Source organism: Balaenoptera acutorostrata, chromosome 20 (assembly GCF_949987535.1).
Source record: "Balaenoptera acutorostrata chromosome 20, mBalAcu1.1, whole genome shotgun sequence".
Classification (NCBI taxonomy): Eukaryota; Metazoa; Chordata; class Mammalia; order Artiodactyla; family Balaenopteridae; genus Balaenoptera; species Balaenoptera acutorostrata.
In genome coordinates, this window is record NC_080083.1 from 11,116,094 (window position 1) to 11,186,430 (window position 70,337).

The 70,337-nt window shown below is 52.6% G+C and overlaps 1 protein-coding gene across 3 annotated transcripts; it reads left to right on the plus strand.

Annotated features, from left to right (window-relative positions):
- Nucleotides 1-7,302: 7,302 nt before the first annotated feature.
- Nucleotides 7,303-58,342, plus strand: WSCD1 (WSC domain containing 1). 3 transcript variants are annotated; one of them, XM_057536393.1, is made up of 9 exons: nucleotides 7,303-7,369; nucleotides 18,132-18,831; nucleotides 25,217-25,331; nucleotides 25,673-25,857; nucleotides 30,032-30,153; nucleotides 43,462-43,621; nucleotides 44,328-44,492; nucleotides 47,083-47,283; nucleotides 48,695-58,342. In XM_057536393.1, the coding sequence occupies exons 2-9, from the start codon at nucleotides 18,405-18,407 to the stop codon at nucleotides 49,045-49,047; spliced, it is 1,728 nt and encodes a 575-aa protein (XP_057392376.1). In that variant the 5' UTR covers nucleotides 7,303-7,369; nucleotides 18,132-18,404; the 3' UTR covers nucleotides 49,048-58,342. The 3 variants fall into 3 exon arrangements, with proteins under 3 accessions (XP_057392376.1, XP_057392375.1, XP_057392377.1); XM_057536392.1 differs by lacking the exon at nucleotides 7,303-7,369 and adding an exon at nucleotides 8,518-8,757; XM_057536394.1 differs by lacking the exon at nucleotides 7,303-7,369 and adding an exon at nucleotides 9,208-9,275.
- The last annotated feature ends 11,995 nt before the right edge of the window (nucleotides 58,343-70,337 follow it).

Sequence of the window (70,337 nt, forward strand, 5' to 3'; positions counted from 1 at the left end):
CCAGCTTGTGGCTGGGTGTGGAGGAGCCAGATCTGTCTGTATAAAAGATGGTTCCGGGCCAGGGCTGGGCTGTGGCTGGACACAGGAGTGCAGGGTCTGGGGCAGGGAGGCCGGTTTGAGGGAGGGGTAGGGTGGCATGGGGTGCGGCCAGGCCTCAGCTCGGCGCAGGCAGCTCCTGCAGGGACAGGGGTGTCTCTGAAGCGCCTCATTTGCTCAGCACCTGCTGCATCTGCCTGGAAATCGAGGTGACAGAGACTTAGTGACTCCTGGCATTTGCTGTCACTTCCCATTTCCCTGCTCCTCAGAGCCTGGTCAGGACTGGGTGGAAGCTGGTCAGACAGCCTGACGCACACCTGAGCCCTGTCATCCCTCAGGTGGTCAGGGAGGGGGGGCCAGGAGGGGCACAGGGGCCACAAGCCAGGCCTTTGCTCGCTGGGACAGTGCTGAAATGCCTTCCTCACCTGGGGGCTCTAAGGGGAGTAGGTGGCCACGGCTATTTGTCTTAGACTCAGCCTGAGATGCTGAGGGTCAAACTCATACATATAGAAACAGGAAGATAGATCCCTCTCACGCGCTCCCGCCATTGGTTGCCATGGTAACAGGCAGGCCTGGGGATGATGGTCAGGATGGTCAGGACACACTATTCCCCTCCCTTCCCCATTCTACTGTTTCTACCCATGGGTGGAAAACTTTCTTTGGCTCTCTGTTACCTAGCTCCAGGATAAAGGCCAAATCCCTCAGGCTTTCCTAATACACTTCTAGCCTCCTGTCCCCACCTGCTTGCCAACCACAGAGAATTTCTCACCTTCCCCTGAGCACCCCAGGTATGTTTGCTGCCCTAGTCTCTGCCGACTTGCACCGGCCCCTCCTCATCCTAAAGTATCTTTCCCCTCCGCCCACCAACATTTCTTCTTTGAAGTCTTCTCAATCTCTACTCCTGTTCCTCCAAAGCATATTCCTTGCTCTCCTGAGCTGCCCAAACTGGTGAAAGCAGGGTTGGCAGGGCCCATCTGAATTAGACAGACAAGTCTCCGAATCCCCAGGTCCCCACCAGCACCCAGCCCTCACCCACCATCCTCCAGAGCTCTACCCCACCCCCAGGCACCAGTGCATGCCCCAGCCTCAGGCACAATCCCTTCAGGGGTGGACAAAGCAAGAATGGAGAGGGAGTTCGAAGCATCATTCACTGTTCTCATCTTTCCCAAGCCCCGCCCCATGACAGCCGCTGTCCTACTCCTGGGGAAGCAGCCTTCATGAACTTCAGAATGACCTCTGCCTTCGGGTTTCAAAGTCTAGCCTCAGAAACAGACATTAACCCAATAGGCACCCAAAAGAAAATATAACTACAAATTGTGAGAACACATCGGGAGGAAAAGAAATAATTAACTTCGTGCATGTAAGGCAGGAAACACAGGCCTGAGGCGCCCCCAACACGTTATCTCCTCTCATTCTCATTCTCTCCATTTTTCAGATGAGAAAACTGAGGCTCCGAGAGGTGAAGGGTGCTGCTCAAGGACACACAGTCACGTGATTAGCGAATGGCAGAGTCTGTCTGCTCTGATGAACTTCCAGAGAACAGTGAGTTTCTCTATCCAGTGCATTTCCGCTCCCTCTATCCCTCGGCTCCCCTCAGGGAACACGCATAAAAGGAAGCAGAAGGAACTAGATGAAACATGAGGGAACACTTTACTCATCCAAGTGACTTTGCTCCTCTCGCATGTGTGTCCTGTAATAGAATAGATTTCTCCTGAGGGTGAGCCCACATGCTTGGGGCACCTGGCACTGGGGTACATGCAGGGCAGGGCTGAGGATTCCTTTCCTCTGCAGCTCTTTTCTCTCCTTCTCCCGAGAGGATCCCTTGATAAAGCTCAAGAACCTCTAAGAGAATAACATCTCTCCCTCCCTCCCTCCCATGATCCCCTGGGTTCTGGCAATGACATTGGCCATGTCCTCTGTTAGTAACAACTCAGCAAGCATCCTTTCCATAGAATTCCTTCACAATCTGAGATGGAGGACAAGCATGTGTGTGTTGGCCTTGGGATGACTGTGCAAGGGAAGGAGGCCAGAGGCTGTCCCTGTGTGCCTCACGGGTGGCATGGGGGGGATGGACAGGTGGGTGGACATGAGTGACCAAGTTAGAGCCCACTGGAACGGGTCCCTTTGAGGCCAACCAGATCTGAGCTCCAACTCAGGTTTTCCACTTTCTGGGTGTGTGATTTTGGCTCAGTCACTTAACTCTTCTGAGCCTCAGTTTTCTCGTCTGTAAAATGGAACTAACACAGTACAGACTTCATAGGGTTGTGAGGAGGATTACTTAAATTAACAAACATAAAATGCCTAGCGTAGGACCCAGCAAACCATGGATTCTTCCTAAGTGACAGCACCTTCTCCTGCCATGCTCCCCTGGGGCAGACAGGTGGTGACATAAGTACTTTCTGGGACAGTAAAGCTCTGAACAGTTCTACACCCCCCCCCCACACACACATATATACACACACGCTTTTTCCTCCTACTTGGCTCCTGTGTTTCCCCATCCTGGCTTTTATCCCAAGCACAAAACTGTGGGAACACTGATGGGGGTAGGAGATTAAATTTGGACATGAAATCTGGGAAGACTTCAGGGAGGAGGGAGAGTTTGTCCCAGGCCCTGAAAGAGTGACAGATTGTGAGGCGAGGGGCATTCCAGGCAAAGGAAACAGAATGGGCAAACTCCAGAGATGGAGTGACACAGGCTGACGGGGGGAGATGACAGAGAGCATGGGAACGCCCGGAGGGAGACCTATGGGGGAGGGGCCAGGCAGTGTGAGAGGAGGATGGAGAGGGGTGGATGGGAACCTGGGCAAGGTAGGGGAGGGACTACCATGTGATTGGGCTTCTAGGAGGTAAGGCTATTCAGGGCAGGGGAGAGGAGGGTGCTGGTGACAGCCGTGACCTTGAAGACAAACAAGCTCCCTGCTCTCGCGGAGCTAACCATCTATACATGCAAACCTTCCTACTGAGCATCTGCCCTCTGTCTGCCCACAACTCCTTACGTCCAGCTGCACACCCACAGCCCTTCCACCCACTTTCCACTCATCCGCTTGCTTGTACACCCAACCTTCCAGAAGGCAGAAACTCAAACTATGTAGGATTTTTAGAGTTCCACTCACTTGGTTAGCAGACTTGGTTATTAGGACTTTGCTGATCCTATGCTGGATATTGAGGGCTCACAATTTGGAGGAAAGAAACCACATAAAAGGGCATAAGTGAGCAGGATTTGTTTCTGTACAAATAGATCTTATTTTTCTAACACGCGTCCAGAGGAAAGGGGGTCTTCCATTGGTTCAGACCCAGGCCTCTTCTGTCTTTGTGCTCTGTCCCACATAGAGGGCTGGCTTGTCATCTCATGGTCCCAAAGTGGCCACTCCACTTTCCAGCACAGCAGCACAGCTGTGTTTAAGGCGCTGTAGTAGAAATTCCTACAAAGGGGAGGGAGAGGAAAGGGATCAGAAAGAACCAAACATGTTGCTCTTTCTTAAAAATACTTCCAAACAAAGGATTAATTTCCCCTGATGAAGATGTTTATGGAGACTTTATTGTGCCCACCGCCATTGGTGTGCTGTTTTCTATCAGGCTGAGGTGAGGGGAGAGGGCCAACTGTGTTAAGTGGATGAATCTGGGACTCCACACAGGGTGGGGGACGGAAGGGGTAGGGCTGGAGGTGGGAGTTCTGGGGGAGCAGAGCTCCTTCCCCAGTGACCCTTCCTGTGTGGCCAGGATACCTGGGATGAGGAGGAACACAGGTAATGAGCAGACCCTGCATATCAGGTGCGCCTCTGGGAATCGGCCATTATTACATTTGGAACTTGGAACTTGACATTATGTTTCCTCCAGAATTTCATTTCAGCCACTAGCCATCTGACAACCCCTATGCTGTTGGAATTTCTTCCATGGTGGCCTCTCTTTCTTGTCTCCTTTCCTTAGGATGCTGACCAGGTCTCTCTTAATGGATCTTGGTCAGTAGGCTCACACACAGAGACAGCGTCATTAGTCACATGGTGTCACCAGCTTTAAAAACTCCTCTAGTTTAGTTGTTTGAAATGAGCCTCCTGGACGTTCCACAGGATACCTGGCCAGTACTTCTCAGGAAAGGCAAGGAAAGAATGAGTAACTGTCACAGAGCAGAAGAGACTGGGGAGGTGGGATAACTGAACGTAATGTGGTAACCTGGACCCTGGAGTGGATCCTGGAACAGAAGGAGGACATGAATGCAAAAACTGGTGAAATACAAATGAAGTCTGGAATCTGGTCAATAGCAGTGTGCCTATGTGAGTTTCTCAGCTTTGACAAAGGTACCCTGGTCATATAAGATGTTAACAATGGGGAAAACTTGAGTGAGGGGTCCACACGAATGCTCTGCTATCTTTGCAACTTTTCTGGAAATCTAAAGTTCCTCCAAAATAAGAAGTTTATTAAAGTGAACCCATCTCCTCTTTAATCACTGCCATCTGCTTGAGATGCCCCAGCAGCTTCACTGAAATGACAGCTTGCAAGTTCAAGGTCTTTGATGAATGACTTCCAGGGAAGTTCATAAAAATGGAACAAAGACGAGGTGTTTCTTCTGCTAAGCACACACGTGCACACCAGGCAGGCAGGAGGAGCAGAGCCGGGGTCCACTCTGCCACCCTCTCCACCAGAGCCTACTTGCAGCCCCTGCACCCCTACACCTTCCAGCTGATGACTGAGCCCAGAAGCTCTGTGTCTAACCCAACGTACTTCTGCACTCGGCTGGCAGTGCCTCAGTGCTTTCTGTTCCTCAGCTCCAGCTCGCTGCTGCCTCTGTGCAGATAGGAGGGGTGGCGGGGTCAGGCAGTTCTCATCTGGATCCCACAAACTCTTTGCCAGCACCTGCCACACCAGACCCCACACCAGAGCCAGTTAGAGTTGTCGTCATAAGTACCACCAGCTGGAAGAATCATCCTTGCGGTCACTTCCTGAACATATACCGTGTGCCAGGAACTCTGTACTGGAAGGAAGACCCTTTCCCCATTTTGCAGATTAAAAAAACTACATCTGGGGAAAATGATTGAATTTGCCCAACCAGAGAAGCAGAACTGACCTCAAAGCACCCTCATTTCGTTCCCCTGGCTCTCTTAAAGAAAGGCCCTTGAAGATCAATTAGACAACCTGCCCATTTTACAGAAAGGCAAACCAGGACACAGAAAGGTAGGTTTTGCATGAGGCCACACAGCCTCTTCTGGTCTAGTCAGAAAAGAAACTCAGCCTTCCTCCCCGTTCTAATCCCAGTCTCTCTCCGCTACCTCTGAATTCCTGAAACTTTCAGGGCACCTCTGGTCCATGCCTAGGAAGTCCAGATGCTCCCAGACCAGACCAGACCCGTCCTCCCTCCCAGGAAGGTACAGATTCCCGCCCTCCCCCGGCCTGGTCTGGTATCTGCAGGCACAGCTCTGCAGGGGGGACAATTACCATCTGTGCGGCTGGTGTCTTCACAAAGGCATATTTAAGTCTCTGCAGTACTCAGGGGAGAGAGCAACTAAATAGGCAGCACAGCAAAGTGTTGAAGCCAGCTGCAGGTCTGAGTGCACAGAGGGGGCACCAGTAAGTCACAGCACTACTACAGGGGAAGAAAGCAAAGGAAGAAGGAAGAAACTGCATCCCCTTCTTTTCAGATGTTGCCAGAGGTTCTCTCGGTCTCTGAACGATGCTTGCTCCAATGAGGCAGGGTTCCACCAGGAGTGAAAGGCAACCTTCACAGGCGACTCTGGGACAGTCACATCCGTGCCACCCTGCCAGCGTATTGATGCAGCAGCAGCCAAGAGCTAGGTAGTCAAAGGAGGAGGACACCGGATGCAGGCGCTCGCGGGTATCGGAGGGGCACCTGCTTCCGTCTCCCACCACAGGCCCCTGGCAGGGGGACGCGGTTCCATGAGCCCTCCACACTCTCCCTCCTGGTCTCCCTGATGGTCAGTAGAACCCGCTGGGCCATTGTAAGATGGCCAGACACAATCACGGATCTGTCTGTGGACCCGAGCAGGAGGAAGCAGTCTCTGAGTTCTTGGGAAGACACATGGTGACCACTGGGAAACTGCTTGAGTTCATTAAAAATATGTCATGCTAGGCACATTGCATTTTTTTAAAAAAAACGAATTAATTATTTATTTAATAAATATTTAGTGGGCATGCCGCTGTGCCCAGAATAAGCTAGGCAGGAAGGAAACAGTTCTGAATGAGACAGAAATTTGCGTGGCTTTGTGGGGGCTGAGAGGGGGCTGGGAAGAGAAGACAGACAATAAGCAAATAGATCCACAGGGTGAGGGTGGGGCAGTATGCTTTATGCAGCCTGGGAACTGGACAGAGAGGCGGGTGCTTCAGCTGGGACGTCTGGGCAGGCCTCCGGGGAGGTGACATTTGGAGGACAAGGAGTCACCATAAGCCTGTGGATCGAGAGAGCATTGCACAGGTGGTATTTCTGGATTGTAGCAAAGCCTTGGGAGAGAACTCTTTGTATCACGTTTACTAAAAGGCGTTACTTGTGTACCCTGCGGCAGACAGTGTGCTATGAACTCACCAGGCATTTTATTTGATTGTCACAAAAGCCCAAGAATGGGTGTATTTTCTCTAATTTGCAGATAAAGATGGTGAAGGCACACACCACTTATTGTGAGTTTTAAGTGAGACCACGGGCACGAAAGCGCTAGGGCCAGCTTCACCAGCACAAGAACTGCGCAGGGCATGGGGCCCGTGCTCAGAAGGGTTCTGCGCTGGGTTCAATGTTCTATTCTTGTTTCTTGAAGTTCTTACTCATTCTTGATCAAAGGGCCCACATTTTCATTTTGCATTGGGTCCCACAAATTATGTAGCTGGTCCTGGAGAGGGCTTCAAAAATCAAAAATGTACAGTGGGTTGTTGTTGTTGGTAATAATAGCAACACACCCATTCACACTCTGAAAGGGACGTGCATGGGGGCTTTTCTGCAAGCCAGTAACACCCCGCACGCCCTGTGCCCTCTCCCAGTTCCCCCAAGGACTCCAGAGCTCCCCACCTTCGTCCCAGGGAGGGGGGCTGATTCTCCTAATTCCGGCACTTGACCTGACAAACTTAAGCGCATCCCTTTCCCTTTTGGGTGCCACTTGACTGACCTACATAAAACGGGGCTCCAACTGGTCTCCAGGCTAATCCTCTCCCTGCCCGCCCTCCACCTGTTGAAAATGGGCTCCTCTGAGCCTTGCCAAGCTGCGCTGCCCCTAGCGGGAGTCGGAGGCATGAAACTCCCTTTCAGGAAGCCGGCTTTAGAGCCATGCCATCGCATCCTGCTCGGGCAGCCTCTGCTGGTCCTCAGCCTCCGGAGCAACTCAGCAGCCAGCCCTGGGTGAGGACAGGGGCCACTGATGCACCTGGCAAGGCAGGGGTAGCACTGTGGCTTGGGGGCTTCCGAGGAGCAGGGGTGGGGCGTGGAGGGGAAATCCTCAAGGTTGGATCCAGCCCTTATTTTAAGAAGGGGATTGTGTATAGCAGTGTGGTTTTACACCTGTGTGTCTGTATCAGCGCCTGTCCGCCTCAGTGTGTGTGTGTCTGTGTGTGTGCCTGCAGGCCAATGCCCAGTGTGACTCTCTGTACAACAGTGTGTCTGTCAGTGGGCGCTGGTGCGTGGGCGGCTATACCTAGGTGTAGATTTGTCACCGTAGGTCTGTGTGGGGCAGTGTAGTAGCTGGCGGTAGAGTCCTGAGTGTGTAGGCATAGGAGACGGTGTCAGTGTATTTGTCTGTGGGGTAGTGATTCTGTGGGTGACTGTCTCAGACAGCGGTGTGTGTGTGCGTTTGTGTGTGCATGCACAAGGATGTGGGTGTCAGTGTCTAGGTCTGCATGGGACAGTGATCCAATGTGTGTCTGCTTCTGTGAGTTGGTATCAGAGCGCTACAAACTGGGTGGCTGGAGGTACAGGTGTGCCTGTCACAGTGCCCCAGCAAGACAGAGCCCAGTGTGTGTGTGTGTGTGTGTGTGTGTGTGTGTGTGTGTGAGTGTAGGTGTCAGGGTGTCTGTGAAGCAGTGATTCAGTGTGTTTGAATCAGTGTGCGTGTGTCCCCGAGGGTTTGAGCGAGTGTGGCGGCGTGCTCCCTTGTGTGGCAGTGCCCTGCGTGTTGGTGTGAGCGCCAATGCATTCGCCCGGTGTGTGTATTTTACTGAGAGCGAGGCTGTGTGTGTGTGTGTGTGTGTGTGTGTGTGTGTGTGTGTATGGGAGTGAGTGTCAGAGTCTCTGCTCCCCAGCAGCGCGAGTGGCAGCGCCAGGTGGGCTGGTCCGCAGGACCCGGGCCGGGGGTGGGCGCCGCCCCGCCTCGCCCCGCCCCTCCAGCCGCGACCCCTCCCACGGGCGGCGGGCTGAGGGCGGCGGCAGGACGGTCGCCTCTAGGACCCGGCGGCGGCGGCCGGCCGCTGTCCCCGGGCCGCGCGAGTGAGCATGTGCAGAGCCGGGCGGCCGCTCGCCCGCCGCCCGTCGCCCGTCGCCCGTCGCCCGCCGCCCGCTCGGCGCCCGCTTGCTCCGCCGCCGCGGCTCAGCCCGGACGTCCGCAGCCCAGGGAGCCAGGTGGCGGCGCCCTGTGCCCGGGGCGCGTCGGGCCGCTCCTCGCCGCGGGCCGCCCGGGGGCGTGCGGGCGCCGAGGGCGCCTAGGCTCCGGGCACTGCGGGGTTGCGGGCTCGGCGCCCCTGGGAGGCGGGCGCGTGGCCGCCGGAGCGGCCGCCCCAGCTGGCCGCGATCGCGGGGTGAGTGCGATCTCCGGGTGCCCCAGCCGGGACCCCCGCGCGGGCTGCGGGCAGGGTTCCCCCAGCCGCGGGCCAACAAGTTTGTGTAGACGCGGCCGGGAGCGCGGCGGGGCTGCACCTGCTCCGGCTCCGGGGCGCGCTGGCTGGGGGCGCCTCTCGCGGGGCCACGGCGGCTTCGCCCGGGAGTGTGTGCTCGTGGAGCCGGGGTGGGGGCCGCTTCGGCACGAGCGGGATGGGGCGGGGGTGTGCAAAGCAGTTTCCCAAGCCGCGCCCGCCTCCTGGAATCCTCAGAGACCGTCCGTCTCCCCGGAGGGAGCCGTGGATCCGGGGAGGGGGCGAGGACAGGCTTTGGGGTGCGCAACGCCTCTTCTAAGAGGAGACGTTTACCAGCGGCAGCTCCCTCTCGTTCCGCCACCACGCCAGGCTTCCGGTCAGCGGAGGGTTTTCTCTGTCTCTTGGTGAACTTGAGGCGCGGGCAAAGGCGAAACGCACGTATTTCGTCCAGAAAATTACTCCAGGTAGAGCTCTGCATTTTCCTAAGAGTAGACGGAAACTCACGACTGGAGGCTACTAATTGCGTTTTTCGTTTCTCATGGGAAGCCTCCAGGGGGTCTTCTGCCTCAGGCTGACCAACCTCCCGGGTGTCTGTTTTCCTGAGCATCTGTGCCCACGGATGATGCCTGCTGGGTGCTGGCTTGCCCGTGGGGAGGCGGGGGCGGAGAGGGAGACCTCTGACCCTTCTCTGAGCAGTGGGAGGGATGGTTGTAAGGGTTCCAGCCCCCCCCCCGCCCCGTCCTGCCCTGGGATCCCGCTGCTGCCCACGCTCGCCTGCTCCCCACCTGCTCCCGAGATGGACAGACTTGGAACTCCTCTCTACTTTTCTAACAGTGGTAGACGCTCTCCTCCCTCTTGCCGCTGGAAGGGCATGCTTCAGTTTATGGAGCGCTTGGGTTATCCCATGTTGGGACGCCGTGGTTGGGATCAGGAGTTGGGGGGGGTGCTTTTCTTTACTCCTCTGAATAACCTAGGTTATCGCGCACAGAGAGTGAGGGCTAGTGGCGAGTGGAGTACAGGAGGCAGAAAGCTGGCTGGCTCCGCTCTGCCTGCAGCCGCCCCTGCCTGCTGGTTGCAAGGGCTGGAGAGAGGGCAGCCGGGAGGTTTCCCTCGAGTATTCCCTTCACTACCCACACGCCATACCCTTAGCTCTGGCCTCACCAGTCCCTTGGAGAAGATGCCCCGGTGGGCCATCAGAGCCCAGCAGTTCCATGGGGAGGAGTAGCCGTGTTCGTCTCTGATGCACACTTGCTGAATTGTGTGGCAGGCAGCTGGGCTGGTGCGCTGAGCCCGGCAGCCTCATCTTCCCCCAGGAGAGGCCCCTTGGCCCTCACCTGCAGCTGCATCCCCCTGTCTTCAGCAGGACCATTACCACAGCTCCTCTGGAAGAATGCCTTATTTTGGGGGGAGGGGATCCCTTATTCAGTGGGCGCTGGAGCCCTGTGGGGCACTGTCCTGTGGCCTACAGCATGTCTGGCTAGGAGTGAAGAGATGCTAGGATTAGGCAGAAGGCCAGACCCCTGCCCCTTGCCTCCTGTCTGCCTAACCAGGCAGAAGTGGATATTGTGGGCCACCAGTTGGTCGGCTGCTAAAGCTTGAGCCTCTGAGCGCTGGGCAGTGAGTTGCAGAGCCGCTTCCCTGTAGAGTCTGCCTGAACAGGCAACCCAGAGCCTCTAGACCAGGACTGAACCATGTCTGAGCCGCACCTCTCAGGAGGGCGTGTTTCTCTTTGTAGACACGCCCGGCTTGCGATCCTAGATCCTATCCGGCTCAGACCCCAGTCAGCCGTAGTGAGACCAGTCCCCCGGACTCTCCCTCCGGAGCTACACTGAGGCCAGGGCAAAGCTCAGTGTTTAGACCTTCGGGGTCTTTATCCATAGGGTGTGAGTGATGATCAGACCCACCAGCAGGGGCAGAACTGGGTTGGAGGCAAGCCCTGCTCATCTGAGGAGTGAGTGCTTGAACGTGGCTTTGGACTACCTTCTCCCTGGGTCTCTTTTCACACTGTGGCTTTTAATCTCTCTTCCTCGTGGTTTTAATAAACAGCATGTTGACGTATCACCTGGAAAGTTGTTGGAAGGGTGGCACTTTCGGAGAACGTATTTAGGGAGGAACTCTATCTCCCAATGTGGACGTGAGAGCAGTTGGAAGAATGGGGTGGATTAATTGTGTACATCATAAAACACTGTGTGCCTCTTGGTAGCTGTTAAGGCTTTCCTCCTCCACTTTGATTCTCTTTTTCTTGCTCTTGGAAACTCATGAGGGGGCCAGGAGGGTGCTGAGGACAGGAAGGCCCAAGGTGTCTTGGCCTTCCCCACCCCCGGCGTAAGTCCCCCATCCCAGTGACCTGAGGCACGGCGGGCACAGAGCCAGAGAAGGGTGAGGTTCACTTTGGCTGGGTACTCCACCCACTTGCCCAGATTTATCCAAATCACTCAGTGGGGTTTGGACCAACCTCGAGAGTTGCCACTCAATGGGAGAAACATAACGAACACATGAACAAAATCAGGTTCTACTAAAGAGGTGGCCCAGAGATAGCCTAAAAGTGTCTGTGATTGGCTCTTGCAAGAGTGGGTTGGGCTCCAGATCAACCAAATAAAAAGGCGAAATGCCTTTTAGTGCATTTGGTGGTATTCTGTCTTTCTTTGCAGCCCCGGCCCCTAGAGGGGTGCCTGGAGGAATCTCCACCCCTGGAGTTGAACAGATGAAGACCATGTGATATGGTAGATGATGCCACAGACCTGGAATCCGAAAACTTGAGTTCAGTCTAGCAATAGCTATTTGTCTTTGGTCAAGTTAATTTGCCCTCTGTCTGCCTCAAATTCTGCATCTCCACGATGGAGATGATAATGATTTGACTTCACGAGTTTATGGGAAGATCAGTCATTCATTTGATGATCTGTTGATTCATTCAGCACACTTGAGAGTGTGTGAAAGTACCTTGCAATCTCTAATGTGGTACATAAAGATTTATTCTTATTTATATGAACCCCAACACTGGGTTTGCTGGAGGATTCCCCCCTCCCCCTACCTCCTTTGCATTGAATGGAGTTTCAACCTTACTATTATGTTTTATACCGTTTTAGCAATATTTCTTATTTTGGACCTTTTAAGTTCTGAAGTTCAGAAGATCAAAAGATTTGCCTCCTCAAAGGCAGGGACCCCACCCCATTCCCATTTCCCAGACCTTGTCCCACCCCAGGGCCCAGCAGATCTATATTTAGTGGGCCCTTTGCTCTCTTTCTGAATCTCCAAGACCCAGAGGTGTGGGACCCTGGGATGAGGGCAGCATGGCCCTGAGCCTTGGAGGGTGGCCAGTAGGCACAGATTTCTGGGGTCTGCCCTGTGCCCCACCCAGAGGTGGACAGAGGCACTGCCTGTGTCTGTGAGGGGCTCATAGGCTGGGAGGAGAAATGGGCAGCGTAGCCAGGACTCAAGGCAGGACACGTCCCCCAGAGCATCCAGCCTCGCCGTCGAGCGCTGGGGAGTGGCTCTGCTCCGGGGATCAGGAAGGCTTCTTGGAAGGGGTGGCATTAGACCTGAGCCTTGGTAGCCACAAAGCCTTTCAGAGCCACAAGATGGGGCCCACGTTGGCATCCCTGGCCGACGGAAGAGTATGTGTAAGGGGGCATGAAGCATCGCACGCTGGCCAGTGGGGCGTCGAGTTCTGGAAGGAATATTGAAAGGAAGTTGCTGGGAGACTGAACCAGGAAGGGCCACTGAATGCCAGGCCGAGGCACTTGAACTTGGTCATCTGAGTCCTGGGGAGCCATTGCAGGCTATAGCATTGCTAGTTCTTGGTGTTAGAAAGATCTCTTTGTTAGGATGCTGGGAGGGGACAGCGTCTCGGAGAGGGGGCGGGGTCCAGATGACAGGCACTGAGCCTGAGCAGGGCAGAGGCAGGGGTTGAGGGTGGGAAGAGACAGGGGAGGGCTAATTCAGAGCACTGAGCCCAGCTGGAGGCTCCCCGGTGTGGCTTTGCCGAGGTCCTGAGGCTGAGACCCCCGCCTGCCCCGACCCCAGCTGCCGATCACGCAGGCTGGGGCTCCGAACTGCTAGACCACGAACGCCCGTCTCCTTGTCTGGGGAGCAACATGTCGGTCCCCGTTCCTTGAGCCTAGGGCTCTCACCCTGCTAAGAGCACACGCTCTGGATCCCCAGAGGGTTGCAGCCCTCCCTGCGGTGGCCGCAGTGGCCGGAATGCTTCTGGGGCAGCTGGTGTTGTTCTCCCCTCACCTGCCTGTTCTCTCTGGCGGGGGGGGGGGGTGATAGAGTCACATGACTGAACCCCAGTGGCCACTGGTCCGTCCCAGGCCATCTCTGACCTCTTTCTCCAGCCCCCAGGCCCTAGGGTCTGCCTCCTCTCCTCTCCCGGCTGTCGCCACCCCTCTCCTGTTCAGTCCCTTGGACTGGTACCATCTGCCCAACCCTTGCCCCTTCAGGCTGAGCCCCAGCTGCCACCCGGGGCCCAGATAACAGCAAAGTAACAGCCAAGGGCTCAAGTTGTCTAAGTCCCCACCTGAGACCCCCAGAAGCCCCTCTGTCCCAATATCCTCGTCTCATTCCTGGGAAGAAACTGAGGGGCTCCCTCCCCTGGGCCCTGGTCTCCTCTGGGGTGACACTTGGGCCTCTGGCAGGCCACCAGGCAGGGCAGCTGGTGCCCACCTTTGTCCAGCCTGAGGCTCAGTGCCTCCCTGGTGCCGCCTCCCTCCCGACAAGGCCGGAGCCTCAGGTAGGGGTGGGCCCCCTGCCCCCCATCGTTCCCCTGAAGCACTTTGCATGATTCCCAGACAGGCGGTGTCACATGGGAAGCATGCCTTGGGGAAAAATGGTCCAGACCTGCAAGGAGGGGAGGGGCCCAGGAGGCTGGTACACTAACCACACGGCAGCATCTGGGAGGTCTGACGGGGGCGGGGCGGGGGGGGGGGGTGACACCGTGTGAGGCGCTATGTCTGGGAGCTTCATCCTGGGGGTGACACCGTGTGAGGCACTATGTCTGGGAGCTTCATCCTGGGTGGTGACGCCGTGTGAGGCGCTATGTCTGGGAGCTTCATCCTGGGGGGTGACGCCGTGTGAGGCGCTATGTCTGGGAGCTTCATCCTGGGGGGTGACGCCGTGTGAGGCACTATGTCTGGGAGCTTCATCCTGGGGGGTGACACCGTGTGAGGCGCTATGTCTGGGAGCTTCATCCTGGCATGTTTTCAGAAAGGCGGTGATGGAAGCACACTAAACCCCTTTCAGGGACCAACCTTGCCTCGTGTGAAGCTGGTGTGGGGAGAGAGGCGGGAAGCTTAGTGGGCATGGGGTGGGCTCTGGGAGCAGGGAGCCAGGTCTGAATTCCGGTCCTGGTTTGTCTGGCCTTGGCCAAGGCGCTTCACCCAGCTGAGCTTTAGAGACCTGGGCCCTCAGATGGGGGTGATCAGGGTACCTGCCTCGGCGGGAGATGGGAGTAAATGACATGGTGCAGGTGAAAGACACAACCCAGTCTAGCCGGATTATTCAACGCTGCAAGTGCTTCGTAAATGGTGGCATTGAAAAAGCAAGCAATTGCTGACAGCTGTCTTAGCATGGGGGCAGCTTCAAGTGAGACTGGGATAGTGCACCCACCCCAGGGAGTTGGAGGCTGAGAGGAGGTGTGGGTGGCTGATTCCCCCCACAGCTCAGCTGCTGCAGGCCCTCTCCTCCACCGTCTCCACGTTGGCCTCTTTTGCACTTGTAAGCTGAAGGCTGTAGGTAACAGAAGGTTTACTCCCTGATTCGATCCCACGACAATGCCTATTTACCCCCATTTAACAGATGAGGAGCCTGAGGCTCTGCCCTGTGCAGTGACTTGCTCAAGGTGGATTTGCTCTCATGGAGGGCCTCCTGGCTTTGGGGTACAGCCGGCACAGCTGATGGGCAGCGGCTACCTACGCGCCCCAGGTGCTGGCTGCTTCTGCTACGCAGCTGCCTTGTGGCTTGGCTGTGAGCCCTTGTGCAGATTCTGCACGTGGCCCAGCCCCCCCACCCCCACCCCCACCCCAGGCCTCTTTCAGGTTCAGTCACTCAACAAACATTTTTACGGGCACTGCCCTGCCGGATGTGTGCTAGGATCTGGGGATGTGGCGAGAAATCGGGTGTCATCTGTGCCCTGGGGGAGAGCGTGGCAGAGAGTGGGGGACGACTGACAAATGTAACATCAGTGGGAAGTGGGGTGGAAGTCTGGGCAGGGGGACGGGTTCCTGATGTGGCAGGTGTTCCGGGCTGGGAATCGGCTTCGCGATGTTAGAAGTTCATCGTGGCAGCCTGCCTTATAAGAGGCCAGGGTCGTTGAGGGCTGGTGTGAAAGTAGCTGCCCCCTGCCCCCACGTCCAGTGCCCACCTCCCCAGACCAGGGGAGGCCCTTCTGGGAAGGGGTGGCTCTACAGAGGACTTGGTGGGGGGCGCTTGGGGAACCCGGGTGCGATCAGCCCTGACAGTGCCCCATCCCACCATGTCCTTTGTAGTGTGCTCCCAGAGCCTGTATACAAATGCGTATGGAATTCTGGCCGGTCTTGGCTTCAAAATTCTGAACTGCTGATCCATTGCCCACCTTTTGGCTCCATCTCATCAGAACCTTTCTTCCCACAGCAGGCGTCCTCTCTCCCCTTATATTTTAGTTTTATAGGATTTTTCACTGATAGAATCCCGATCTTGTAACCAGAAGCCTTTTGCAAGCAGATTCAGAAACCTCTTTTCCTAGAATGACGACACAGGAAGGATAACATATAAAGCTCACCCTTATTAATTTCCATGTATCTGTAAGACCTGAAGTGGTGAAGCTGTGTCCTTTGTGCTTACGTATTACTCCATCTCCCGTGTTTCCAGCGAGGCTCCCACAGCTCTGGATAACGGGAATTTGAGATTTCATTGCCCTGACCCCCACAGGAGGCGGTTTCTGATATCATGATTCGCCTATCAATGTATCTTCTCGTTCATTTTTAAAAAATGTGTTCAGAAACAGAGATGGCTGAGCATCTATGCTGCTGGGGCTCATGCTGGGGGCCAGGGTTACTAAGATGCATAGGGCATGACCTCTAGCCTTGAGTCAGTCGCAGTCCTGCAAGGATGATTGACAAGTACAGGGACAATTAAAATCATCTTGGGGTGGTGAATGCTGGGATGGGGGTCAGCACGGGCTGTGGGAAGACAGAGAAATCTACACCAGTGGGTGGGTGGTGGTCAGGGAGAGCTTCTCGGAGGAAGTGGCACCTGGGCTGATTCTTGGAAGATACACAAGGATTCACCAGACAAAGAGGGAGAAAAAGACATCAAATGCATTGTGTACAAAGGCACCAGGGCAGATGCGCTGTGTGGTTGCTCTGCTGGACTCTGTGTATGTGTGTGTGTGTGTGTGTGTGTGTGTGTGTGTGTGTGTGTGTGTGTACACGCACATGTGCACACGTCATGGGGAAGCAGAAGGAAAGGGCCTGGCGAGAGATGAGCTGGTTGGACTGGATCAGGAAGGGGGCCTTGTATGTCATGCTAAGGAGCTTGGAGTTTATCCCAAAGCCATGGGGAGCTATTGAAAAGGGTTTTAAGCAGGGGAGAGCCATGATCAGATTTGTGTGTTAGTAGGATCACCCTGGCAGCCTTGCAGAGGATGGATTGGAGGGGCCAAAGCTAGAGGCAGGGAGATCAGTCAGGATTTCTTGGGATTTTCTCTGCGGTTCTACAAATCTGACGAGGCTGGCTGGGGTGGGCCTGGCACACATCAGCTTAGAGAGGAAATAAAAGCTCTGGAGACCCGTCTGGAAGGGCTCCCAGACTCAGGGTTTAATTCCACCTTCATTTGCTGATTCCCTAGCCAGCCACCCCTGCCCCAGCCTAAAGGACCCACCGGACCCCCATATTCCCAGATCCTGCCCTCCCCAGAAGCCTCAGAACCTGGCAGCTCTCAGCATTGAATCAGAAAGGGTCATGCTGGTCTGGGCCCCTCCCGGGACCCTGGAATGCCAGGCCACAAGAGCCCAAACGTTGTCTTTCCTCTCACACCCAGTCGCCGTCCGTAGGGCACAGAGCAGCCATTGAGGGGCCGTGGGGCCCTGGCGGGGGTACCGGGCCTTGTTACAGGCAGCGGCTTAGTCACGCTCCGAGGAGTCTTTCTCCCCGGGACAAGCCTGTCCTTGTGTTAAGGGCCGTCCTCACCCAGCAGCCCGGCTCACAGCAGCTGCGGGACCCTCTGCGAACCCCTGACAGTGGACTTCAGAGGCGCCGCCAAAGGAAACCAAAGCCCAGCGTGAGAGCTGAGTCCTGGGGAGCAGAAGGGCACCCGGGAAGGCTGCTCTGAGAGCCTTCCCCCCTTCACCTCACCAGGTGCCCAGCCCCGTTTGGCAGGTGCATGGCCTGGGGCACTCTCCTGCCCTGGCTTCCTGACTTCAGGAAGCCTGGAAAGACTATGCAAGCCCACTCTCTCCCCGGGTGCCCTCTCCTGTGTTAAAACCGACCCACGTCTGCAGAAGCATTTCCAAAAGACAGTTTGCAGCCCCTAGGCACCCGGGGAGTCAGCAGATTGCACGCATGTATTGAGCACCTGCTGTATACTCATGCCTTGGTCTGGGTGCACACGTAGGTGGTGGGGTCTCATTATAGGCTGGGCCACGTGTCAGTTCAGAGTCCAGGCTCTGAATACAGACTGTTCCAAACCTTGGCTCCTCTGCTCACCAGCTGTGTGACTTTGGGAAAGTTACGTTGCCTCCTTTTGCCCCAGTTTCCTCATCTGTAAAATGGGGATAGTACTGTACAGTATCTACCTCGCTGGGTTGGTGTGAGGATTAAATGAGATGATACATAAAGCGTTTAGCTCAGTGCCTGGCGTGAAGTAAGGATTCAGTACAAAGACACTGCTGTAGGTTTTTCTGGGTTTTTTTTTTTGTTTTTTTGGATGGGAGTGGAAGGTGTTTCTTTCTTTCTTTTTTTCTCCCCCCAGACTCCCCTCCCATCCAGGCTGCCACATAACACTGAGCAGAGTTCCCCGTGCTATACGGTAGACCCTTGTTGGTTATCCTTTTTAAACCTACCTCTGCTGCTGTTTTTCCTCCTTACTGCTATCGTTATTGGATCTTCCTACCGCTCCGGGAAAGAGTGTTAGTCCCCTTTTACAGATGAGGAAGCTGAGGCCCAGTGAGGTGAAGTAACCCACCTGCTGTCACACGGTCGTGCAGTGGCAGAGCCGTGTGCTCTTGCAACACGGCTGTTCCCTTTGGTAAACAGAGCCCAGGAGTGCAGGGCGCCTGACCCTGGGGCAGTGGGAGAAGTGGACCCTCCTATTGCATCTAAGTGCCCTTTCTCTTCTTTTCCAGATTTATAAGCTGGAGACGAGGGTCGCTAGAGCCCAGGGATGGCAGAGTTTGTGACACTTGGGCAGAAGCTGCAGCTGCAGGGTCCGGGCCGGAGTTAAGTGATGGTGTCATCTGAGCACCTGCTGAAAACCAGGCAGGAGGAAGAGTAGCCCCGGCAGAGCGCAGGCTGCTGCCGGATGCAGGGATGACGCCTCCGCCGGCCCCGGCCTCCCTCCCGCCTGGGTGCTAGGAGCCGTCCCTGGGCTCCAGCCGGGAGCCCTGCCGCCCAGGGGCATGGCCAAACCTTTCTTCCGACTGCAGAAGTTTCTCCGCCGGACGCAGTTCCTGCTCTTCTTCCTCACAGCCGCCTACCTGATGACCGGCAGCCTCCTGCTGCTGCAGCGGGCCCGCGTGGGCCTCCCGCCGGGCCCCCGCGCCCCCGGCCCCCTGCAGGCCCTGCCCGTGGCCGCCGTGGCGCTGGGCGTGGGCCTGCTGGACAGCAGAGCCCTGCACGACCCCCGGGTCAGCCCAGAGCTGCTGCTCGGCGTGGACGTGCTGCGGGGCCCCCTGGCCCGGCCCCGGCCCGGCCCCCGCTGGCTCCGCAGCCGCAACTCAGAGCTGCGCCAGCTGCGGCGCCGCTGGTTCCACCACTTCATGGGGGACCCCCGGGGGCCGCCCGCCCTGGGCCCCGAGGCCCCCAGGCCAGCCGCCAGCAGCCAAGGTAGGTGCTCAGCCCTGGGTCCCCTTGCCTATACGGGAGCTACTCCCAGGAGCCCCATTCGGGGGCACAGGACTGGTGTCCCCTCTCCCTGGCCCTGGCGGCAGCCCAAGAAGTAGGCACCGAGAGCCCATGGCCTTCCCACACCGCCCCTTTCCCCGGCTCCGAGGCAGACAGGCGGGGCCTGGGAGGGGAAGCCCTTTGGAGTTTTGCTCGCTCCCCAGCTGGGCTCGCACGTGGCTGGAGGTTGAGATGTGCGAGCATCTTAGAGCTGAGACAGACCTCGGCTTGAATCCTGGCTCAGCCCCAGGTTTATTGGGTGACCACGTCTCTTAATTTCTCTGGGTTCCTTGGAAATAGAGGTTGAGACACCTGCCCCAGGGTTATGGTGAGGATTAAATGTGATAATATAGAGCAGCGGTTTGCGAAGCAGAGTCCCAGACCAGCAGCCTCAGGATCACCTGGGAGCTTGTTGCAAGTGCAGCTTCTCAGGTTCTCTCAGTCTTACCAAGTCCCAAACTCTGGGGCGGGGGTGGGCAGCCTGGAGCAGCACGATCTCCAGGTGGTCCTCATGCACGCAAAAGCTGAGGACCACTGGGCTAGGGGTCCTGATGTATTCACCGGCACTCAGGAACTGGCAGCTATTATTACTTAAATTCCCCAAGGTCATTCTCTTAGTTTGGGTTCCCCGGAAGCAAACCCTGAAACCAGGATTCAAATGGACTCGGTTAATTTAGGATGTGATCCCAGGAACACTGGTAGGGAGTGGGAAGTGAGACAGGGAAGAGAAGGTGGTCAGTAAAGGGTACGTTATGGAGCAGGTGGGGGCTTGGAGCGAGGGTAGAACATGGATCTTAGGGTGCAGCCTGGAGGCAGCAAGGCCGCGGGGACACGGGCGGGGCACTGTTCAGACCGCCAGAGTCATGCAGCTGGGACTCCATCATGGGGTCAGCCTGGTTCCAGGTCGGGACTCTTTACACCAAGTTATCCAGACTCTGCAGGGCCCAGTTAACTGAGCCTGTGTGAAGTGGGCACCCAGGGAGTGTCATAACTATTGCTGGGCGGTGACTGACCTCAGTCAGTGTCTCAGCATCCGTGTCACCACCCATTTGGTCCTGTACCACAAATCACAGGAGAACTGCTATCCTGAGTATAAGAAGTGTGGTTGGAGCTTAGAGTCCTCAGTGGCAGGATATAGAAGAAGATGAGGCAAGAGCCTTAGGAGGATGAGTCTGGTGGCCCAGTACAATGAAGACTGGAGGACTCTGCCTTCTACAAGAAAGAAACTTCCATGGAATGAAGTTTTATCTGAAATCCTCTAGGTCATAGCCCTCGTGTGGGATTCCTCAGCAAGGCTTCCACGTAAGAATGAGGGAGAATTGAGGAACTGGTTCTGTAGCTCATTTCATATAGATACAATTTCTGTAAACTCTCCCCAACACATCTAGAAGCTGGGTCTCTATGCAGGCCACACCAGTATAACTCATTTAGACTAAAGTGTAAGTGACTAAACAAAGTTGCCATGGATTTCTTGGAAAGAAGGCATGGAAAGAGCACAAGTTTTGAAAACAGACCTGGCTTTCTCTCTTGGTATTGCCAGTTATTGGCTCTATGACCTTGGGCAAATTAGCCACGATTCCTCTTTTTATTTCTCTCAATCCACACTTCCTGAGGACCCACGTATGAGTCTCCATGTGTGCTATCACTGTGCACTTGAGGAGCTCAGTCTGGTGGTGGAATCAGATATGCACGCAAATGATTACCCCACAGTGTGACCGAGGCATGATAGAGGCATGTGCAAAGGGCTTGGGGCTCATTAGACAGAAGTGACAAGTTCTTTGTAACCTGGCTTCAGGGTGACTGGGCAGCAGAGGGGAGGACTCAGGGTGACCTGGTTATAGCCCTGTGTATAGAATACGTATATCCAAGAGAACCAGTGGGTACCCCTTAAGTCATCATTTAGAGAGGCGATGGAAGAGGCTGCAGTGAACGCTGAGGAGATCATGGTGAGATGTAAACAGGACCGATCGTCACCCATTATACACCACCAGCTTCTGCCCTGAGCCCCTGAGTGCCCTCCACACTCTGATGCTCTAGCTGACCCTCCCTGGTGACCCCCAAACCTAGCAAGTGAAGGGTTAATGTCTGGTACAGCGGGAACAGTCAGGTTCTGGTGTTGAATGGTGATAATTCTGACAGGTTGGTGCCCCGCCCCAATAGGTTATTCAGAATTTTGAATATCCCCCAGGATTGGAGGAAGAATCCGCCCTCTGGGAGAGGCCGTGGTATCCTGGCTGGAGATCTTCAGAGAAAGTGGGGAGAGGCGGGCACTGGCCTGAGGACCCTCTGGGGGCCCCCTTCCCTTCTTGGGGCCCTGTGGGCCCCGCACAGCCAGGCGGGCCTCCCTGTGGGAGAGTAGCTCACAGGCCAGCCCTCGGGACAGCTGCTGGGGTTGCAGACAAAGAGAGCGTCTCTTTGCGGCCCGGGCAGCCCGCCATTCCCCTGTAAGGGGATCCGGCAGGCAGGGCTTGGAAGCCGCAGGAGGCCCCATCAATCACTCAGCATTTCATTATACCTTGGACAACATCCATAATGGAATAAAATGTCAGTAAGTTTACTAGGGGAAAAATAGTAACTTCTCCATAGCCAGTTTGTTTTTTATTGATAGTAATTTGCAAAGACATTGCAATATCTCCAAAGCCATCGTTAATAGCCTCACCGCATGTCCATTTTGATGTGCAAATGAGCAGATGCGGAGTCACAGACAATAACATATCGCCTCCGTTTCAGCCGAAAGTAATAAATCCGTCTCAGAATGTGTCCCAGTGCATCCCTGGGAAGTCCTTTCTTTTTGCACATTCTCTCTTTCTAACTCTGTCAGGGAGTTAGAAAAGCCATTCATTATTTTTCCAGGAGAAAGGGCTCCCCTCCTCCTCACAAGCAGAGGGGGAGGCGCCTGCGTCTCAGGCCTTTGCTACAAACTGAGAGGGGACCAGCGGGGCGTGAGCGTCGCCTCCAGACCGGTCAGTTCCACCCGATGGCCAGCTGGTAGCTGGTTAGCCTCTTCTTGTTTTTGAAGAACCCAAGCCTGACTGCTCAAAACCATTTCTTTCTCTCTTATTAATGTGGTCCGCTAATATTTACGGAGCCGGGACTTCCCTGGTGGCGCAGTGGTTAAGAATTCGCCTGCCAATGCAGGGGACACGGGTTCGAGCCCTGGTCTGGGAAGATCCCACATGCCGCGGAGCAACTAAGCCCGTGAGCCACAATTACTGAGCCTGCGCTCTAGAGCCTGGGAGCCACAACTACTGAGCCCACATGCCTAGAGCCTGTGCTCTGCAGCAAGAGAAGCCACCACAATAAGAAGCCCGTGCACCGCAATGAAGAGTAGCCCCTGCTCACCTCAACTAGAGAAAGCCCATGCGCAGCAACAAAGACCCAACACAGCCAAAAATAAATAAATTTAAAAAAAAAAAGTGTACGGAGCCAACATCACACTCAGCCCCCAGGTTAAAGTGTAGGATCATAATAATAATAGCTGTTACTTATCCGAGCATCTGTGACGTGCCTAGATGTACATCTGTTATTTCATTTAATTTAATCTTTGAACAGCCTTATGATGTCAGCGGTGCTATCACCATTTTCATGACAAAGGATTTTGCATTTCAGGGAAGTAAAGTCATGTAAAAATGTTTATTGTTAATGACATATAAACAATAAAAACAGTCACCACTGAGCCCGTACTACATGCCATGCCTGCATTAGATACTTTCTATGTTATCTCGTGGAATTCTCACAACCACCCCATGAATTCCATGAGACCATATCCCCGTTTTACAGATGGGGAAGTGGAGGCTCAGGAAGGGGAAGCTGCACATGCCAGGTCACGCAGTCAGATAGTAGTGGAGCCTGGATTTGAGTCTAAGGCAGCCCGTTCCCAAAGGCTGTTTCCCCACTCTCCCTGCAAAATGTGTATGCGCCGGTCTCAGCCTTCAGGGGTCTTGAGCCCAGGCACCTTTAGAACCTTCTGGTTAATTTCCCATCACCGCTGATAAATGTTTAGCAACCCCTGAGCTTGTTTTGGATGTTTACTTGAAAGCTATATAGAATTTCTTCTTTGCTGAGTAATACACATCAGAAATTTCTCAAATACTAGTTATTTTTTTACTAAGTAGGCAGGCTAAGGAGAGCGATTGATTCTCACTGACCTGGGTGAAGGCTTTCTGGTCTTGGTAGTCCTGAGATTTATATAAAGAGGGAGAAGCTCGTGGGGACTGGGTGTCTGGGGTCCCGAGTAGAGGAGTGGAGCCTGTGCCCACGGACAGACACTGGGTGTGGCCACGTGTGTGCCGACGGGCATCTGCGATGAAGGCGACCTCAAGAGGTTCAGAGCCTGGAAGGGGGAGAGACCCTTTGGCAGACGTTAAGGAGGTGACTGTTGCTCTCTCCTCAGCCCCAGGTCCTCTAACCTGAGGTTTCTGGGCCTTCAACCATTCCTGGCATGGCGGAGAGTCCCATCTTCCGCCATCTTGGTCATCTTCCTCTTGCCTTGCCTTTCTTAACCTGGGGCCCTGGGAATTGCACATTGGTGCAGCCAATGGGATCAGCTCCTCCTTGCATTGGGGTTCTCTGCTCCCCCTCTCGAGCCCGCACAGGATGTCAGTATGGGTTTTAGGAGCTCTAACCCACTGTTGGCATCGTGCCTGACCCTGCCTGGTGAGTCACCAGCTAAGGGGAAGGTGTGGTCCCTGCCCTCAGTGAGCCTTAAGTCATGGTACAGAGACAGGATACACAGGTGTACACGATTTTTAACAACAACAGTTAATGATAAGGATTTGAGTGACAGCAAATTTTTCAGACGCTCAATGTGACAATTCAGAGAAAGGAGAGGCCATGGTGGGCTGGAGTGGTCAGGGCTGTAAGTTGTCAAGGACGGGTAGGAAGTAAAGTGTGGACATGCAGGAGGGAGCAGGGACATGTCCACATGTGGCAAGAGAAATGAGCTTGGATGGGGTGGTGGGTTGCATTTATCCATTTGAAAGTTGAGGAAACTGAGGCACAGAATGTTGAAGTGATTTAGTCAAGGTCAGAGATGGATTTAAGTGTGGTGTTCACACCCAGGAAAATCACTCCCTGATTTGGGCCCCAGGAATGAAGGCTGGCAGACCCACTCCTCCAAACCACTCAGCAGGCGGCCCTGAGCTTCTGCTTTGGGCCAGGTTCTTGGCAGCAGTGAAAACCAGTCTCGCCGGATCAGGGAGCTCCTGGACTGGTGGATGAGATCGTGACTCCTCCCCGCAAAGCCGTTTGGGAGCTGGCAGGCTGTTGGGAGGCCTTGGGCGTGCTGCTTCCCAGAGACAGCCTAATTTCCGGAGGCTGCAGTGTACTGCTCAGGCGCCACTTGAGACATCCTGGAACTGAGTGTAGACGTTCCCCTGGAGACGAGCAGCATCTTTATCACGGGTGCCTGATCCAGATCTCGGCACAGCTATTGTGGGTGTGCATTCACAGCTCGGACTATGTGATGGCGTGTTTGCAAACTCCCAACGCACAGTTCCTTCAACGCGCTGCGATGCACATGACATTTACACACCTGACACACTTGCTTAGTGCTCGAGTTCTCCAGGCTTCGCTGTGCATTTCTGGGAGGCAGCTCCCTCTCTGGGGTGACAGGTCAGGGCTGTTTCCCATTGACATGTGCACGGTTGGGTCAACACTGTCACTGCTTTGTGGAGTCTTGTCCCCTAGTGTCCCTTTGCGGGGATGTACCAGAGATGCCCGGACTGGGGAGGGCTCAGCTGTCCCTTGGTCCTCATGATTCCCGCGCAGGACAGCTCTCTTACATGTTAACCGCTGCTGCTTACACACCTGCAGTGATGGGGGCTTACTCCCTCCTGGGGTGGCAGATTTTCTTCTTGAAATAACTCTCCCTGTTTGCAAGATCTTTATGTTAGCTAAGATCAGACTTTCCATAACTCATTTCTTCCCTCTGGATCACAAGGAGGTGACAGAACCTGCCTAGCGAGACATTTGTGGAGGCAGAGAGGCCTTTTCCAGCCTAGGAAGGGAAGGGATGGAGAGGAGAGGGGTCCAGGGGAAGCACTTAAACCAGCCAGACTCGGTGGGTGAGGGTCAGTGGAAGAAAGTTGTGTTCTGGCTGATGCCAGGCTCCCGGCAGGGTGTCTGGAGGGACAGTGGGCCATTAACTACGGAAAGGGGGAGGAAGAGAACAATGTGGAAGTGTCCAGAGGCGCTTCAGGGAGGCTTGGACCGCAGCCTCATCCCCTGGGCGTCTCTGCAAAGAGCCTTAGCCAGGAAGGGCAATGCCAAGGGTCATCTTCCCTCTCCCCGGGGCCTCTGAGTCTCCGCTCTTCTTCCCCGCCTGCAGGCACATACATGGGATGCTTCAGTGACGACGGCCAGGAGAGAACTCTGAAGGGGGCTGTGTTTTTTGACTTGAGAAAGATGACCGTCTCCCACTGCCAGAATGCGTGCGCTGAGCGGTAAGTGTGGGACCCTGACCATCAGCTCCACTGGAACTGAGGTCCAGAAAGTGGAAGTGGTGTCCCTGAGGTGATGCGTCGGCTTCCAGTTGGCTGTCATAGTGTAAGCAGAGCTCGACCGATCAGATCCCAGTTGTCTGGAACAAAGAACGTTTACTGACGGGACGGCAGGGGGTTATGGAAAGAGCTCTGGGCTCAGTGTCAGGAGACCCGGGGTTCACTTCCTGCAATGCCAGGACTCACCCTTAGCCTGGCCCCAGACCCAGCCGCCATTCCTGGATCCAGACCTCAGTGCCCTGGGCCAAGGTCGGGACTCATCCCAGGCCCCGCTCTGCCTGCAGGTCCTACGTCTATGCCGGCTTGGAGGCCGGGGCCGAATGCTACTGTGGAAACCGGCTCCCAGCAGTGAGCATGGGGCCAGAAGAGTGTAACCACGAGTGCAAAGGGGAGAAGAGCTCCGTGTGCGGGGGCGTGGGCCGTCTCTCCGTGTACCGCGTAGAGCAGCTGCAGCCCGGCTCCAGGAAGCGTGAGTGTGCCCGTCTGTCCCCTGCTCTGCCGCCACCCCCGCATCTGCAGCCCCTCATCCAAACCACGTGGGGCCGAACCTGTGCTCTCCCTTCCTCACCACCTTCCCCAGACAGGCTCGCGGCAGGGGTGTGGGGTTATAGCCGAAGTTCACTCGAGCTCGTGACCGAGGCACAGCTTTCCTTATCCTCTACAGGAGAGAGAAACTGATCAGGAGGCCCAGGGCCTAGGTCTAGGTGTGTCTCAGACATGCTGTGTGGCCTCAGGCAGTTGGCTTCCCCTCTCTGGGTTCCAGTCTAGTTTGTGAAGTGCAGAGGCAGACTTTGATTTCTAGCAATGGGGCAGACCAGGTAGTCTGAATGTTTCCTAGCTATGAAACACCTAGAAATGTTGGGTAAAATTGCTTTAAAGGCACAGCTGAACTAACAAGAAAGTAAGGAAATCCCTGGCTCCAGGAAAGAAGTGGGAACTAGGAATCACAGTGGTGAGATGAAGGTAATCAAGGCTGCTGTGTAGCTCTGGGTCTCCGCCAGGGGAAGTTGCTGGTCTTGGTGATCACACGGCTTAGGTTTTCCTGTCCACAGAGGACAGAAAAGGAGGCTTTGAGCCTCTCAGGGTAGGGAGTTGGATTGAAACTTCTGTGTATAGTTGGATCCAATTTCACTGAAGTATAAATCAGTGAAATTTTAGATTAAAAAAAAAAAAACACCTACCAGAAATAGAAAAACTTGTCTGTTTTGACCTGAGCTTCGGGTGAAAAAAAAATTTCCTAAGAATTTATAACCTAAGAGTTTATAATTGCAGACCTGCATGAGTTTTGAGGTTCAGATTTCTGCTGTCTGCCTGGTCCTGAAAGCTCCGACATGAAATTTGGCTCTGGGCCATCTGGAGGTACCAACAGAGGCAAATGCAAAATTCTCTCTTGGGAGCTGTGCCACCAACCCAGGCGTAAAGAGTTCCTGTAGATAAATTCTCACTGAAGATGAGTTTACAATTCAAAATTATAGAACTCAGGAGGAAATAATCAACCAGGAGGGAGAGTAAGCTGATGCATCAAACAGCAAGACTGAACCTCCCAGGATTTCACCTGAAAGTGCTATCAAACAGAGATGACAACTGAGGGGGGCCCAGCTAGATGTTTGTGAAACTCAGATCTGTCCTCATTGCAAGATGAGCTGCAGATCCACTTGATGGAACTATAAAAGGCCCTTTTATAAAATAATATGGCTGTGTACATTGGCATATGTGGGGAGCCATCCTCTTCCTGACTGGGAGGGGCCAGGCTGGGAAGAAGTCAGAGCGTGGGAGACCTCCGCCCACCACTGGCAAGTGCGACACTGCAGATGGTAGAGGCACAGCCCAGCATCCAGGAACGTCAGCTCACGAGCTCAGCCACCTCTGGCCATGGAGCAGGGCTCCAGGAGAGCTGACGGATTAGTTTCAAGAACTGGACAGAGCCCAGAGAAAGGTGTCAGGTCAGAAGCGAAGACTGCAGAGGGGTTTCTGGGAGAGCTTTCCTAGTGACGAAGGAGTTTGCTAAGCAGTCCAGAAGCCCAGCTCAGAGAAGCATGGGTGAGCTTCAAAGCCAACACTGGCTGCCATCTATGGGGTCAGAGTGATGGGGAGAGTGGCTCAGTGCTCAGACCCGGCCAGCTAGGCTATTCCGGTGCTTCCTATATTCAGACAGGATTGTCTGGGAACCAGGGCTCCAGATGGGGGAATGGGGACAGGGGTGGAGACCCTGACAACACACTCTACGGATTCACTAATGAGCCATTAACCCAACAGATACTCATTGACACCTACTCTGTGCCAGGCCCTGTGCGGGCTCAGCAGTTTGCCATGGTACATGGATGTATCAGGTCCTGCCCTGTCATCTGGGCATCCACATGGGCTTCCCGAGGACCAAACTGCTCCAGGAGGGCTTCTTGGACCTTTGACTTTCCTGGGTTCAAACAACATTAGATCCCCTGACTCCTCAGCCCTGCCCGCCAGGAGGATCAGGCCTGTATGTGGGCTCTGGGCTGCCCCGGCAGCTCGTCCTGCCTGCTCAGCCACCGACTCTTAGAGATCAGTATTTGGCTCTAGGTTGCCCACTGGTTAAGGGTCAGATGGTCCAGTCATTCAAGCCAGCCTGAGATCTCAAGTCGGCTAGACCTGTTGTCGTAGTTAATGTTGAAACGGTTTAACAGCCTCCCCTTCTGGCAGGCTGTGGAGGCTGCACGGCTGACCTTTGCCTGCCTGCTCCCTTCTCGAGGGCATGAACCAACAGGATCTCTGTCAAGAGGTGACCAGGTGACCGGCCATCTGAGATTTGAGCTTCTCGCTGGCAAGGAGCTCTCACAGGGGTCAGACCCGTGAAGGTGCTCCGCGGGCTGGGATCAGAGGGAGGTGCAGAGCAAGTCATCAGTGGCTCTATCTCGCAGGTGTCCTTCTGCCCTAAGTGCCCCTGGAGCTGTCACCTGGGGAGCGGGGGAGTAGGGAGTGGAATGGGCTGCCCTGGGTGACAGCCTCTTCCCCGACAGTCACGGCGGTGAAGTCTAGAGGCAGCTGACGCTGCACTTCTAGCAGCGTCTTGTATCACTGACCTGTTACAGCTTATGCCGCGCCCTCACCTGCGCTGTCGTGTCCAATTCCTTATTCTGTCAGCACATGTTGGGCACCTGCTGTGTGTCAGGGTCAGGGCTGGGTGTGGGGAGCATTGGGGTGACCCAGGCCACAGGGAGGTACTCACCGGGACACTATCACCCCACTCGCCCTGCCTGTCCTGCTCACCTCCCTTGCCGTGTGCCCCGGAGCCTGTCTCCCTGGAGTCTGTCCCACCCCCGTGCAGCTGACCGAGGACCACAGCCCAGTCCGTCTAGATATTTTGTCCTTTGGGGGCCTGGTCATGCCACAGGACAGGACGGAGTTCTGTGGGTCCTGCACAAGTCATCACCCCAGGCCCTTGCACCAAAATCCAGGGCAGGAAGGTGGCTCTGGGAGATGCAGCCCCATGGGGGCTGGCGTGTGGGTACATGTCATTCCTCAGAACAACTCTAGCTGCCAGGCGTTACTTAGGTGAGAAAATGGAGAGTCTCTGAGTCCATGACACGCCCAGATTGCTGACTGAGTCCCTGGCAGTGCCGGGGCTTGATCCCAGGCCGTTAGGCTGCTCTGCCTGTACTGTTTTCCCAGCACCAGGCTGCTATCCTTCATCTGTGCCCTGATAGGTCCATGCCCTGACGCCCAGACCACTGCTGCCATGGTCGATAGGATGGGCTTCCGGGCCCAGAGTTTGGTCCTGCTTTGCAGTTTTGCGTGGAGAGAGCCTCCCGCCATAGTGCCGGCTGGAGAGAGGGTTTCTGCTCTCTCCACGAGGTGTGGCAGGCGGAGAGAACCGGGAGAGATGCTGAGCCCCAGGAGATGTTGTGTTAAAAGGAGCATGGGATGAGAATCAGGACGCCATCCAGAGAAACTCTGAGGAGTCTGGAGGAAATAGGAACAGTTGGTGCCGGAACATTCCAGAAGGTTTGTCCCCACACCAAGGAAGCCAAGTAGGGAACTAAACTTCTCCACCAGAAGGTCTGTAGAACAACCTGGCAGCCTGTGTACCACGGGCTTGAGGAGTATTCCTAGAATCTGGCGGGAGTTCAAGATCAGAGAGAAAGCAAAGTAGTGGTGTGACTCGACGGCACAACAAGAGGGAGTGTGGCAGGATTTCAGGTTTCCAAATCGACTTTTCTTTTCGTGTGTACGTGGGTAGGACAGAGTTTTCCAGAGTATCAATCTCTTGGGTCACCTAGTGCAGAATCTAGCACAGAATGGATGCACAATCCCGATTTGTGGAAGGAAGGAAGGAAGGAAGGGAGAGAGGGAAGGAGGAGGAGAGGATGCATACTGTCCCCCGAGGGCTGACGGGAGAAGCAAGACATGAGTTCAGAAGCTTCAGCCAAATGGTCGTTTGTCGGTGACCCTGGCGACCAAGGCTAACGAAAGCTCTGGTGCCTGGTTTCTCTCGGGAGCTTGGCTTGACCACAGCCTCTACGGGCAGTTTGCCCTCTCTGATTGGAAATCTGCCTTTCCTGAGTGTATTTCCACCTGTTTCGGCATCTGAAGCCACCGTTTTCCTCTGTGACAGGCACCAAGAACGGTGGGCACCATTTCTCACCGGAACCCCATTTCCTTCCCCGCAGGAAGGACCGTCACGTACCGGGGCTGCTTCCGACTGCTGGAGAACGTCACACACGCCTTCCCCGACTCCCTGGTACAGGCCAACGTAACTGTGGAGACGTGTTCGGGATTTTGTTCCCAGAAAGTAAGAGCAATTATGATCTCACAGCCCTGCCCTTTAACCATCCAGCCGGAGTGGTGGTCTCAGGGAGGGGCAGGCGCCCGTGTGGGGCTGCGGCTGTCTGTCCTCGGAGCCTGGGTGGGAGCCGAGGAGGGAGGTCCGGGAGGGCGGCGGGCGATGATGCAGCAGAGTCGCCGAGGACGCCAGCAGGGAGCCCGCTAACGAGGTGATCCGGGGCTGGGTGGGGAGTTGTCAGAGAAGGTTGTAAAGCTGAAAGAATCGTGCCTTTCCCGACGTGAGCTCTTGGCACAAGTGTCAGATGTTAAATTGACTTGGTTTGGAAGCAGGAAGATGCTGGCTCGGGACTTGGGGAGTGCAGATTTTCTGTTATTTGCGCTGACAGCGTTGGGCCATGAATCTGACTTCGGGGGCTGTAGTCACTCATGTACCTTTGGTTCAGCCTGGGCTGAGGAGTGGAGTGTGGTTCTGTGCAGGGGCCGGGCTGGGCACCAAAGGCCACTGTCCCTGCATTGCATGCCAGCTCCAGGGTGGGAAATGTTGATCAAGGCCACGTGGGGCTTGCACAAAGCAGGACCGGGGACGGGGTGTGAAGCGAGGCTGGCGGGACCGGCGGGCCGCCCAAAGAGCTTTGAGAGCTGGGGCTGGAGACCCGTGGTCTCCAAATTGGGCTGGATGCTGTGGCCCTGGAAATGGCCCCGGGTGGCAGTAGGCTGGGATTTGGGGCTGCTCCGATGTGCTGGGGTTCAGTAGCCTTGATGGGACTGTGGTACGTGGCAGTGTAACAGAGCAGGGCTAGGAGAGAGGAGGGCCTTGGCAACGATGATATTTATCAACAGAAGCTAACAGGCATTGATCATTTATTCCAGGTTCCGTTCCAACTTTACATGTGTTAACCCATTTAATCCTCTTGACAACCATAGGTGCTCTGATTAACTGCATTTTGCAGGTGAGGAAACAGAGAACTTGGGCATTCTGCCCGAGGTCACACAGCCAGGAAGGGGGAGATCCAGGATTTGAACTCTGCTTAGCTCCGTAGCCTGCTGGTTGTTAGACGGGTATAGGACGTGGGCCTCAGCGAAAGCACATGTAGTTGGACACAAAGAAGCACTCCCTCCATGGGGCCCCGACCTACAGGGAGCTGCCGTGCTCTCAGCCCTCTTGAGATGCTTCCCTTGGAGGCGGGGGGAGACAAAGCCTTTCTCCTACTCGCTTCCCTCTTGCACAGTCACGGCCTTTGAAGTGGCTCTCTGACATCTCCGGCATTTCCAAAGCCACTGCCAAGGATGTCTTAGGCATCAGGGCTCATGAGACACAATTCTGGGAGCCGAAAAGACTGTTTGTTGATTCACAGACATCTGGCCTGGGGACCCCTTCCTCCCCTCTCCCCCTGGTGGGAGCAGAGCCAGTAGAGATGGCAGGGACACCTGCTTGCCCAGCAGGGAAGCAAGCCGCCCTGTCTGGGCTTCCTTCACACCTGCAGTTCCGAGCGGCTCCCTGGAGGGCCGCCCGCTGGAATCAGAGGAACTCAGCTGGTCCGGGCCTGCTGAAGGCCAGCCTCCCGGTCAGCAGACACAGAGGCGTATTCCTGCGTGCCGGGCGCTGGGTTGCAGGCTTCCCACTGGTGGTCGGCTCTGATCCTCCCAGCGCTCCGTGAGCGGGGATAGTCTGACCCCTGCTTGCTGCGGAGCCGGTGCAGGTTTGCAGGAGCGAGAGCTCTCACACGCAGGCACAGAGCGACGGGCTTTACATCCCACTCTCGACACCACGCCCCGTGCTTTTCATGCTGCTGCCTCTCGGTGTGACATCGGCGGGGGAAGGGGACAGGCGAGTTAGCCGGAGGAGACAGGAGACAGGAAAAGAAACAAGAGGAAAGGGAGCGGACAGCATCACGGCTCTGCCTCTTTGATGCTTTAAATTATTTTCAATAGATAACATGCTCACGTGGAACACAGTAAAAAGACACCAAAGGGGGTCGAGGGGAAAGTCTTCCTCTCACTCCTGTGTGTCGTCCACTCAGTGTCCTTCCTTGGACGCAGCTGACGGACCTGACCTCGGCCAGCCGCTCTCAGAGAGATTCTATGAATATTCAAGTGGTTGTTCCTTTACAGAGTCACGATGCCTTTACAAACCCCACGGATGGTAACGAGCCACACGCACTGCTCTGCCCCACAATCCCCTCCTCTCTCTCCACAATGTTGCTCCACATTGGCACAGAGAGCGCTTTCCCACTCTTTTATTCAATTACATGGATGTCCTATGACCAACGCCCCGCTGTTAAGCGTTTAGGTTGTTTCCAGTCTTTTGCTTTTACAAACAAGGCTGTGATGACTGTCTTTGTGGGTGGGTCGTTCTGTGTCAGTGGCGGACCTGCCAGATCAAATTCTTAGGAGGTGCCAGGTCAAAGGCCGTCTGTCCTTGTCCTGTGGGTAAACTTCGCCATGCTGCCCTCGGCAAAGGTTGTGTTAATTTTACGCCCCACCAGCTCTGCATGAGAGGGGAGCAAGGCATCCTCGTGCCTCTTCTTTTGGAGAGGATGACTTCAAAGCAGCGTCCCAGGTAGACGGCCCGCTATTCTGGGGAGGCCTCCCCTGGGGCAGCCCACAAGGGCCCAGAGAATTCTGCCTTGTGGTTACAGACACAGAACTTGAAGACTTTAAACTCTTCAACTCCTATTTCCAGCCATTCTTCAGATTTACTGACAGAAATCCAGGTCGCTGCAATCTCACTTTGCAGCGTGTGCCAAAAGATACCTGAGGGTTGTTGGTAGCTTATGCCGTTTTGCACCTTTGCATTTTGTACGTCTCCCCTCGAGATGCGTTTCAAGGACAGGTTCCTTGCTTGGCTCTGGGCAGTGATGCTGCGAACTGTTGAGGTCAGAACAAGGACGAAAGGGCGTCCAGCGTTCTCAGAAATGGCCTTTGCCCTACAGGCGTCAGGATCTGTGCTGACAGCTTGGCGCCTATCCTGGCCTCCCCTGTATTGTCGACAGATGGGGCAGGGACAGTGGCTGTTTCCTCGAGTCCCATTGTTTAGATCCACAGAACGTTGCAGCTGTGAGGAGTAGAGTCACGATTTCCAGCTTTCAAGTTGAAAGCAGGTCTTGGCAGGACATACTGGTGGGACGGGGGCCAAACACATGCACTGACACTTATGGGGGGGGTGCCAGATCCCCCATGAGATAGAGCTCACCCCTGAAGAAGGGCTAAGACAGGAATTGGGTGATTCCGACATACAGCAGAGGAAGGTCAGTGCCTGATGGGGATGAAGGAGGCTTGGAGGGAGGCTTCGGTAGGAGGGCTGCAACGTTTCGGAAGGGTTAGAGCTGGAGGATGTGGGGCCGTGTCAGCGGGCAGAGGAGGGGCGTGAGGAGTGCATCGTAAAACTAGGCAGTGGCTGGGCAGGGGTGAGGTAGTGGGAGGGCAGCCAGCCCGCCCAGAGTGCAGGGCTCCGCAGTGCCATGTGAAAGGTAGGACGGGGACAAACTGCAACGGGCCTTGGATGCCCGCCTCCAAGTCCAGATGTTTCTCGGTGGGTAAGAGGGAGCTACTGATGGTGTGGCAGGGAGGGGGCGTATGACTGGCGTGGGGCTTCATAGCTGTGCGTAGGATGCTCTGGGGTGAGGGGTGTTCTCTGTGGATCCCTTTGGGAGACAGCAGTCCTCAGGGCCACCCCCAGAGACGCCTTGGCAAAACTGTGACTGAAGTCCATCTGTGACCTGGCTCTGGAATTAGGAATCCCAGGTAGGGCAAGGATGATGCCCCAGATGTCATGCTTGTAAATAAAACCACCGTCTGCCTGACAGAGTGAGCCTTTGGTTCCCAGAATGTCTGTTCCTCCCTTCTCCCTCGTCCTGCTCTGCGGTTGCTGGTATGACTTGGACTCAAGCCTTCTGGATGATCCCCATCAGCTCTCAGGCTCCCAGTGGGAGCTAGGCTGGGACCCTGATCTCACTCTAGGGCAGGGTTGCTCATCCTTGCAACGGTTGACATTTCGAGTTGGATAATTGTTTGGGGATCTGTCTGTACATTGTAGGATGTTTAGCAGTATCCCTGGCCTCTACCCACGACATACCAATAGTACTCCCCACTTAGCTGTGACAACCCAGACTGTCTCCAGACATAGCCAGGGGTCCCCTGGAGGGGAGCCACTGTCCCAGAGGGCCACCTGGAATGTGTGGGCTCAGCCATACCCAAGCCCGGTTCACGTTCCCCACGCATCTGAATCCTGGTGATCGATTGTCTTTTACAACTATTTAGGGAAGATGAAGAAGCAAATTCCGCCTCCAGAGTTGAGGTGTGGTGGATACAGGATCAGCTGGAAGTTCAGCTGACCCAGGCCTGCAGAGGCCAGGGATCTATCTGCAGGAAGGGTCTTCCCTCTCCTCTCCTGGACGTCGAGGGTGAGTGAGAGAGGTGAATTTGGAGATTTCTGGCTGTACTTTCCTGACCGACGTGCCAAGCACTTCCTCTCCGGAAAGGCTGGTGGCACCGAGGCTGCACAGACGTCCCAGTGGCAGCTTCGTCTCATCCTAATTTGGCTGCAAGACAAGCTCAGATGTCCCACGATGTGGGAATGGTTACATTATGCCGTGGCCATACAGTGGACTATGATACAGCCATTGAAAATGTCTTCAACGACTTTTATGATGGAAAATGCTCACAGCAGACTGTTAAATGGGGCAGAGCTAAACCTGAGGGTGGGGACAACAGGCTTAATTAGGGCTGGCTGGGCAGGGGGGCCGGGAGACAGCAGATGCCAGAGGTGGGGCATGCAAGCAGGAAGAGAGGGAGAGCCTTCTTTGTGCCATGCCCCAATTTCGAGCACCAGCTGAGATTTATTTGTGGCTCCCGAGAAGAATCTCGACTGTTTTCTGCTAGTGAGTTACAACGGATTCGGGGAGCTCCCAGAGTGTAGTTTGACAGGGAAAGAACATTTTGGGCCATATCAGCATCTTAATGATCTGACTCTCTGCCAGCAAGGGCGACTTGACCTATGTAATGTGTTTTTTAATACTTTTTATTTATTTAATTTATTTATTTATTTATGACTGTGTTGGGTCTCTTAGTTTTCGTGCGAGGGCTTTCTCTAGTTGCGGCAAGCGGGGGCCACTCTTCATCGCGGTGCGCGGGCCTCTCGCTATCGCGGCCTCTCTTGTCGCGGAGCACAAGCTCCAGACACGCAGGCTCAGCAGTTGTGGCTCACGGGCCCAGTTGCCCCGCGGCATGTGGGATCCTCCCAGACCAGGGCTCGAACCCGTGTCCCCTGCATTAGCAGGCAGATTCTCAACCACTGCGCCACCAGGGAAGCCCCTGTAATGTGTTTTTAAACACAGTAAAATGATCTTGTCTAATTTTCTGCGATCGTGTTGGGGATGGAAGAAAACCCGCTCATTCTCAGGCCTCTAGATGGTATCGCCTCCTTCATTGGAACAGAAGGTGAAAATGATCTTAGGTGTTTGCATTGCTACCCATTCGGACGTGGGGTCGTTAATTTTGAAGCCCCGTATTGGTGTTCGAGTAGATAGGCCGTTTGTGGGAGTGTGCGTTCCTGCGGCGGGACCGATGGGTGAAATCTGGCATCGTCTGCAAATAGGTTACTAACGTGTGACGCTTCGGCTATTGCACCTTGTGGTCTGAGGTTTGTTCTCCCAGCAACTTCTCCTACTGAGAAAGGCATCGCAGGGAGAGAGGTGTTATCCTTTCTGCCTGCCCTCTTTTAGCCTCTTTGGGGTGTATAAGTTCTTCATACAGAATAGTAATCACCTGGATGTCTTCCCATCGACATTTCTTCTGAGGTTTTCCCTTTGTCCGTTTAAAGGAGGCGCTAACCCAGCTGCCTGCGGGATGGAAAGGCACGCATTAACGCGGAGCCGGCTTGTTCTCTGCTGGGCGGTGGCTCTGGCCACGTCCCCTTGGATCTCGATAGAGGCAGTCCATCCTGCGTGGGTCTGGGTTTTGTGAATTACTACCTCTGTCTGCTGTCTGGGGCTCCAGTCTGCGGAGAGCCATCGCCCAAGGGGACATCCCCTAGGGGCCCCTGGAGACACTCTGACATTTAGCTCAAAGTTATCCTGAGGCAGCACCTTTGAGGCTGGACACGTGGAAGAGGGCTGGTGAGTTGGCTGTTCCTGTGGAGAAGAGTGAATACAGAGAGATGGCCTAATGCCCCCACCCCATGCCTTTGGCCTCCTCTGGACTCGGACCAGCCAACTTGCTGAGGGTCTGCTCTCTGAAAGGCCCCCTAATAGTATAGGTGTTCCTTGAAGAACACAGGTTTGAACTGCACTTGTCCACTTATGTGTGGATTTTTTTCAATAAATTCATACCACAGGATACATCATCAGCCATTGGTTGAATCCACGAACACAGAACCACAGACTTGAGGATCCGCGGATTTGGGTATCTGTGCCAGGTCCTGGAACCCATCCCCTGCAGATACCAAGAGATGACCGTATTTCATTGCATCCTAAAATCCCCCTTACAGCTGGAGAAATCAAGACTCAAGCCGTCTAAATTTAAACTCACACCAGAGCCCTTAATCATTAAGCTATGCCCCTTTTACAGATGATAAAACCAAGGCTCACAGCTGCCCGGTAGCTTGTCAACAATCACACAAATGAGATTCAAAGCCCAGGATTCCTGACGACAGGCCTCCAACTGGGTCCACCTCCCGTAGCTGCCCCTCCAAACCGCACAGCCCCGCACCTGCAGTCAGATCACAGGGAAACATGCTCTCAGTTACAGGGTCAGCGGACGGGTTTGCATTCAAACTGACATTTGCCGGAAAGCAAGAGTCGGTCCTTTCATCCCCATCCCCACATCCCCCTTCGTGGGCCTCGCCTCTCCTTTCTGTGTCTTGAATGTTCCCCAGTTCTGCCTCTGGAGGCAAGAGACTGGTCAGAGGCAACCTCCATGCCGGTTCCTGAATTTTGTCACAGACCCACCGCATTCACGTTTTTGCCTCCCAGGGGCTGAGTGTGGCGTGTGGCAAAGCCCCGGACTGGGAGTCCTGAAGGCTGGCGTCTGCTGCCACACACCCTGATGTCCCGAGGTCGTGGGCTGCTTGCCGCCGGCCTCCAAGCCTCAGCTTCGCCTTCTGAAACCGGAAGTTCTCATCTCTGAAGTTTTGGTAATTCTGTGTAATCCTGGAGATCCTGAGAAAGGTGCCCAAGGAGGAGCGAGGATGGAGAAGAGGAGACCCCAGAGGGGGTCCTTCTTGAGCTCTCACTCCTCGCCTGTTGGAATGTCCGCTCCGTGACCCCTTGGCCACGGCCAGGCCTTGGCGTGTGGATACCCGCCGCCCGGAGAGCCCAGCCCTGGCTGTATCGTGACCCGGCTCCAGGCTGAATGCCCAGACGTACTGCAGACCCAGTCCCCGCCTGAGCCCCCATCCTGGACACCCAGGCTCGGGCTGTAGAGAAAGTACTGGGATCAGGGCGTGTACCCACCGTGCCCTCGGAACTCCTCATCTGTTTGAAGCGGTATCACATCTGTGTTCCTGTTTTTCTGCCTTGTCTTGGTTCATTTTCTCCTCTTCTCTCTCTCTCCCTGCAGCTTGAGGTGGAGGTACCGGGGAGCAGCAAGGTTGGCAGAGAGATAAGATTCATCAATATTTAATTTTTATGGAAATCATGTCTTAGAAATCCCCAAGGGGCTGAAAATTGTTCTGTGTTTTCAGAATCCCATGATGTTCCTGAAGAGGTTATGTTGTAAAGAAAACCACATTACTGTCTGCAGCTCTCCCGTTGCTCTGCAAACACCCGGGAACTTGACAGTTTAATCCACTCAAGGAAGCAAAAAGGTTCAGGTCACTGGTGGGGGCAGCCTGGCCCCAGCCCTGGGATACAGGATCGTGAGGCATCAGCCGTTACCACCGGGGAGGGAGACAGACCCAGCCTGCCCTGAGCAGACTGTTTTTTTTTTTGTAACTGTGTTGGTAAAATGTTCTTGTCTGAACAGGAATCTCAGGATGGCAGAGTCCCCTAGGGTTCCTGTTGTCAGGGAGGGTTTGCTTAGATGGAACAAGCTTTCTTCTCTTTACTCATGGCTGGGCACAAGTGGCCAACGGAAGACTCATGTCCAAGTCTGTTGCCAACAACTCTGGGGGGAGTTGGGATCTGGAAAGGACATTCATTCATTCATTCATTCATTCGTTGGTGCATCCATCCAAGATTCATTAAGCATCCACCATGTTCTAGACTTTGTTCTAGGTACTGAGAATGCAGCAAAGCACACCAGACACACAAAAATCCCGGCTTATATTCTTGTGGGTAAAGGCAGACAGTAAACCAGGGAAAATAAGTAAAATATATAGTATGTTGAATGGTGACAAGCACCAGTGGAGAAAAATGAAGCAGGAACCTTACATATTTACCCATTGGAAATGAAGATGTGTATCCACTGAAAGTCCTGCCCAAGAATGTTCATAGCAGCGTTATTCGTAATAGGTAAAAACGGGAAACAGCCCAGGGATCCATCAAGTGAAGGAGTCCGCAAATTGTTATGTCCACACACGGAATGATACTCAGCGATAAAAAGCAACAATCCACTGCCAGATAAAACAACATGGGTGGACTTAACAAATATTTTTCTGAAAGAAACCAGACTCACAAAAATATGTGCTGAGTGATTCTATTTATAGGCCGTTCTAGAATAGACAAAACTCCTCTGTGGTGATGGAAGTCAGACTAGGGGTTGCTCTGGGGGAGGGGGGTATGAGTGGGAAGGGGCCGAGGAAACTGGTGTGAGGAAAATGCTGTGTGTCCTGATAGGCATTCATCAAAACAGACTGGGTGGTACATTCAGGGTCAGAGCGTTCCATCGAGGTAAGTTACACCACTGAAACAGAAGTAGAAAACACAGCAAGGGATTGGGTGTATCGGTGATAGCGGGAGGGATGTTGCAACTCGAAATGGGGTGGCTAGGGAAGGCCTCACGGAAGAGGTCTTGCAGAAAGTGAGGGAGAAAACCATGAGGGTATCTGGGGGGGCTTCCCTGGTGGCGCAGTGGTTAAAAATCCGCCTGCCAATGCAGGGGACACAGGTTTGAGCCCTGGTCCGGGAAGATCCCACATGCCGCGGAGCAACTAAGCCCGTGCGCCACAACTGCTGAGCCTGTGTTCTAGAGCCCACGAGCCACAACTACGAAGCCCGTGTGCCTAGAGCCCATGCTCTGCAACAAGAGAAGCCACCGCAATGAGAAGCCCACACTCCGCAACAAAGAGTAGCCCCCGCTCGCCACAACTGGAGAGAGCCCGCGCGCAGCAACGAAGACCCAACACAGCAAAAATAAATAAATAAAATAAATTAATTTAAAAAAAGAAAGCCGTGAGGGTATCTGGGAAAGCACACTCCAGGCAGAGGGCACAGCAAGTGCAAAGGCCCTGAGGTGGGAGCGAGACTGCAGTGGCCAAGGACTGGTAAGAAAGCTAGCGTTAGTTTGCTCGGCCTGTCATAACAAATTCCCACAGACTGACTGCTGGGTGGCTTAAACAATAGAAATTTATTTTCTCTCAGTTATGGAGGCTAGAAGTCCACGATCAAAGTGTTGGCACGGTTGGTTCCTTCTGAGGCCTGTCTCTCTGGCTTGCCAGTGGCCTTCTTCTCCATCTCTGTGTGTCTGGGTCCTAATCTCTTCTTATAACGACACCAGTCAGATTCGATGGGGGCCCATCCTAATGGCCCCACTTTAACTTAATTGCCTCTTTAAAGGCCCTGTCTCCAAATACAGTCATATTCTGAAGTGCTGGGGGTTAAGGCATCAACATATGAATTTCAGGGGACACAATTCAGCCCATAAGAGCCAGTGTGGATGGAAGTGTGGGGGACACAGACGCAGACAGCTGCGTGCTCTCTGCTGCCGCCGTGGTACCCAGGCTGCTTGTTCCCGCCGCTCGCTGTGATGAAGGTATTGATCTGGGACGAGGCGGGATGAGGGCTTTTCGGGAGAGGATGGGTAACAGTGGGAGAGGCCAGAGGTTGCAGTTCTTGTGATGGCTTTTCACTAACTCACATCAGCAGGAGAACTTGCTTCCAGAAAGCCAACGGCATTCTGATTGAGGGTCAGGACACAGATTCGCTTTCTGTTGAGCAATGACATGGGGGCCCCAGGGTGGGTGGAGTCTAGCCAGAGGTACTGATGGGGTTTGTCCAGCCTTTTGTCCCCTCACTCCAAGCCCAGCGGCCCCAGCTGCCGGTGCTGGACGTCACCGCAGCTCTGACAGTGATGGCAGCTGTGGCTGAGTGGGTCCTGCTTCCAGGGTTAGGGCCCCATTGTGGCCACTGAGCCCTCAGAGCAATTCTTTTCTTTTTTTAAATATTTTTTTAAAATTTATTTTTTGGCTGCATTGGGTCTTCGTTGCTGTGCACAGGCTTTCTCTAGTTGCGGTGAGCAGGGGCTACTCTTCGTTGCAGTGCACGGGCTTCTCAAGGCGGTGGCTTCTCTTGTTGCGGAGCACAGGCTCTAGGCACGTGGACTTCAGTAGTTGTGGCGCATGGGCTTAGTTGCTCCGTGGCATGTGGGATCTTCCCGGACCAGGGCTCAAACCTGTGTCCCCTGCATTGGCAGGTGGATTCTTAACCACTGCACCACCAGGGAAGTCCCAGCGATTCTTTTCTCTATGTGTCTGATCGAGGTTAAGAATCACAAGTGCTGCTTGGGGGAGGGACTTCCAACCTTTGCTTGATCCTGAGCTTTTGGGGCCTTGGAGGGGGAGCCAAAAAGAGGAATTTTAGGAACCAAACTCTCAGGTACTCTGAGTGTCAGGAGGGTGGTCTGGGGCCCGCCTCTAGTACAATTTAAGGTCTTAAGAGTTAAGAGTAAGGGAGCCCTTACTATGTGCTGGGTCCTTTTCATGCGTCATCCTCCCTTCATTCTCCCAGCACTCTATGGTGTGAATGTTATTGCCCCCAGATGACAGATGAGACAGCCAAGACTTGGGGGGCAGGTAGTGATTGGTCCAAGGTCATACAGATATTCAACCGTGGCCCTGGGATTCGAGTCCAGGTCTGTTGGATTGTAAACCTGGTGCTTTTTCTCCTACCGGGTGCTTCCTCCCTGGTGCCTCTGGACATGAGCCCGTGGACACCCAGAATGACTGCCTACCCCTAGCCCCCTGTCCTGGAAGAAATTTGCAACTCAAGCCTCGTCCAGGAAAGGCATGGGGGTAAATGTCCTAGTCTCACTGGCCCTCACTTTGGATCAGAGGGAGAGAAATGAGATCCTCCAACTCTTCCAGGCAGGACAACTCAAGGAATCTGTCCATTTTACAGATGGAGAAACTAAGGTTCCAAAAGGGGAGGTGATTTGCTTACGGTCCCATAAAATATTTAAGGGCATTTCTAATGCCAAAGTGAGCACTGAGGTCTGGAAGCAGATTGTGTGTGTGTGTGTGTGTGTGTGTGTGTGTGTGTGTAAGGGTGTGTAGTGTAAGAATAGTGAAAGCATCCTCTCTCCTGTCCCCACATGGCAGCTCAGCCCTGAGAGAGGAACGCGGGGCTGGCAGAGGCAAAACTGCCCCTGAGCCTTGACGAAGGAGGAGGGAGTTGGGGAGACGCCTTCGTGGGGGCTGTGAGGTCTCTGGGAGAGCATCCCACCTACACTTAGGAGAACAGCCCTCCACTGGGGGTAGCCTCCCCTCCTACCTCCTAAGGGACCACCCGGCCCCAGGCTCTGCATTGCCCTCCCCTGGCTGGGACACCATCCACTGTCTTTTCTGAGTGCCGAGATCCTGGGCTCTGCCAAGCCACGCTCAGAAGACGCTATTGATTTTCCTTTATTTATTTTTTTTATGAGATTTTTGCTGTGGGCAAAAAACAAAAAGGTTTGTTCAGCGTTTCCCTTAGCAGCGAGAAGTTTTCTCTGCCCACTGCTTCCCTCGCCCCCAAGCACACACTCAATTGACTCCTCTCCTCTCTCGGTGCTCCAGAGGGCCTCGCATCTCCTGTTTGCAAGATGCACAGAGAGGCAGAGTGGAAATGGGGCTGAGTGTCCTACCTGGTGCCTGGTACATAGTAGGTGCTCAAGTAAAATGTGTGGGAGAGGTGAGTGGAGGAATTGCCCACCAGGGAAAGGAGGCCGAGGATGGCCCGTTCCTCTGTGAAGAAAGCACCTACTGTGTGCCGGGCCCAGGACTGGGCAATTTGGACATTTCTCATCTAGTTTTCACAACCGATGTGCAAGGTGGGTTTTATTCCCTTTGTTCAATGGTGAAATTCAGAAAGGTTCAAGGTTACCCAGGCTGTGAACCTGAATTCACATTCAGGCCTTCCCAATGCCAGCGCCCCAGCTCTCGCTGCTGTGCGGTGGGTGCAACCTTCTCCCCAGAGGAAACCAAGAAAACATATGTAAAAAACTGCCAGGAGTTGGCTTGGCCTTCTAACCCTGGCAGGGCCCCTCCGATCTAAGGAAGCCCCCATCAGCCTGAGCACCTCGGAGCGGCCAAGGCCTGGCCGTGCCCACCCGTCCTGTCCTGGAGAGATGCTGTGTGAGAATCTGTCACCGGCCCTGCACCCCACCCTGCAGCAGGACTGCAGAAGCAGGGGTTAGGTCTGTCTCTTTCCAGGGAGGGCTGGTGGGAATTCCAGACCTCACTGGGGGCTCACAGTCTGTTGGTTAAAGATGTTGAATGCTGAGCTGCCCTGGGTGGGCCTTTCTGTCCCATTCTAACCCAGACACATGTGGTTTCACCACCTGGAATGCCGTTCCCTCCCCAGCACTCCTGACGACCCCCTAGATGTCTCCAAAATCCAGGTCCAGTCCCCCCAGTGGAGTCACCCCTCTGTAATAGCTCTGGTGCTATTAACAGTGGACTTTTCTGGACTTCCCTGGTGGTCCAGTGGTTAAGACTCCACTGCAGGGGGCACGGGTTCGATCCCTGGTCGGGGAAGTTCTGCATGGCGTGTGGTGCGGCAAAAAAAAAAAATTTATACACACACACACACACACACACACACACATATATAAAGAATGGGTAATAGAAGAAGGTAGTTATAAATACCAACTATGACTATGTGACCAGTTACATAAATAAAGACTGTAATTATCATAAAAAACAAAACCAAACAGACAAACAAAAGACCGTGGGCTCATCACCGGCCAGCAGTGAGCTGCCAGAGGGCAGAGGTCCCGTCTCATTGAGCTTTGTCTCCCCTGGGTTTGGGCCCAGATCCCAGCGCTGGAAGGACGGACAGACACCCCTGTAGATCCCATGCGGCTGGCAGGACATCCCCCGTGCTCACCCTGGTCCCTGAGCGGCGGGGGTGTGGCCCCTGCATTCACCCAGGATGCTTCTCTTCCTCTCCTTCCCTGGCAGGAGTTCCCCTTGGCCATCCTCAGGGGCTGGGAGTGCTACTGTGCTTACCCCACGCCCCAGTTCAACTTGCGGGATGCTGTGGACAGCTCGCTGTGTGGCCAGGAGTCTGAGGCCCGAAGGCTAGCGGAGTACTGCGAGGTCTACCAGACGCCCGTGCAGGGTGAGTTCTGCCCCAGAGATGGACAGGCGTGCGGGGCCCTCCTCCTGTGTCTACCGCTGGTTGTGGCACTTGGTCTGGGGGTTTGGACTGAGTATGCGGTCCTGGGGCGGGGAAGGCGTCTTGGTGGGTGGTCCTATCTTGGGCTAACGGGAACAGGAGGCCTCCACCATCCCTGGAGGCTGGACACAGGATGCGGGGCTCGGTTTGAAGAGCACCTGACCTTCATCTGAGTCTCTCTGGGGATGAAGGTGGTTTGAGAACGAGCAGAGAGGCAGGGTCCAGAGGGATAGCAGTGGCAGGGTGGTGGGGCGGGGTGACGTGGCAGCCCAGTGGCCACGGGGGCCTCCCTGAGCCAGTCCAGGACCTGGGGATCAGTAAGCCACCCAGGCTGTGTGCCAGGCTCCAGCATCTTCCTTGTGTGAGAAGCAGGTCTGCCCCAGCTGACCTTGGGAGTCTGCAGGATGCTGAGTCCCACCAGACTCTTACCCTGGGAGGTCTCGTCATCACTGGGGCTTTCTCTGGCCAGCCGCGGACCCGTGCAGCCAAGGTCCAGGTGGCAAATCCCTTCCCCTTTTTGGGCCTCAGTTTTCCCATTCATCTCCCAGTGGGAGTCCTGGGTTGGCATTTCCTATCTAGGGAAGTCTGAGAGAGAGTCTGGGAGTCGCAGTGGAGGTGGGTAACCCCGAGACGACTTCTGGACTTTCAGATACCCGGTGCACGGACCGGAGGTTCCTGCCCACCAAATCCAAAGTGTTCGTGGCTCTGTCGAGCTTCCCGGGAGCCGGGAACACATGGGCGCGGCACCTCATCGAGCACGCCACCGGCTTCTACACAGGGAGCTACTACTTTGACGGCACTCTCTACAACAAAGGTTAGTGAAGGCTGCAGGGCAGGGAGGAGGGCAGTTCCCAGCGCCCAGACTGCAGCTTCTCCAGCCCAGCTCCTCCCCGGAGCTCTAGTGCTGTGCTTCTCAAACTTGAACGTGCATAAGCGTCACCTTGAGGGCTTATTAATTCAACATAGCTTCCTGGTTTGCACGCCCCCCTCCACCAAGAGAGTGTGATTTAGTCGATCTGAGATGGGACCTAGGAATTGGCATTCCTAACAAGCTCCTAGGTGGTGCTGACACAGCCAGCCCTAGGACCACACTTTGAGAGAAAATTCACAAGATCTGTTCTGGATTCAAAGGGAAAGCCTAGTAGCTTAGATTCCCTCTCTGTAAACATTTCTTGAATTTTCCTTAATTTTTAGAACCCTCAATAATTAGGGGAAACTGACTTCATGTGTTCATTTCCTTTTTCTTTTTTCTTTGTTTTTGAGGCAAGTGTAGCTTATCAAAATACGATTTTTTAAAACGAGGTCCAAAAATCTTCAAGAGTTTAATGATTTCTAATATTTCTCTTGTGGAAATAAGAGGCCTCATTATGTCAAGTAAATGAACTTTAAAATGGCTCAAATCTGTGTACTGTTTAAGACTAAGAACCTCAGATAAGCCAAGTGGGATCTATATTTGGTGAAATATATTTCTCTGTTGTCAAGTGTTACAACAGTTTCTCTGGGATTCTTAGAGTTTGGTTGAGGAAAAGAGGATACTATCAGTAACATCCTAGAGAAAACACAAACTTCCTGAGGTGGCAGCGGGTTCTAGAATCACCCACAGCAATCTTGGTCTGGTTGGGAAAAAGCCAAGGGTGTCCATATAGCCCAGTTTCATCACCCCTGGGAGTCTTGAGTGTTATGGCAGCTACAGGTGAAGTGGCCAGATGAAGCACATGGACCTGCCCACTCTGGCCTAGTCCCCTGGGAACCACCTAATGTGTACAGGCTGCAGCTACCCACCGTGTTCATCTAGAAAGAAGGCCTTTACCTTATTCAAACAGCTGGCTATCTCAGTCTACAAATGGCTAAGTGGCCCAATGGCTCGATAGCTGGGCATAATAAGGATTGGGTTGCCACTGCCTCAGAATGGCTTTAGAGATCCCCGATGCATCTTTGAGCCTTACGAGACTGGTTAGATGTAGCCGCTGGCCTCAGAGCACTGTCAGAGCAGTCATACACACACACACACACACACACACACACACACACACACACACACACACACACGTGAAATTCACAAGGAAGCTCCAATGCCAAAATGCCAAACCGTCATGGTGAGCGTGGTCTGAGTTATAAGGAAAAGTGGTGCCTGTTGAAACAGGCCAAGGCAGTACAAAAGGCACCCTGGGCCTCAGGGTGTCAAAGACCAGATCTCATGTTTACTTGGCTCATGGTCTGACTCATTCTTTCCTGGAACTTCCCAGCTGTTTGACACAATGAATCAAAGCAAAGACTTTTGGTGTTTGGCCCATGGCAGAGATGAATTTGAAACGTGTTGAGTTTCAGCTGGTGACCCCAGACTTACAGACTCAAAGGACACTTGCATTTTTCAGGCATCAAAGACTTGCTGTAGATACAAATACTTCCCAACCATTCATGAAGGGGGGTGTGGGGATGGGACTCATTTATGTTTCCAAGAGCCCGAGGCAAGCTCATGGGCAATTCTGGAGCTTGTCGCCAGAGCTGGATGGCATGGGCTATGTTGAGATGTGGCCAGGAGACCAGGTTCAGGGGACATCTTTCCAGGAAGCCTTCTGTGACATCCCACTACACTCCCAAACTAGTCCCCCTTACTCTTTGTTCCCATAAGCCCCTATGCTCTGTATTACACTTGGGCTATCCCCCCACTAGACTGTAAGCTTAAACACAGGGTCTGAGTCTTACCCCTTTATCCCCAGTGTAAAGTCCAACACAGAACGGGCACACAATGATATTTGTTGGTAAATGTGTGACTCTGTGTAGGGATGGGTAGAGTCTCCACAGGTGCAAGGCTGGAGACCAGTTATAGGACTGTGGCATAAGGTCAGAGGGTGGCGCTACAGCTGCTGACTGCCCTTGAGCTTGATGATGGGGATCCTGCCCCTTCTGTGGGGAGGTGAGTAGAAGACGGAGGCCTCACAGGGACACACAAAGCCACGTGGAGAGAGCCCTGGCTCTGATGCTGTGGTGCTGTGTGATCTTGAGCAAGTCACATAGCCACTCTGAGCCTCAGTCTCTTCATCTGGCTATGCCTGCCGCTGTGGTCAACTCACAGGGTTATCTGCAATGCTCGTGTGACATAGCCATGCAGATGCCCAAATGAATGCGTCTACAGCGTCTAGAGAGAGGGCGTGGTCGGGCTCTGCCTCCTGACTTCTGGGATCTACAGGAGGTGCCGTATCTTCTTTCTCTTGCAGACGCCATCCTTCCCCACTTAGATGCCTCCCGCTCTCACTGTCTCTTGGGCAGGGTCAGGCCCCACCCGCCATCCGTAGGCCATCCCACTGCCCTCTGCTGCGCCCCCAATGTCGGGTGCAGGTTGGCGCTCAGACCTGTCTGCTGCCCTGGCAGCGGGGGCTCCACGATGCCTTTCTCCCGGGCAGGGTTCAAGGGCGAGAAGGACCACTGGAGGAGCCGGCGCACCATCTGCGTGAAGACCCACGAGAGCGGCAGGAGGGAGATTGAGATGTTCGACTCGGCCATCCTGCTGATCCGGAACCCGTACAGGTCCCTGGTGGCCGAGTTCAACAGGAAATGCGCCGGGCACCTGGGCTACGCAGCTGACCGCAACTGGAAGAGCAAAGGTGAGCACAAGGGGCCGGCGGGGTGGGGGAACGGTTGCAACTTTATTCGTGGGGTCAGTCTGCTGATACACGCTTACTGAAGTCCTACTATGTGCCAGGCACTGGGCAAGGCGCCAGGAGCCCAGGCTACAGGGGTCACAGTCTCTGCCCTCAAGGCACGCACAGTCTAGCCTTTGGGCGATGAATTAAAGAGACGCAAGTCAGGAGAGTGAGTGATATAAAATGAAGCCATCAGAAATACAGCTGTGTCCAGCAGAGTGGGTGGCATGATGAGACGCGGGGCCTGAGGCTGGGCAGGCTTGTGCTTCCGTCCCTGTGTGACTACGGATCAGCTGAGGCTGGTGGGTGTCCCCCCGTTTCCCTATCACCCTCCCTCTAGACCAGCCCCCGTCAGCCATCCCTGCCCTCCTGCTGACTCCCCTTGAGGACGCAGGCAGGCTGAGCTCTGACCCCTCCTGGGTCTCTTACCAGCCCAGTGACCTGAGGCAAGCTGCAGACCTTGTCTTCTGAGCCTCGGTTTTCTCACCTTAAAAACAAGGGTGGTCCCATCTCATAGGGTTGTTGTGAAGATTAGAGAAAGCAGATGCTTCCCACAGCATTTGAGGTGTCTTAATAGCCCAGTTATGGAAACTATTTTTGTTGGGGTGATTCTTGACATTTGCACCCTTCTCCCCACTTAAAAAAAAGACCCACCAAATTTCTAAATTTGCTGAAAAAAAACCTCACGGAGCAGATCACCTGCCAGAGATCGCAGCTGCCCCGCCTGTGGCCTCATTGTGCGTCACTGGTTAAACCGGCGATCGCACCCACAAGACACAAGAAGCATCAGTTAGGCACCGCATTCACGTAGCTGTGTAGGAGGCCCGGGGACAGGAAATCCTGCCTGCACAGCGTCGTCTTCTGACTAGGAGGCATGGCAGCTGCCCCCCACACACTGCTCGGCCCCCATTACCCAGACTGGATGTGCAGAGCTGCCAGGGCAACATCAAGGTGAACCGAGGGTCATCTCGACAGAGAGGCCCTGCCTTGGTTGTCTTTAACTCCACTATGTCCCATAGGCCCGAGACCCTGGGCTCTCGCCACGCAGAGACAGTCCCAGAGGTCAAGGTCCACCCGAGAGAGAACCAGTTCTTGGAACGCACGGTCCCCGTTTGTCTTAACTTGGTGTGTTTCCAAGGAAACCGCTGGGGGAAGGTAGACCTGAGGTCACAGCTCCCAGGCGGGCTTGCAGCTCTTCAGAGCCCAGCCTGCTATAACCCTCCCCAACACGAGGTCGCCAAGAGGGTCTTCCTCCGGGGGAGATCGGGTAGGTCGGCCCCGGGCGGTGGACGACGGAGTATCCTGGCCCCCAGGAGGCCAGCAGCCCCACCAGGGCCGAGCCCTGACACGGCGCTCCTTCTCGCCCACCCAGAGTGGCCGGACTTTGTCAACAGCTACGCGTCATGGTGGTCCTCGCACGTGCTGGACTGGCTCAAGTACGGCAAGCGGCTGCTGGTGGTTCACTACGAGGAGCTGCGGCGCAGCCTGGTGCCCACGCTGCGGGAGGTGGTGGCCTTCCTCAACGTGTCCGTGAGCGAGGAGCGCCTGCTCTGCGTGGAGAACAACAAGGAGGGCAGCTTCCGGCGGCGCGGCCGGCGCCCGCACGACCTCGAGCCCTTCACCCCCGCGATGAAGGACCTGATCAACGGCTACATCCGGACGGTGGACCGGGCCCTGCGTGACCACAACTGGGCCGGGCTGCCCCGGGAGTACGTGCCCAGATGATAGGCCCTGGCCCGCTCGGCCCACCCCGCTGGGAGCCGGCCGCCCCCGCGGGGCTACGCACGTGCTCAAACGCTCGGGTGCCCCCCTGGGATGCTCGGGCGCCGATGCCACCTGCAGGGAGGTCCCCCACCCCAGGGCTGCCTGCCTCCCGCACGGGGAGACTGGACGTGAGCCCCGGCCAGGCGGACCCGATGTCACAGGATGGACGCAAAGGGACACGCACTCCTAGCCAGACCCGCTTAGACCTGCCGCTCGCTGCTCACGGTGCCCTAACGCGCCTGCGCCACCACCCGGCTGTGCCAGACACGCCCAGACTTGCAGACGCGAACGTTCACGCAGGCGTGCAGACGCCGGGTTGTGCGTTCCTCGGGGCTGCCTGTCCGTCTCCCCCACGCACTGACACACGCGTGCACCCTGGGCTCTCGGAGGCCCCGGGCTTCCTGTTTCCAGCCCAGTGCAGGCTTGCTGGTCAGGGGCTTTGACTGGGGGATACTGGGCTGGGTGAGCTTAGCGCTCTGAGGAGCCAGGACCCCGGCCTGGAGGCGGGCTCACAGCCTGTGTCCGCCGGGCCAGGCGGCCCTGACCGCGCGCCCGCATCCCACAGCGTGTGTGGTGTGATGGCCAGGCGCCGCCAGCTCTGCAGCCCTGCCTCTCCCTTCGCCGGGGGTGCGCTGGTGGCACCTCGGGTAGAGCGGAGCTGCCCACACAAACGCCGCACCTCAGGACCGGCCACAAGTTCTGTGCACCCCCGACCCCCCGTCCAACATCAGCACTCCTTGAGGTGGGCGCCTCCTTGCCTGGCTTCTTTCTCCGACTGTCCCCGTAAAGCTGGGGGTTCGTGCCATGTCCCAGAAGCAGGGTGTGGGGGCGAGGAGGCAGCAGGGCAGGGAAGGGGCTGGGCCTCCAGGGGAGCCCTAGACCTGAGGGGTCTGTACGCCAGCAATGCCAGCAGGAGGGGGCTTGGGGTGGGCATGGGCAGACCCGGGAGGGATGAGTCTGGGTGCCACTGGAGCTGGTGGTCCCCCCTGTCTTGACGGGCCCCTGCTCTCCACGGGGTCGCCCCTGGGTTCATGAGGAAGGGGGGTGGCATGGCCTGTCAACAAGGCTGCAGCTTCTGTCTGACCCCCACTGGCCCAGCCCTCTCTGTCTCTCTGTTATTCACCCACCACTTCCTGTCACTGGGCCTCTTTGTCACACCCTCTGTCTCTGTTTTCTGTGAGGCTGACATCTTTCCCACTCGTTCATCCAAGAAGGGGAAGGGAACTCCCGGGCGCTGACGCCTGCTGCTGTGTACAAGCCTACGGGCCTCCTGAGAAGGTGCATTCATAAGGTCCCCTCCCCTCACTGTCCAGTGGGGACTGGGGAGGGGTTGTCACAAATGGGAGTGAGAAACCCAGTGACTGAGGAGTGTGTGTGCTGTGCGGGCTCCCAGGGGGTCAGGGAATGCATCACAGCGGCTTTGAACTGGTCTTGAGGAACCTGTAGGAATTCTTCCAGCCACGCAGAGGGGAAGGGTAATTGAGGCGGAGGGAACAGCATGTACAAAGGCTCAGAAAACCCTTGTATGTTTTGCAGAAGAGGTGAGTGGGTGTGGGGCGTGTGTCTCTCTGAGTCTGTGCAGCAGGAGGATGGGAGTGGGTGGGTGAGGACAGAGGAGGGGACACAGAAAGGGACTCTCCTTACAGCCACTTAGCGCTCAGCCTGGGAGGGGCAGAGGTGCTGATGCTAATTACCTTCTTGGGTCGCCCTCTGCTACATGTCTTGGGCTCAGAAATGAGGCTGCGGAGACCAGGGGGCTCAGGTCTGGAGGGTGGGGTTGAGCCCAGGAGCACAGCCCAGGACAGCTGAGACCCAAGGCGGGCTGTGGAGAGCTCGGCGGCACAGTGACCCCTGCGAGGGAGGAACGTGGGCAGGCCTGAACTTGGGCAGCCCCTGAGCCCCTCTGCAGCTTCTCCAGGCCTGCGCTGGGCCTGCTGGTCTGACCTCTGCATCAGGAGGAGAGAAGGGGGTGAGGGGTTTGGGAAAGCCGGGCATGGGTATGGCAGACCCTCTGCTTCCTGGCTGGCAGTGGGAGCTGAGGGCCACTCCCAGTGGGGAAGGCAGGGCCCAGAGGCCTGGCGGAGCTGCCCTTCCTCAGAGGGAAGCCTCCCACGCCTTCGGTTTTGCCAGTGAATGGCCTCGAGTATCTGTTCCTGGTGGCCTCCAAGTTCTTCCTGAGGCTCCCCCAGACCCACGCTGATGCCGACGCTGTTTTAGACCCTCCTAAAGCAACACTCGGCTCAGCTCAAAGCTGGAAACGCCAGGGTCTTTATAAACAATTACTGATACAGCATGGCTCCGTGGCCAGGTCTGTGACGGCCCCTGACGAGGCCGGTTCTCCTGAGTTGTAGGCGTAACTGAAACCCACCAGGAGCTTCCACACTGCCCTGGAAGGGGGCCCAGGGGATACCTGCATCCCAGAGCAAACCTGAAGTCTCATAGGAGACCGTAGCACTGAGTGATGGAGAATAGGGAAGCTGGCCTCCTCCGGAGACCGGCTTCCTGGCTCTGGCCCTCACTGTCCTGGCCGCCCAGATGACCTCCAGGTAGAAGACTCATATGCCAGGGAGTCTGTGAAGGGCAGTGGAGCAGCTGAAGGACCGACCAGGACTGCAGCCAGGGAGGGCCTGGCCCCCTGGGCTTCCCCCATCACCCCGGGGGTCAGGAGAACAGCGGCACCGGCTCGTTCTTCCTGGTAGATGCGTGAGTCCGTTCCCGGCTGCCAGGTACCCGGAAGCCTCCCCTCCTTCCAGGTGGAGGGTCACCTGCTCAAACGGCCTTGTAGTTTCCTTTGCACCTTAGCCAGGCACGCAGATGAGTGGAATGATGGGATCAGAGGGCATCCAGGTCATGTTGAGTCACTCCACCCAGCAAGGCCCCGACCCCTGGCACGTGCTCCCAGACGCTGGGTAAGGAGGTGCTAAGGCCCCGTGTGTGGATGGTTCTCAGTAGCCGTCGCCCAGCTCCTGAGAAGCACAGGAAGGGAATTTGTCCGTCCTTTTGGGAAAGTCCACTTGTCTCTCTCCACGTTAGGTCTCATCTGTAGCTCTCAGCTTCTCCATAAAGAGGATACTGTCCAAACCAGCCACAGAGTAAAAGAGGCTCTGTATTTAGAAGCGTGACAAATGCATCAGGAACCAATCAGACCAGAACAGGGAAACCCTGACTGTCTACAGATTCCAACTTTAATAGTAAGGCTGTGGAGTTAACACAAACCTGTGTTAAAACATATAATTCTCATGGATTTTACCTCCCGTTGTGGATCAATTTGGAAAAACCAAAATATATAATTTTAAAAAACTAAAACTCATTCTGATAATCCCAGTGATGTGTAAATGAGAGAGAAGAATAGACAGGCTTCCAAACCCTGGGAAGAAAGCTGCTTAATTATGTGAGCATACTATAATGAAGTCTCTTACAGCTAAAATTACATTTTGAGTGCATGAATATGCGGTAATGTTTGCATACCAGAATGCATTTTTTTCCCTTAAAAGTAGCAGGAGCTACTTGGTTCTTAGGGGGTCCCAAGAGGGGAGATGGAAGAGCTGGGATTGATCTTTGTGGTTGCAAGAATTCTTGGGGCTGAAGTTTGATTTCTTTTGGCTGGAAATTTGTTGGAGGTGTTTAAGACGTGATGCCTCCGAAGTAGTTCATTAGCGTTTAGGGAGAAAGTGATTGGTCTGAACCCACCTTGATGACCACTCAGTGTTTGCCGAGTTGACCTGAACAAGGTTGTTGGTTGCATTCCCAATGTTCATTCCCCCATTTCCTTTCCCAGCAGACCCTGATGTCTGTTGGCAGGGGCAGGTTATGATCTGCTGGAGCTGTCTCTACCATCACTTCTGGGGTGGGACGCATGACCTAGACTAAGCCCACACCACACCCCATCTCTCTGGCTACAGTGATTTGTTCAGGTATGGTCATATGAGCTAAGACAATGGAACCAGATGGAATTTCAAGACTTTTTCTGGAAATGTTTTTATGCACTCTGTTGGATGTGAACAAGGAAGTAGGTAATCCTGGGTCTTGATGGCAGCCGTCTTGCTATCCTGGGGCAGGAACCACTCCCAGCATGAAACTGATAACTGAAGGGAGAGTCAGGAGGGAAGGAAACCAGGTCCTTGGTGACACTGTTAAGTACAGGATCTAGCTTTGCCTGTGATTGGCCCTGCCCGTGGATGGTTTTGTTACATGAGCCAATATAGTCCCTTTATTGTTTAAGTTGGGTTGAGTCTGGTTTCCGTTACTTACAACCCAGAGCTGTGTACAAAGGGCTTGGGTTGAGAGGCCCTGGGGTTCTGACATTCTCCGTCTCTATGGCTGAAGTAGATAAAGACGGAGGCTTGGACAAGAATGAGCTGTCAGGTTAGGAAGTTGCTTTTTACGGGAATGGGGGTGGGTGTGAAATCCTCAGTAGGAAGCTGTGCTCTGTCAGCCAGGACAAGTAGCATTTTTAAGTCAGTACATTATGAGGTCACCTGCATATCCTGAGAAAATCATTCCTCTTGATTGCCCAGCCCACACTAGAAGTTGTCTCCTTTAACCCTTAACCAATGCTATGTGATTATCTCCACTTGACAGATGAGAGGACTGGGATAGTATCTGTGATGATTATAAAACTGTGGTCCTGTTCTATTTACCATAACTCCTTTCATGGAGAATATGATGTCGTGTTGGAAGGAATGCTTTGACAAGTTACTTGGATTGAGTGTGAGACCCCCTTCGAGGGACATGTTCAGGTAACAGCTGATGGGCAGTAAACTGCCTTCAAAGGAGGGTAGGTATGCTTAGCCCTACCGCTTTGGTTTTGCTGAGTGGGACATGCAAGCTTGGGGCAAAGCAGAATCGCTGCCATTGGCAGAGAGGTGGGATGATGCCACTGAGAGTTCCCCTCCTCTGTCTTAACCTCTTTAACCCTACTGTGTGCTAAAAATTGGAGGGACAAAGGGAGTTATATGTGGCCCTTATCTTCAAACTCTCCTTGGAAAGTCTGACCATAATACAGTGTGCAGGACAGAGGTCCAGAAAATATGTAGAAGGAGTCAAGAGTCCCAGGAAATCGATGTGAGTATATTTGTCCCCGGTGCTCCCTTTTGTAACTGAAGATAGATTTGGGCCCTCCTGAGAACTTCTACTATGCAAAAACATTGCAGAAATCTGGGTCCCTGCCATGGGAAATACGAGCATATCTACCCAAATAACAAACATAATTGCTTATATAAAATGAGGGATCTCGATAACAAAAATGAAAACAATTCCAGTTTTGGGGTTTTTTAAAAAACATATGAAAACAATTCCAGTTGATGCTGGATGCATAAGCATGAGCTGAATGAATGAACTTTCCAAGGTGTCTTCGGTACCCGCAATATTCTTTTCAGGTTGAGACAGATCCATGGCTTGATGATGTAGCCAATGATGATCAATAACAGTAAATAGTGTTCTTACAGGTCAGAAAATGTCACAGATGTCACCCCACATGTGCCTCAGTGAGGTGGACATTATTTCCATTTGCGGGGAAGAAAAATTTAGTTTCTGAGACTGAGTTGCCCGAAGTTCAAATCCTTTATTTTACAGATAAGAAAAGTGAGACTGCGAATGGGAACGGGTTTCCTACGAGGTTAGGCTGTGAGAATGGCTGGGGGAACTAGGGCCGGAATGTGGGCTCCTTCCCCAAAACCACCTGACTGTCCCTGTACTGCATCCCTATAACTCTTCAACAAGTTGCTGAAAATGAGGCAAGTGTGCACATTCAGCTCCTTTGGAAGCGACTCCATTCATTTCACTGCTAATTCTTTGCCAAGATACTTCTTGGTGGGCACCTGAGTTCAATATTAAGGGCCATTTATCAAGCATCCCCAGTACTTGAAAATCCGCTCCGAGGGAGCAGGTCTTTCCAAAGGACTGGGGTTAAAGAGAGGGACCGTAACTGGCACAAGATAGGAGCCCAGAGTTTTCATCCTAAGCTACAAGCATCTGAGGCAACAGACAGGCCCTGCTCCTCCAAGATATTAATAGATAAGCATCTTTGGCGGACCTGAGCCCAGCAGTCTGTGTGTTTAGGTATATGTGTTTGTGCAGCTGTGCGCTCCAGTTGCTGACAGACAGCTGCCCCTTTGAATCACATGCCAGCCATCCTGACCACTACAAGTGACAAGAGCCTGGATACTTGAGAAGCCAATCTTCGTCAGGTCTCCTCCAAAATGGCAAAGAGGAAAAAATAAAATCCTCTTAATATAAAATAATTTTTGTTTATTCCTTCCATTCTTCTTTTTTTTTTTAATTTGATAATCAATTCACCAACATTTTTTCATTCACTTGAAAGGCTATATTTATGTATTTTTTTCACTGGCTTTTAAACCAGTGAAGACAGGAACAGTATCTATCTTTGTGACCTCAGCCCTTAGCCCAGGACCTGATATGCAAGAGGCACAGGAAACATTAGTGCAAGGAAGGAGGATGCATGAAAATCTTAAATCACTTGGCTTGTAAAGTTTCCAGGAAAATAACATCTTCCGGGAAAATCATACCTCGTTCTTCCTATTTGTGAGCTAAGGAGATGTTGCTGAGACACTTGTTGAATTTTTCCATGCCCCGTCTGTTGAGATGCTTGGGGACTGGATTGATCTATAAGCATTCAGTGCTACAGGTAAAAAAAGGTGAAGAAATAGGGCAGCCCCCAAATTCCACTGGAGAGTTGTTTTGAACTGTTACGTAAGTTCCCGGTCAACCATCTACTCCTGACTCATAGAGAAGAACAGGAGACAAATGGGCAGGATTCTTGTCAAAAGCTCTTCCCTGCATGTTCAGGTGAACGGTCTAATGGCGTCATCCCCACCTTTGCTCCCCATGGGAGTCTCCACTGCCGATGGATGCCATTCTTGTTTGCCTTGGGACAGGTAGCTTCTCTACCTCCTCCAGATCTGCAGCTCATTCCTTAATTATTAAACCTCTAGCAAAACTTTTTTCTTCTAAATAAAAACCTCCTTTCTATTGGAGGCTCTGAGGTATAGCACACAGAACACCCCCTTACCCTGCCTTTTTCTCCTGAGAGCAATAGAAGAGGAAAAGTGTGTTTGGATGGGTGGCAAGAGAGGGAAGGATGGAGGGGATATCACTTCTTGATACCAAGGAGAACCGTCCTGGTCCCCACATTCAGCCTGGCAGGGAACCACCAAGTCAGGAAAACTCTGGCCAGACATCCTAATGGGATGGTCCACTCCATGGGCTCAACCATGAAACCAGCTCTCAGCATAATCCATTACTCCCTGTTCCGCCCAGGCTTCCCCTGTTCCATGGCCACATTAACCTCCATCAGATAATTAAGGGCTTGGCTTTCCATGAGAGGCCTTAAATGTCACCTTTCTGCCACCCAATACGTCTTTGAATGACACAGACGCTAATGAGATGTTCAAATATAGAAAACTGAATGACTCCTTGCCTTCATCGTGACATTTATTCAGCCGGAGTGGTCTGACTACACCACTACATTACTTATAATTTCCACCTGACCTTGGGTGGTGGAGTGTAATCTTTAAGGAAACTATCCATTTATTCTCCCTCACCTTATTAGCATTTAATTACTATGACAAATTTTCAGATGTACCAAGCATGTTAGGATTGTAATTCAATTTTCCCTTCAAACGGCCCAGTAGCCAAGGACAGTAGGACCATGTCGGACACCACTGAGTTCTGACTGAGGAAGCATCCTGGACCTAACTTCGTCTCCTGCCCCTCAGAGCACCAAGCAGGGCTTATCCAACCATGGCTGCCCCGTCCAAGGACCCTCTGCCCAAACCTTCTCTCTCTGTCTTTCTCATCACTGGGCTGAGGTTTTTTTTGCTGCTCAGGGTCAGGCCAAGTCATGGGGCCAGGAAGACGATGTTTGATGCAAAGGCTGCCAGCAAACCCTCAGCTCTGACAGCTGCACGTTTCCATAAGTGAAACATTTTATGCAGATTTTTGATTGCAGAAGAACAGCAGATGGAAATAATCCAGAGACACGCTCATGTATTCTCACTCCTTTAAACACCCACATTCTGTTTTTGTGAATTACTCTGCCATTTTCCCACAGAAATGCCCTGTGTGATACCTCTTGCATGTCCTAACCCCATAAATCACTGAGCTAGTCCTCGGCTGTGGAGAATAAGACAACTCTGGGGAGGGGAAAGCTCACCAGACCTGGGATCTGCAGGATTTGGGCTCCAGAACTGTCTGGGCCACTAACCATGCATCCATCTGTGGAAGATTCCGTCCCCTTCTCTATCACTCAAACATGGAGGTGGAGGTGACATCTGGGTTTAACCTCACGACCTTGTCTTCCCAGCCAGAGTTCACTGGGACTCTCTAACCCGAGCTGGGGTGATCCGATTCTCTCTTTTGGTCACTTGGACTTTGGCCTGAGAGACACAAGCCTGTCTGCCAGGTGTGTGAAATGACACCACGGGAGCGTGGGGTCCATGGAGCATGGGCGCCGGCACGCACAAGGTCTCTGCAGAGAGAACAATGGGCGATGTCATTGTCCTGGGAGAAGGAGAACCTAGGAGTAAATACCCCAGAGGGAGACGAGACGGTAGCTGTTAATATTAAGGTTAAATGAAAACCAAAACACAAGACAAAAGTTATGCACCTAATCCAATCACTACCCTCATTTGTCCATATAGTTTTCTCGTCCCTTATCATATGCTAATTTAATGTTTTACCTATGTGAACTAATGTAGACGTTTACTTTCCTTTTTATTTAGCATTATATTACGAACATTTTCCCATTTTGCTATAGTCTTTTTTATATCTTTCCCCCCACCAATTTCCTTTCTTTTCAAACTTTCCTGTCCTGCCCCCAATATAGTCCCAATAGTGACAGTCTGGTGTAATCCATTCACACTCTTCTCTATATTCCTATGAATATGTAAAAGCATGTGTGTGTGTGTCTCTATACCTATATCCATATATCTATATCTGTGAATATAGTGCATCATTTGGTGGAAGATAAAAAGGAAGAACAATCTGCATTGTATAATCACATTTTTGCAAAATCAAAGGATGGCCCCCAAAATTCAATTTCACTCTTTTAGGAAGGTAGCATAATATTCTCTAGTAAGGATCTCCAAAACAGGGTGCATACACCCCATTGGCACAAGGAAAAAGTATTCAAAGTTTTATCTCTATTTTTATCTCATCTTTTTAAAATATCTATTTTGTATTTGTTTATCCTACACTTAAGATATTCATACATGCAAATAAATATCCGTATTTTGGAGGTGCATGCTATCATTAAATGAGCAATCAAAAATACTTAGAGGGGCTTCCCTGGTGGCGCAGTGGTTGGGAATCTGCCTGCCAATGCGGGGGACACGGGTTCGAGCCCTGGTCTGGGAGGATCGCACATGCCGCGGAGCAACTAGGCCCGTGAGCCACAATTACTGAGCCTGCGCGTCTGGAGCCTGTGCTCCGCAACAAGAGAGGCCGCGATAGTGAGAGGCCCGCGCACCGCGATGAAGAGTGGCCCCCGCTTGCCGCAACTAGAGAAAGCCCTCGCGCAGAAACAAAGACCCAACACAGCCATAAATTAATTAATTAATTAATTAATTAAAAAAAAAAAAAGCAACAGTCTAAAAAAAAAAAAAAACTTAGAGACCACCAGTCTACAGAATCAGAGAGCACTTTATTCACACATTGCCCTTTTGATGGATATCCAGGCATTTTCTAGTTAGGGCCACTACAAACTATGCTGAAAAAAGCATCACTCTACATATGCATTTCTATTCGAGTGCTTTTAGATCTATAGGACAGATTCCCAAAAGTGAAATTGCTGGTTCAAAGTTTTTTTTTAATCAATACTGGTGGCCTGCTCTCAAAAAAGTCTGTAACGATTCACATTCCCATCAGCAATGTATAAAATGCTTATTCCCCTGCGTCCTCATGGACTTTGGGGATTATCACTCTTTCTCATGTTTGCCAGACCAGTGGGTGGGTTGAGAAATGGCATCCAATCTTTAAGGGCCCATTATGTATAGGTGAGGGCATTGGACAGGTGACCTCTACGCTCCTTGCAGCTCAAGTGTCCATGCTTCTCTAATTGTCTGTTTTCAGAGCTTACCTGCTCCAGGTGTGTCTCTAGTCACCATTGACTAGCCGTTTGTGAATCCCAGAGACACCTATGGAACAGTTGCTAGAAACCAACAACTCAAGGACTAGAAAGAAAGCTAGCTGAATGCCGTCCAGAGGAGCATCTTGACAATACTGTTCAGCTTGTAAAAACCCACTAGGCTAAATCCCTGCAATTTCATCCAGAACAAATAATAAAAAGCAGTGTGCAATATTTCTAGGATGAGCATATTCATAGTAAATATTTTAAGATCAATGGCTGCACAAAATGCATTTTCCTTGGAGTTTCACTTTTCAAATGGCTTTGTATTAAAAGTGAAATTTCAATAAATATTCATGGGGAAATTCATTGATGTGTTTTACCATTTACAGCTAAAATTTGTAAGGTTCTGGGGGGAAAAAAAGCTGTATGATGTGTATTTTACCCTCTTAGGAGAAAAGTGGTGAAAAAAATGCATGATATGCTTTTGTTTTCTCTGACCATAAACCCTCCAAGGCAGAGAGTTGTGCTTTCCCACTCCTGCTCCTCTCCAGCCAGCCCTGGGGCAGTTTGCAGGCTGGGCAGAGGGTTAACTGCAAGAAGACCTGACAGAAGAAGGGGTGGTGGGAAGTGGGGAAGGCCTGTGTACTGAGTCTTTTCAAAGTTCCCAAAGCCCCTTTTAACATCTACCATTTGATGAGCACTTACTGCATACCTGGCGTTGTGCTTAAAACTTCCCGTACATTCTCCCACTGAGTCCTTACCACGACCTTGTGAAACGGTCACCATGATTCCCATTTTACAGATGAGGAAACTGAGTCTCGGCAAAGTTAAGCAATTGGTCCCCACGGTCACAATGGCAGAATGAGGATTCAGACTCAGGTCCATCTGGCTCTAATGTGCTTTGTCCCTCAGTGTCCCATCTATAATTTCCCCAGATTGCCAGGAGCCCACTGGGGCCGCAGGGATTGGAGGAAGCTCGGTGTCGTGCTAAATGCCTTCCTGTTTACCTCCCCTGCCTCACGGTGCCTGGTAGGCGTCATTTGGCTGCCTGTTCTGAACACGAGGCATCCCACAGCCTCCGTGACATCATTCTTCTTGGCCCCCTTGCCTGTGGCAGGAAGCTAGCTCACACAGGCAAAGCGCTGAAAATCTGGCTGCTTATTCCTGCCCGTTTTCTCAGAGTCTCAGGTGAACGTATTTATTTTTATAATGGCAAGTTGTACCCTTGGCAAAGATCAGATCCCATTGTTCCTTTGCTTAAGATGCTGGAATCACTTCCCATGGCCAATAGAATAAAACCCAAATGCCCCCCGCCCCCGCCTTGGCTTGGCATTCAAGGCTTTCTGTAACCTGGCCACATGACCATCCTCTTCCCTGTTGTCATCTTCATTTGATGCTCAGCTACTCTAGATGGTTAGCTGTCCTTTGCCCATGTTCATGGTCTTCCATTTGCCTGGAATGTCATTCGTTCACCTCTTTGACTGCTAGCATCTTAAATACCCTTCAAGGCCCACTTGAATGGACTTGCCTCCCCCGAGTGGCCTTCTCTGTGTCCCCAGGCAGAGTTCACAGGTCTCTCCTCTGCAATCCTCACAGGCCCCTTCAATCATTCTGCCACTGACCCTCACTGGCACTTTTCATATCAGCCTTTGCAGCTGGGCTGTGAGCTTTTGGGGGGCAGGGGCCATGCTATTTATCTCTGTTTTCCCAGCATCCCACTCGACATTTGGCTAAAAGTAATTGTGACAATGACAACATCAATGACAGTAATAGTAGCTAACATTTATGGAGGATTTAAAACGTGATCTTACTGAATCCCTCAGAACAACCTCATGACGCAGATACTATATTTACTCCTATTTAGCAGATAAGGAATGGGGGGTTTGAAAAAACTGTGTGGAAATGAGGGAGCTGGCATTTGAACCTAGGGTGCCCAGTTCCCGAGCTAACTTCTCTGACCCATTGGCTTCATTAGGTGTTTGTGAAATGTTTGTTGAATGAATAATCAAACACATCAATGAGCAAATGAGTAATGAGGGGAAAAATCACACAAATACAGAAAAATTATCCACTCCACTGACTAAAGCAAGGCATTTCCTAGCATCTAAGCAAAGATCATAAGCATTTTCCTCCATCATCCAATGGTGGCCCCCCTGCCACTCGGGAAAATTCCATCAACACACTTATTATAGAAGCCACACCAGTGGGTGTCATTCCAGACATATTCCTAAGGGATATAGAGAAGAATGGCTCATCTTTTTGGGTAGAGGACAATGCTGTGATGATCCCCAGGAGGACAGGAATTAGAGCTGCACCCAGGACAGGAGGGGTGGGTGACTCTGGCTCATTCACAGCCCCTCCCATGATCCTCCGGGGACAAACAGTGGTTCGAAGACTGCTACATAGTGTCAGAGAGTGGTACTGGCAGAAAGTGTTTGCAGAGCCCAAGAAAGCCAAATGGGATGTAGGAAACAAAAGGAAGGGCAGATGGAGAGCCGCCAGGGCACAGCGGACCCCAGGCTGCAGCTGGGGCTTTGCCCGTGGGGAACCACAGGTGCCAGCAAAATGGAGGTCATGGTGCAGGAATGTGGGAAGGACACCCTGTGTCTTGGTCTCAGAGACAGCTTGGGTGCTGGGTGGGCACATGGCAGACAAGCTTAGCTCAGGGAGGAGCCATATTCACCTGGGGTTCAGCCAGGAGCAAACACACAGACTGGGGTGTGGCCCACCGGCCTGCTGGTGGCCACCCAGCCCTGCCTGTTGCTCAGAAGGAGGGGGGCAAGCCCTAGAGCGTTCTCCATCCCCCCTTCTCCCACCTTCCCCCCCACAGGAAGAATTCTGGAGACATGGGAGCACACAGACTTTCACTCACACATATACATGCACACACAAACACACATGCTGAGAAGCCTGGTCAGGCTTCCAGTGCTTCACAGCATGAGTCAATTGGTGGATCTTGTTTCTGCAAAGAAACCAGCATGTCTGGAAGGTCGCTGAACTGGTTTCCTCCCTCTGAGAGGCTGCCAATTGGATTTTCAATCTCCATTTTCATCTGTGGCGATTTTCTGGCCTTGCACATGATAGGAAAGTGAACCTAGAGGCCAAGGATCTGACAGGGGCCGGAAAACAAAGTTGCACAGCCAAAAGGAACAAGAAGGAAAAGAAAACACATTTCATACAGAGGACTGAACTTCTACTCAGGAAGACTGAAACAATTTCCTAAGGTGGTTTTGGAAACACATGAAAGCGTTTTTCTTTCTGAACCTGAGAGGTGGATCCAGAGGCTGTAACTAGCTCCCTGGGAGCTCAAGATTCTGGTTCTCTTTCCATAAGAGCTGGAAACCAATGGCAGTGAGATATATATATAGTCTCTGCAAGAACCACAAGGAATGGAATATGGGAAGTCCCATCCAATTCAGTGGAATCCATCTAACATTCATTCATCCAGCCAGCCAGCCAGCCTAGGGTCATTCGCTCATATAGTTAACACTTATTATCACCTGTTTCGGGTCTACCTTTGGCCTGGCCCTGGAGTCCAGTTACCCTGAAAGGACCTGGAGTCCCCTCTTGATTATCTATGGAAAGGAAGGGATACTAGTGACAAGGACTCTTCTAGTTCTAATTCAAAGGCAAAACAGACGATAAACCCTCTCAGGTGTGAAAAGTCCCTTGGCTTGAGGACAATGCAGTAGTTCATCTGGGGCCTGGCCCAAGTCAGATTCTCGGGAAAGACCTGCTAATTCAGGGTAACTTGTACCACTTGTTTAATGCCCTTGCTGAACTCTACACTTTCCATCTTTGAAAATCTTTCATTAAGGTTTCATGATGGGAGAAGGCTGAATGATTATGTAAGAGTGGGGGTTTTTTTGCAACAATTTTATGGATATATTTTGAAGGAAGCAAACATATGCCTATTAAACAGGGGGAGAATTATCAGGGAATGTTTTTAAATGACCAATAAAAATGAAATTATCATTGCTCATTGTTTTTTATGGATCATAATGTGTTTTTGTTTTTTTTTTCTGATGGAAATATCCAACAAACTCCCCTCCTAGACGCCGGCCGCTAATTACACAGTTACCACACAGTAATCCAGGCAAGTGAGTTCTCGCCTGTCGTAATTCATCTTCATAAAGATAATTGGCCCAGTGAATGAGACCACAAAATAATTGTGCAAACAGGAGACAGATTCAATAAAAACTGATTTTACTCTTCTCTCTTCCAAAACTACAAGCTTGAGAGAAGAGTTTTCAAGAACATATCAGATTTCTCCCCAGATTGCCACCCCCACCCCCATTTGTTTATTACCGAAAGATTTACTGAGGACCCACTTTTTTCGAATCATTAGCTAAATACTGGGGAAAAGCAAAACTTGGACCAAATTCCCCATGACAAGGAATGGGCAATCAGGTAAGGAAATACATAAGCAGCAGACAGAAGTAACATGACACACAGTGGACAGACAAAAAATGCTCCAGAAGAGATGCAGACAGAGGTCTACTGGAGTTCAGAGGCAAAGCGGTTGCTTCCGGCTGGAAAATCAGCGAAGGCTTCATGGAAGAAGCGGCATTTGAGCTGAATGCTGAAGGGGTGGGAGAGGGTGGGGAGGTGAATGGCCATTCGGACAAAACACGGGAGCAATTTCAGTGGAGCACAGACAGGTGACGGGAGGAGAGATGGAGTGGAAAGATAGGTTGAAGGTTGTCGTGAAGTGGGAGAAGCAGATTTTTAACTTTTTAACTCATGGCTGTGCCCCTTCCCCTCTGCATATGTGATAGGTATTAACTTGACACAATCAGTAGAACACATCGCTACGTGCCAGGCCCCGTGCTAGGGCTATGTGGGAGACCCAGATGATTTAGCTACAAAACCTCCCCTCAGAAACTCAGAAGGGGGTCAGAAATGTTGATGTGGCCAATACTGGCTGAGCTCGTGCCTGAATTTATTACTGGAGGCGGCGGGAGGTGTGGGTGGGGGTCACTGTTCAAATGAGGCAGGAGGCCCCACATGAGCCTACCGTCCATCCAATTCCACATCACAGCAGGCAACGTTAGCATCAGGCTCTAGCTGTTTCCAAGGCAAAACATTGTTGGACTATTTACTGCCAACTACTTCTTTTCTCTATCTCTGTCGCCAACACTTCCCTCCTTGAAAATTTGAAAGAGCCAGGAAAAGACAGTGAGAGAAAAATGTTCAGGGAGATAGGAGAGCAATGCAAATGAGAATCACAAAGCAGAATCCCAGGGAATGGGAATTTCAGGAAGGGAATTGTTGACAGTGTCACCTGGTGTAGAGAATTAAAAGGGGAGCTGGCAGGTGTCCGTTGGACTTAGCATGGAGAAAATCATTGATGAGCTGGTGAGCGTCACATCAGAAAAGTGGGGGCTGGGGAGCAGAGGCCAGGTGGCAGGGGCGTGAGGACAGAGCCGGCTGGTCTGGGGAAGGAGTCACACAGCTGATACAGGGTGGGCTATCTACCTGACCACCATCTTACCTCCACTTTGCTTTTTGGTCTCTACTCTCATCAACAGACCTAATAACTCTTAGGAAATTACAATTTTACAGAATAAGTTATGTGCCACTATGACATTTTTACATTGGAAGATCTTTGAGATGCCTTAGGAAGTGTCCCGAGCTAGGGAATGCCCAGCTTACTGTAGTGGTTCTTACCCTTTCATGGTACTAAAATCTTGACTCAGTAACCTAGATGTATCATAGACTTTACCCCTGCTCTCCCCACTTACATCCCATCTGCTCCCAACTTCTATTTATTCTTTCTGCCTATCACCTCATTTATCCATTCCCTCCTCTTTACTCCTCTAGCTTCCATTGTGGTAGACTGAATTTTTGGTTCTAACTCTTCACTGCTTTGTAATAAATTTTACTTCCTTGCCCTTTCCATGGCCTCATGTTCTTCCTCACTCCTTGACCTTTGGGTGGACCATATGACTTGTCAATAAGATGTTAGTAATGTGACACAATCAGAGGCCTGAAATGTTCTTGTGTAATTGAGTTTGCTTTTTTGTACTCCAGTGATACACCTGAGAAGATTATGTGCCAGCTAGATGCTGCCACTTCTGACTGGGCCCCAGAAGAGTCACATGTGAAAAAGACCTGAGTCTACCCTGTAGCCTGGAGCTGAGCCCACCCTAGATCAGCCATACTATAGTCAATCTGCAGATCCAAGATTGTGAAAATAAATTCTTACTGTTTTAAACCACTGAGTTTTGGGGTGGTTTGTTATGCAGCATTACCATACCATTAGCTACTGATACAACCTCATTAGTTCAAGTCCTCTACTCTCACTCCTTAAGTCCAACTGCCATATAGACTGTTAGACAACCTCAAACACTACAAGCAATAAAATCTTCCCCTTCAGGGTTTTCAGTTTTTCTTCCAGAAGGTTTATTCCTTTATTCATTTTGTTCATACACTCAATAAATGGAGACTTGTGCTAAGCCTTAGCAAGGACAATGAGGGGCAAGTAAGGGGAGGTTATAAATTGGAATGAGATGCATTCCATTTCTTTAAGTGAGAGAAACAGACATGAAAGCAAATAATTACATCCCAAGGTGTCGGCCATATTTCTTATCCTAAAACAAACCAAGTGGAGATAAAGTAATCACTGTTGCAAATGCCCTTTTTATACTTAAAAGCAATTATCTGTGGGTATTTAAAAAAAATAAAATCTATAGTAATTATGAGTTTGCCTTTTTGTTTTTCACATATCACATGAGCCAGTGAGGAAGTGGAATGCAAGATAGTCTGACCATATGTCAATACCAAATACATTTCCTTTAAAGTTTGCTTTGCACATCTGTTCTGGAAGATGAGGAATGAAATGAACTTGTAAACAGACACAAATGATTCACAGGATCATGATTGCTTTCCATCATCTGCATCAATTATATACAGCAATGGGACTTGGTGAAATACATTTACAACTTGTTAAAAACACTCCTCGAAACAATTCAGACCTCATTAAGCCCTGGTGTGCTCAGCCAAGCATGGGCTGGCAGTCGGCAGACCTTAGTCCTTGTACCAAATCTGAGCTGACCTTGGCCAAGAGGAAAGCATGTCAGGATGGAGTTTCTTTCTGATCTCTCTTTCCATTGTCATGAGATGGAAGACAGGGAAGCCAGCTATGAAATGAGTACAGACTTTTATCAGGTTGTCAATAAAGCACTCAATCAGTCATCAAACCAATTAATACTCTGTCAGGTGATGGGGATAAAGTAATGCAAGTAAAAGAATAAATACATGGTCCTGTCCTCAGGTCACTTACAGTCTCATAGGAGTTTACCATTTCCAGCTCCTCCTACTAATTATGTAATCTTAAAAAAAATTCACCTAACTTCCCAGTCCCTCAACTTCCTCATCCATAAAATTACAAAAATAATAAAAATAATAATTAAAAATAATAAAATTACAAAAAGTACATCATGGGATTATTGTGAGAACTAAAGAAATTAGTACATGGTATGGCAGACACAGCCAGTTGCCTACCCAATATTCATGATCCCCTTCTTTTTCTACTAAGAGAACCCTGATTTTGTTGGAATGACAAGGCATCCTGCCAAAATACTCAACTTACAGCCTCCCTTGCAGCTATGGTAGCATGTGCCTCAGTTCTAGCCAGTGAGAAGTAGATAGAAGTCTTGGCAAGGGCATTCCTTCCTGAATAAAAGGACAAAGTTTCATGAGAGACACTTTTCATTCATCTTCTTGTCAGAAACACATATATGGAACACCTAACCACTCTGAGACTCTGAGGATGAAACTACATGCTTGGGATGGTGGAGCAGAAAACTGGAAGGAACTTGACTTCCAAACGATATCCTTGGACACCTGCATAAACTCTATTCCACTTACTTCCAGACTCGTCATACGAGGAATAGTTCTTGCTTAGGCCACTTGCTTGCTGAAGTCACTCTTTGTGTATGTGTGTGTGTGTGAAGGGGTTCTGTTCTACATGGGTGAACAAATTCCTAACTGAAAACAAGTAAAATGCCTGGCATGTGGGAAGCATTCAATAAATGCCATTAGTCTTGTTAATGTTATGACCGCACCGTGTGATGGTGGCATGGTGAGAACACAGGGAGCTGTCAGACCACTTAGGAGGGCTTCTAATCCAGACCAGATGGAACATTCTTGGAGAAAGAGACATCCAAGCCAGACCTGAAAGGCTGGATAGGAGTGCTGTCAACTCTAAGTCTGCAAGGTCTTTTCAAGTGGACCCCTCTTCTCATTCCCACTCTCCTACTCCCCGAAGCCTCTACTTTGGACATTCCAGCAGGCTCTCAACAGGACTCCTGCTTTCGATCTTGCCCAGACCATCTTCCCCAGTTGTTTCCAGAGAAATCTTTCTAAATGGGTCTGGCTATATCACACCCCCAGATGAAAACCTCTTGAAAGCAACCCCTCTCCGACACGGAGCTTCTCAAAGTTTCCATCAAAGGGCCCCTAAGCAGCCTGTAACCTCCCTGGAGGTTTCAGCAAGTCCTGAAAAGGTACGAAATTTATTTGAACTTTTCTAATTCAATCCTTAAAAAAATCATGTAGCTTTTGCATTTTTAGTTTGTAATATATTCGTGTTGGTTTTAATATGAAAATGTTTTAACTTACTTCCTAATGGGCTTAATTCATATTCTAGGAAGATGCACTATATTTAACCAGTGGTTCCGAGTAGCCCCTCGTATACTGCTCTACACGTCAGAGGGCGTGCTGGAGCTACCCATCCTGGCATCAAGACAGCACCTGTTTGGCCTCCTGTGATGCCTCCTTGCCTTTCCACATGCCATCCCTTCCTCACTGAATGGCCTTCCTCCCTGAATCTCTGGCAAGCTCCGATGTGTGCTCCTGTGTTAAAGCACCCGCCACGTCATAGTTTGGGCAGTGATTACAGAGTCCCCGATCTCTGATGAAGTTGTGAAGCTGTCAAACACAAGGGCTGAGTTTTATTCATCCTTGTAAGATTTCCACTGACCATTGCGTAATGAATGATTCCCAAACCTAGAGGCTCACAACAATCATTTTATTTTGCCCCCAGTTTTGTGGGTCAAAAATTCCAGAAGGGCTCAGCTGGGCAGTTCTTGCTTGGAGTCTCTCAGGCAGTTTGCGGTCACATAGCAGCTGAGGCGGCAGTCATCTATCTGAAGGCTTGACTGGGCTGGAAAGTCCAAGATGGCCCCCTCCTGCGGCTGGCAGTTCGTGCTGGCTGTTCGCTGGGTGCTTGGATGGCGCTGTTGACTGGAGGGTCGGTGTGTAGCCTCTCCAGTCCGACGTCCTAAGGTGGCTGGCCCCCCCCAGAGCAAGTGTCCCGAGAGACCAGGAGTAAGCTGTATATGACCTCACAAATCATGCAATGTTCATGTCCAACCACATCATACCGGTTACAAGTGAGTCACAGGCCAGCAGAGTTTCAAAGACTTAGACTACACCTCTTGATGAGGTCTCATCATAGAAGAACGAGTGGGATGGAAGCTATTGGAGCAGCTGTCTTTGGAAAACACTGTCTAGCGTAATAAGCATCTCAGCTCTGAGCCCAATTTATGGTGAATGAATGAATGAATGGATTTTAAGTATTCTGTGAACGGCCACCATTCCCAGGATAAGATTTTGACATAGAGGGGAAGTGAAATCTCTCTCTACTTTCCTGTTCAAAGCTTCTTTTCTCTAGGACCCCCCTGTGCCCCTCCCTACCTGAGGATGAGCGTTGAGGCCAGGAGATGTAGAAAGAGGAACAGAGGGAGGGAGAAAGAGAGAGAGAGAGAGGGAAGGGAGGGGAGAGAGAGGGAGAAAAGAAGGGAGGGAAGGAAGGGGGTGAGAGATTTCCCACACTTGGGAAGGTGAGAAATAGATTCCCCTCCCTTGGTATTTCCTGCTCCCACAGCTTCCGTTTTTCTTGCCCTCCCCAAATAGGAAATGGAGTGATTGGGATTCATCCCGAACATAAATCAACGGTTGGGAAAAGCTTGAAAATAAATCAAACTTGATATTCCATTCGTCCCCGTTGGAATCACTTCTGCCCTCCTCCCTCCGGGCCTCAGCTTCCTCGCCTTCCCATTAGAACAAGGAGGGCTTTGGACCAGCTCACCTCCTAAAATTCCTCCAGCTTAAACCCTGTGGTTTCACATCAACCACCCACACCCATCCTAGCAGGGCATCAACCTCCCGGGGAGAGGCAGCCTGTCATTCAGAGAACTCTCCTTCTCCAAATCTAATAGCCCCTCGTCTCCCATTGCGAGCTCAGTTATGGGAGCCCTCACAGCAGCATAGCAGGTGTCATTAAATAGACATTAAGACCCAACAGGGCATGTTTTATGGGACCATTACCACATGCCTGATGTTCGCTGTGACAAATGAAGATCCAGCCAACCATACCATGTGATAATGGGCAGGAAACACCCCCTGGGGTGAGGTAATGTGACTAGGAGGTGATGCACTCATTGTTTAATGCCACACATCCCAGCGGAAGAGGGCTGCTTCCTCTTGGCTGACTCGGTCTGGAAGTCAGGCTTCATCCTTGTCTTCCTGGGTCCATCAGGCACTTGGGCCAGGAGAGATGGAGCCCACCGTCGGGCCAGCATGGCCAGCCTGAACATGTTCCAAGGAGATCTGCCTCCTGATTTAAAGACAAAGGGCTACCCTGCCTCAGTTTCCCCCAAGCTGATTGGTCTTTGGAAAGCAGGAGCCCGACAGTAAAAGTGAGATGAGCTAATTGATCCCTCTGCTAATCGGAGTAGGAAGGCAAGCCTGTCGGGGCACGGAGAACTCACCTGGATCTAAACGTCACCTCATTACAGGTGTAATGTTTCTACAGTGTGGGGAGTGCACATGAGCTTTGGATTCTGACCTCCCTGGGCTTGAACTCAGCTCTGCCGTTTGGTCTCAGAAAGACTCCTCTTTCCCATCTCCTGTGCAGAGATGTGATGAGGGTAACCTGGGAAGACTCACAGAAGCATTCAGGGCCTCATTTAGCAAACGTAGTTTCCCTAGCCCTCCACATGTCTTTTTAGCATGGCTGTCCCATTCTCGGTCTTTCAGAGAATTAAAGGTCTGGGATCCCAGGGTCTAAGACCTGCTTGTGCCTGCCGCTCCCTGGGGAGTTGGAGGTACCCAAAGCCAGACGCCCTCAGCTGCTGACGTACAACCTCATACCCCA

Excerpts from the sequence above, each read along its gene's own strand:
- WSCD1 (XM_057536393.1), top strand. The coding sequence starts at position 18,405 with ATGGCCAAACCTTTCTTCCGACTGCAGAAGTTTCTCCGCCGGACGCAG. Across the intron at positions 43,622-44,327 it reads CTACCAGACGCCCGTGCAGG|ATACCCGGTGCACGGACCGG; the intron begins GTGAGTTCTGCC and ends CTGGACTTTCAG. Across the intron at positions 47,284-48,694 it reads CCGCAACTGGAAGAGCAAAG|AGTGGCCGGACTTTGTCAAC; the intron begins GTGAGCACAAGG and ends TCGCCCACCCAG.